Genomic DNA, 71,262 nt, shown 5'->3' on the forward strand with positions numbered 1-71,262 from the left:
AATGCCATGGGTTATGAGCAGAAAGCTCTGCCAAGTTTTACAAGCCACAGGTGAAAAGCTGCATGCATGTGCACACAGAGAGACACGCACAACCTTTATCCTTCATTTTGCCCATCTTGTGCCCCCCAGGCCACCAACCACCTCACACACAGTTGTGCCCACTCGTGACAGTGCAAATACCCTCTAACAACCTCCATCTGGCACAGACCAAGGTTGTTGTGGAGGGGTGGAGAATGAAAAGGGAGGGGGGCATTTCCTGAGGAAGCAGCTGGCTGCCTGCCGGACCACAGCACTCCAGCTATCGTTTAAATAGCCTCTGAGCTCGTGGCATAGCTGTGGTGCGGTAGTTGAGTACCAGAGCAAGAGCCGAGATACAGATTACCCCCCAGAGCGGAAATACGGCTCTGTGTCCTTGATGGTTAACCTGACCTTATTTTTAGCCTACATCTCTACACGCTCAGCTGTATGGGATGTTATGTAGAAGGACAAGGGGGGAAAGCAGCTCCTGCTCTGACACCCAAGCTAATCATTAAAATAATGGATGCTGCCCTAAATTATGCTCATATTAAAACGTGGTATTAAATGCAAATGTATTTACTAACTGTTTATGTAATTCTCGATGTATCCTTCTTGTTGGATTTAAGGAACTAAAGTATTATTCCTTGTCCTTCAGCAATGGACAGGCAGGATGAGATCATTCCTGACCACCCAAACAACAGCAATATCCGGTGCAGTCCACAGGACAAGCGTTGCATACAGAAGACCCTGGCGAGACATCCTCCAAAATCCACAAATCAGAGAAGCAACACCGCCAGGGAGGAGACCAAGGCAGCGCTGGTGAGAGAAACCGACCTTCTGACATCTTATCAGTTTCACGGAAAACAAAAACCCCCAAGCAATCCCCTCTGCAGCACATGCCTCGGCCCCAGCAGGTGTTTTACATTAAGGCTTTTTGGTTCCAAAGCCACAAGCTTAACTGTCAGGTTGTAAATATACAAATTAGTTATTTACAGACCATAACATTTAATTGCAGTCTTGCGAAATAAAGTAGAGGTGCACATTGACATCAACATGGCAAGGGCAGGATCCTAAAATCCCCATTAAACTGTAACAGGCTGGGTGTACCACATTTTAGTACATTAATTTACCACAGAAATGTGTAGCATGAATGCACAGGAATACCACCGTCTCCCACATATAGAATGTTTTATGTTTTTAAAGACTTGGAATGCTGTTGGCGATTGATTAAAAGAATCTGCCAGAATGATCCATTTACATGGAGTCAATACTTGGCTAGTAAATTCAACGAGGCTCACTCTTAGCACTATTTGCAAATACATCTACATGCCCGAACAATGTAAGAAAATTTCTTTGTGTCAAATCAAAACCTCTGTTTCGCTATCGCCTCACTAAAGCACTTAGACTTTGATTTCAATAAATAAATCATGATTGCAAAATTAAAGTTGGCCTGCTCTGAATTTTTTAAAGATCTGGCCAGAATTTTGGTTAAATCAATAAAAATGTAACTAAAATTGTCATAAGAATGTGAAAAAGTAAGTTTATATATTAGTTTGGTATATACAAAGTGTATATAGTTTGGTATATACACTTTCTGCAAGGACGGTTGCACAGACATCAACTGACGCGGATTCGTAAAGAGGAAACATTTAGATCTTTTATACTCGTTGCTCCTTGAGACAAACCAACATTCTCCTCAAAGTTTTCAATTTTCTTTGCCCATCTGCGTAAAGACAATGTTTGATGTGCACGGACAGGTGAAAACATGCCGCACTGAACCCCCGCAAAGGGCCATGTCTGATGGAGTGACGTCACTTTGGCCGCGAGGACACTCACTCACTTAACTTATAGTGGTCGGTTTTTTCATTTGACCTCGTAACTTTCTTCTGAAAATCTGAGATAATAATTTTGCATTCTTTTATAAACAGCCATTTTTTTTTTGCACCACTGTAAATGTCTACACACAAATCTACATCTGGAACGCTGCTGATGTCAAATGAAAAATGATTTCTCCGACAGGCTCCATGTCGTGCTGAGCTACAGAGAGCGCTGGACAGACTGGCGTCAAACAGCCGCACACATGATGATCTCTTCACGATCCCCATACCCAACTGTGACAAGAACGGAGATTTCCACCCTAAACAGGTGTGGGAATTCAAGCACACACTCGTTATGAGCTTTATTGAATTACTGAGTAGACCACTATTTGGCCATGTGCAGTGGTGATCTGTTAGTCTCTATTATTAAGCCAATTCACATAAACATGGCTATCTTTATACTTCAAACAGTTCCTTTCAAACCAGCAATCTGTGGGCAAAAACACAAAACAGGCCTTGTAGCCGATGAAACATTGTCATTTACTACTTCAAGATCAACACAAAAGTGTCTCCAAGCAGACAGCCGTGGTAATGCCATGTCCTTATTTTTCTAAGCTCACAAAAGTAATTTTTTTTGTCCAGGAACAAGAGTTAAACAGCGTGTGTAAAGTGGTTTCCCCTAAACCGTTAACGATAATCACTTTATTGCTGTGATGGATGAAATTAGCTTTTGGATGCAGTTACTTTTTTGTTAATCTGTCTTCGCAAGATTGGGCAACTATGCAGATAAGGGTGAGAGAATCAGAGAACACAGAAACACAGATAAGACTGCTGTGACTTGTGTATGCAATCAAAGCAGCAGACACAGAGTGAGAGATAGAAAAGAAAGCTCTGCTAAGGCACCAGTCACCAAGAGTCTGAGTTATGTTGATTGTGTAACATGATTAAAGTATCAGAATCACAGGCATCTGTTTACTGTTTAACTAAAACCGCACTGTGATAAAACCCTATTGGGAAGTAAAGCACAGGTCATGAGGGACAACTGGCAATCATTTCATGGCAGGGTTGCTCTGACATTGTTAACTGGTATTAGGTGCTTCTTGACACAGTACATCAACTCCAGAAAAAGTACAAAATAACCCTATAAACTTTTTATTACATTTTTAAAGTTTACAAAAGGAATCTCATGCTCTCAGCTGTAAATCTGATAATTGAATTACTTGTCATCTGGGCGTAGTCTGTTTTTATACATATATTCATGTGTGTGCGTGCGTGTGTGTATATATATATATATATATATATATAAATAAACGGGATCAGATATACAGTCGTTTGAAAACATCTCATTGAAAACATCTTTAAAAGCTGAAGGTCTGATGTTATCTCAGCGGAATATAGCCCTGCCAACAGAGCATCAACTGCTCTTCAGATAATAGTCCGTAACCTCTTACCTAGTGCTCAGTTTTATATAAACCTGCATTCATTGATTATTGAGGGCAGCACAACAAGCTGTAAACACAACACAAACACAAATTATCACCTTAACCAAACATTTTCACAAGTAATTGCCTATTAAGACATCCAGCAGACGGAGCAACATTAGAGACCAAGTCACTCCTCAAGTCTTTGAGCTACAGTAGAGACCAAGTCCAGCCTCAAGTCTTTGAGCTACAGTAGAGACCAAGTCCAGCCTCAAGTCTTTACATTAGAGACCAAGTCAAGCGTCAAGTATTTGAGCTAGTAGAGACCAAGTCAAGTCTCAAGTCTTTGAGCTACAGTAGAGACCAAGTCCAGCCTCAAGTCTTTACATTAGAGACCAAGTCAAGTCTCAAGTCTTTAAACTAAAGTCCAAGTCAAGTCTCAAAACTTTGAGCTACAGTAGAGACCAAGTCAAGTTTCTAGTCTTTGAGCAAGAGCAGAGTGCGACTGAAATCAACTTGAGTCCAAGTCCCCATCTGTGCTGTGTTCACCAGCTAGTAGCCAACTTTGTTAGCATACCATTTGGTGCTGGACAGGTAGTGTACAGTGGGCTATTAAAACCATTGTATATGCTGATGAGAATCATGAGAGTGAACAGTAAAACCAAAATACTGATTTATAAAATGCCATAAAGCCCAGTGAAGCTTATGAGAACTGCAGAGTCATATGATGAGTGTCTGTGGGTTTGTTATTAAGAGCAACAACGTTCATTACTCATAGTACTTTATTCCATTGTTAATACAAAAACATTTATTACAGCAACTTTAATATTTGAACCTGTAGTTGAAGAAGCTGCTATATGTGACTAGAGTATTATATATCTTTTCTGGCCACAGTGTCATCCCGCACGTGACGGACTGCGGGGAAAGTGCTGGTGTGTGGATCAGAAGACGGGCATGAGGCTGCCAGGCCCACTGGAGCTTCGAGGGGATCTGGACTGCCACCAGTTAATGACTGCTACGCTGAGAGATTGAAGAGTGGAGAGGCAGTGAGGGTGCAGTACCAGCTGAATTCTACTGCCGTTTATTAGTAGAACTACACGAGGAAAGGACTTTGCTCTAAAGCCTCACTTCACCTGAGGCCAACGGTACTTGAGCCTGTACAACAAAAAGGAAACCAATGATTTGAGTTCTTTTGCTATTTTGTTTGTGTGTGAGAGTATGTGAGTCTTTTGAGCACTTGTTGTGTATTGTTTCTACTATGTGAACTTAAGACCGTTAAGTCTTAAGATACATGTGCTTTAAAGTTACAGGTGGCAGAAAATAACCTTCCACAGATAACAGTTGTAATTGAGCAAAAAGTATGAAAATGCATCAACATACCAGATAATCAGACCTAAACTACAACAGGGTCTGTTAACATTTGTTTTAATCTCTCTGGAGCACTAGACCAGTTAGAATTACTGCATTAGGACTATCCAGAAAGATAAATTAAAGGATTGCATACTAGTTTTTCACACAATTTGCGGAATTGGTTGTAACATATAGCTCTTATTCTACTGCCCTATATGTCTTAAACCCCACCCATCTGGTCAGAAGGTTAAAACAAAGCACAAAAAGTGTTTGCAAACACAAAGTCTAGTTCAGCGACGACACAAGAGTAGCAATAAAAGATGGGATGACAACAGATAAAATGAAAAAAGAAACAGGGGAAACAAAGGAATGCAACAAACCCCTGCTATGAGTTACCAAATGATAAGCCATAGCTTTTCACAACATCAAGACCAAAGTGAAAAGGGATTTAGTTTGAACAACTGTATCTCTGAAAGGCCAGAATGGATGTGCTTCATCTTCCGGCGGTTAACTCTGCTTGCTCTCTTTGCCGAAGAGCTCTCTCTAGCATCGAGCTCCAGAGGGACTTGCAGCATAGCGGGGCTAGAAACTCTGTACACTGCTGATAGGATAATCTCATTTCTCCAGCTGGTGCTAAAATGCCAGTGTGTCTTTCATGTTTGGATGAATATGCTTCAACATACAGGATTTTTCTCCAAACAGACTGCTTGGCAGAACTTTGGTGGTGCTATATACTGATTGTGCCAAAATACAAAAAAAAAAAATTGTTGGGCATTTTTTAGGATTGTAACAGAAAACTGGGACTTTGAGGAAGTGGAGCAATTAGCATCAGCAAGTGCGAGGATCACCTAAATGTGTGACCATCTGCACTAGCTATTGGAAAAGGCTGCTTTCAATGTGTGTTTTGAATGTTATTGTTAAAATATGAAAGAAACATCCAACCTTGGTGCTGCACTATCACTGCAGCTACAACTGGCTAATTTGTTCATTGGCCAGTGCTGTAAATTGCAGATGTGATGTGTCTCAAATATACAAGCAGAGTGTCATACGTTTGAATGATTAAGCTCCTAGCAGCATAGCAACTCCTACTTAACATGAAGCTTTGAATGGAGGAGGTGCAGCAGTAAAGATAGCATAATGATTATGTGGAAACCAGAATTTCCTCTTTTAATTTGACAACACTAGTGTTCAGCGTTCATATCATCTGTAGGGCATCCCACTAATAAGTAAAGGAGTGTTTTACCAGTGCAAATGACGTAGCTACTCATCAAATATTTTAGATACTGTAGGCAAGACTGGCAATATTCTTATAGCAGTTTGATTGTAAAGCATTGTGAGCAGAGCAGCAGGTTTAAGCTAGTGGTGGTGTTTGGACAGCCTGCTCTATCTGTTCCATGGGACACTTTGGTTATAAATGACTCAAGCACAAATTCATCTTGTGTGGGTATAGACGGCCAGTATTAGTGTTGCTGTACCATGCAGAACAGCATCAATGTCAACCTAACAAATCATTGGTGTGTAGATTACAGTGTAGTAATGTCAGATATGTTGAAAAGAAGAAAAAAAAGATTATAACGAGACAGCTACTCTCACACAGTTTTGGTTCTTTCTGTCTCCACACACTGATATTGCATCCGGTGAGCTTTAAATAGAACTATTAGAGCACAACACTCTGCAGGGAGGTCCATTCAGCTCCACACAGTTATTAAAAAGTGCCATGAAAACTATTACTGTTATCATTATTATCATGCATTTTTCCATATTAAATTCGGTCCAACTTTTTTCCCCCCTAAAATGCAGAAGTATATGCATATATAAATAGTAGTGAGTGAGAAAAGTAAACTCCTGTAATTGTGGTGCTATTCTCATTCGGTTATCGTGCGAGGGAGAAAAACATAAAACCTTCAGCTGCGAAATGTAGTTGCCCTCACCCAGTAATCTCAACATCAGACTGAGGATTTCTTTAACGTATCTTCAGTACATCTTGAAGCTTCATGAAGGTGCCATTTTGTAAAACAATCTTTCTACTATTTTTAAACTTAAGAACTTGAATGGTGTGTTTTTAGTGCACTTTGTCATTTTGCTTCAAAACTCACTTAAGAAATTGGAAAAAAATAACTTAAAGAGAATTACAATTAATTTGCAATAGATTCATATCCTATATGTTTATTCATTACAAACTAAACTAATAGAAATGATCTAAGGAAACAAAACTACATACTACATACAAGAAACGTAATCATATCACTGAAGCCAGTGGTCAGTTTGCTGGAAACAATGTATTGCCACCTGATGACCAATTTTGCTTGTCACTACAAAAAGAAATGTATGCTAAGGTAGTTCCCCAAAACACAGAGAGATAGATAGGAGATTATATGGATGGAGAATCATTGCTACAGCTTAAAATTGTCAAAAACCAAATATCATAAAACTTGTTCCAAAGATTACAAGCATCTGGAGACATCAATATTCATTCAGTGAACTGCATGCACAAACTCCTTCTAATCATTACCATTAACTAATAAATTGTTACTAAACACATTTCTCTATTAATGGTAATATTTGAGAGAGTAAATGGCAAATGGTTTCGGCTTTGACATTGTAAAGGCCTTCTATAAACTGTGTATTTACGTAAACTATAATACGCTGCTTGATCTCTAACCTTGCTGTACTGAACTGTAATTGCATTTCTCGGGAATAGACTGTCCCTGTTTGCCTTTGATATTATCTATTAACGTTCAGAAGATATGAATTAATGTTTGCATGCATACAAATGGACCAGGGTTGGAAATATAGGTCTTGTGTATATTGTCCAGAACAGGACCACTGTAATAAAACACCATGTGTGATGAAAGAACTGAAATATAAAGTTTCAACCAATGAGACGATCAGTTACATTGTAAATGTTTACCTGATGAAATTGTACACATTGTAATAAATCAATTAAAACACTTTAGAAACTACAATTTGGTTGCTGTTGCTGTTATTATTAGTAGCAGTAGTAATATCAGTAGTATTGGACGATTTTAGCTTATCACAGATATATTGGTACCAGTAAGCCAGTAAGTCACAGGAAGTACAAAACGCCATACTGCAGCTATGTTTTCTAGCTTGTATCACATAGACAAAATACAAAAAGTAAACAAACATTAAGAATTTACTAGTATATAAAGATGAACTAGTCTTTGGTGGCTATTCTATCAAAGATGTATTTACTAGCCGTAATATAAGGTTATTTATTTAATGCAACATATTTGTGATGTGTTTGTATTGTTGTTTTTAAGTTATTACTGATACCACTTTAATACTCGGCAAAGCTCAGTGTTAAGTATTTGATAGGCTTTACTTTTTGACAATAAAATGTTCTCATCAATTATCAATGGTATGTGACTATTTCTAAATGCTTACATGTGATTTGTTAGGAAAAAGTAACCAAAGCATCAATAGATACTGTGCCAAAATCGAACAGTAAACACATTTTTGGATAAAAGGTTGCAGGTGCTTGATTACATAATGAGCTGTGTTCCAGGAGATACTTCACATCAGAATTTACAACCAGAGCAGAGCTTATGTGTTTCTTTCAACAAAAAGTTAAAATGTGAAATGGTTGCATCCGGCCAGAGGCATACTATTTAACATTTACGGTTGACTTAGGAATTTATGAAACCAACCAAGTCAGAAAGAAAATGTCCCATATGTTTCCTTGAACATATGGTGAATGCTGGTTTGACAGGCAGGTTAATGATAAAACGTAAGACATTTGTCAAAAGAATACCTCTGGAATGATACATCATAACAATCTGACTGCAGCAGCTTCTAAAAATACCCCCACCATCCACCACCAGAATAAACTTTCAAGTCTGCTTAGTTCCACAGCCTGAGTCTATTTTGGGGAGCTCTAAAGGCTTATGAACTGGGTCTGAAGCTGCATTACAAGAACAGCTTTACGGGTTTTCCTTTGATTGATTAGAAATGTCACAGGCCCTGCTGCCTCTGGGCATCCACAATCCCACAGCTGTGCCTGGGAGGCCCTGTGTGAGTGTGTGTGTTAAACCTGCACAGTAGCTTACAGGAGGCATGTGACGTCCACCCTACCTCCAGATGGACTCCAAAACAGGTGTCTGGCGCTATAGAAGGTCCTCCTGCCCACTCCTTGTGTGGAATCTGCTCCCGTCCCATCCGTGCAGGTTTCTGGCCATTGCCTGGTAGAGAAAAAGAACATGAAGCACCACACCTGCAGATTGGACCACAACATTGTCTGCATGCATATTATACAGGATGCAGGTCAAGCAGAAATACAATAATCTCTCAAGTGTGCAGTGCAAACAGACAGAAACGGGGACCCAATGAACACAATCAATTAACAAATCCAAAACAAGCACTATTCAGGTTGAATGGACAGAGATGTAGGCTAAATCCTACAGGCTTTGGATTGTTATCTTTAGGGAACACACGATTACAACTATTGACCTGGGCGGCTCTCAAATAATGTGAACAAGAATGCAAAGTATTTCAGTTCTAACAACAATGGAGCAGTGAATAGGGCAACCTTGATTTTCTAGTGGCCTGTGAAGCCTCCGTAATACAATTTACGGTATGGTGACATAATGAATCTTTTTTTTTAAACATTATATAGCCTGAGATTATTACCTTTTTGCAAAACATGGTTGTAAACTGTAGAGCAGCTGCACTTGCATGGCATATTTTTGACATGAGGTGATGTAATTTTGCAGTCACGATAACACTGTAAATCAGCTTTTTGCTCCATTATGTTTGTGATAATTATTATGATGGTGCACATCTACATGTCAAAGATAATGTAGGTAAAACGTGAAATCCCATTTGGCTGCGCTGTTAAGTTACCTTCTCTTTTATAAGAATGGAGTGACTGTTCTTGAGGAGAAAGATGTTTCTGCTGTCATATTGATAAGTGAGAGCTGCAGCACTGACAGTTGATGGCGATGAGCATCAGCATCGAGGCAAAGCACAGCTGTTATGAGGAGAGGGTGGGGGTGCAATTCTGGAAGATTCTGCAGGAATCTTACGAGTGGACCCCATTTCATTCGTTTATTGTGGGGACTGTTTCTAGGAGCTAGGTGGGTTAGCCTTCCCTGTCAAAGCCACAACTGTGGTGGGGGACTAAAGGTATAAGGACTAAAGGTATAAGGGTGAGTTTTCTCACTTTAGTATACAAGCTTGCTTGTCACCATCAAAAATCTATTGGAATTTGTATACCTCTAGATATGTTGGTTTGACTTGACGTTGCATGCTAATTGTATCTCAGATGTCATTTTTCTTTTCATGTAGGTTGCTAAGCTATGTAACCAGACCAGCTAACGTTAATTCATCTGACGAGACAAGCTAACGATATGGTATCGAATATCTAGCTAACGTTAAAACAATATAATTACAGCTAACGCACGTTAACAAACGCTGTATTTGCTGCTGGCTTCTGCTGCATACTAGCTAACCAGGCTAAGTAGAAACAACAAACTACAGTAGCTAGCTAACGTTACATCACTAGCTACCCCGCTAGCATGAATACACGCTAACATTAGCTTGGTAGCTAAACTGCAGCATTCTCATTGATGTTCGCATAGATGTAGCGCTAGCGTCGGGAGAACGTAGGGTGCAGTCCCGACTACCAGTGCTAGTCCACCTCTCCACGTTGCCATATCCAAATAGTCATAACGTCTTTGACATTTCGTGCGACCCACATTAACGAAACGCTGTTGTTGACAACATCTCTTTGCCTAACATGAAATGTTCCTGCAAGTTATATCCAAAATATCTGCAGATAATAAAGTATTGTCGTTTTCTAGCCAGCGTCACCGACGGCATCTCTTTTGTTTTGTACCATGTAGGAACCACCCTGTCCACATAATTCAACTCATCAATACGAGATCAAACGCTATCCTGCTCTTAAAATGTGTTTATTACAGAGCCAATGACTGGAACACACTGATACCTTCTCCTCACTGCAGAGATGTCAAGTAAGGACCTGGGAGTGTTTTAGCTAACGTTATGATATAAAGTATCACACACATCAGACTGTGTCCATGAATCCATGTCACGTGACACAATCATAACACGTTAATATCTTAAGTTTATTTATGATGAACAGAATTGATTTAACTGTGATTTGTTACTGATGGTTTTATTTCATATAGACAGCAAGTATTGTTTCGAAGAAATAACTGTGAAAGGGTTAGCTAAGAATGAATGTTAGAGAATTGGAAATAATAAAATGCTGTTTCACTTGACTGATGCTGATGTTTCATTTGGACCTTTTCTCTCACAACAGAGAGACCATCACATGCCCCGCCCCCTCCCCCCGCCCCTACAACAGTAAGCTGATGTTGCTGTTTGGACACTTAATTTAAGTGCATGATTTTAATATATGCTTTACCTTACATTTTTCGAAGAGATTCGTTTTTTTGTTGAATCCACAAACCCTGTTAAGGATCCAGACTGACTACCGCTGCTTCTGAAATGATTGTTTCTTTATTGCCTCAGCATGAATGCAAGTTTCTTTATTTTGCATTTTCCCAGCTTTTTTCATTGGTTACTTTATTTTTGTTTTGTGTTGGGGTCCCCCCCCATCCTCTTTTATGTAATTTCTCATTCATATTTCTGTCTCATTTATTTCCTTCAGCAAATGCCCAACACTGCCGGGTTTGTGGGCTACAACCCATACAGCCATCTGGCCTACAACAACTACAGACTGGGAGGGAGCCAAAGCAGCAACAGTCGGGTAACGGTATGAATATGAACAGAAAACGTAAGGTGACCAAAAATGTCACGCAGACCCAAGTGGAGAAACTAAAATCAAAATAAAACAGTTCACTTCTACTTAAGTTTGACACAACACTAAACAGTCAGCCTGCTTAGTCAAAAGAAGACACTGCAGAAACCTCTGCAAGCATCATTAGCGTTGGAGCTTTTCACAAGATCGACCTTTGCTTGTTCAGTGCAAATAAGTTTAGATACATATTTTGCTGTTAAAAGAGCAGATGCTGCAGAAAAAAAGGTCCGTATGAAAAGCCTAACTCCCTCTATTACTGAGAATGAACCTGTAATGCGTGTCACTCTAGACTCCCTCTGCTGTCTCCATCACAGTGCAGGCTGGTTAAGAGTCCATCTGTGTGCATTCAAATTCCACCTGCCTTTCAAAGACGGCATTTCTGACAGCCATGTAAATAAGTAACCCATGCCACCAGTGCTGCCATGGTATTACAGACTCGCTGCATGGCTCTGGCTGCTGAGCTGTAATTCAGGCGCTGCATGCAAGCTGCGGTTGGCTGACTCTAATAATGGCATTATCGGCAAATCTCAGCTTAAGTTGGGTTTTTGTATTTTCCTTTCACAGTCAGCGCTATTCCTTTGTACTCTGTAGGGCTCCTCATTAATAAATGTCATTTATAAATGTAATTTAAACTGTCATTAATAAATCAAGTTAATTGAACTGATAAAAAGTTACTTTGATGCATCTTGTATTTGCTTATAAGTCTTTTTTTTGGATAGTTTTATTTCATATTACATAACATGCACCTGCACATAGTTTCATGAGCTGTCCTTAGCCGAGGTAAGCAGGAGTGTTTACAGGGTTGCCTGATAACTCCACAGCAACAGTGCCTTAAGGTGACTCTTTTTCTTTATTTACCAGAATTCCTCTGGAACAAATATCCCAAAGCCGCCCAAGCCACCCGATAAGCCATTGATGCCATATATGAGATATAGTCGTAAGGTAAGTGCAAAGTGTGTGATTGCTGCATTTTGCAACATGATGTGCTCTGTTGGAAGACAGGGATGCTTTGCTTTTAAGATATTCTATTAGCTAAAAAAAAGGTAAGACGTACATTTTGTTTCAGACACTAATAGCTGTTTATCGAGGTAGGTATCAAGCTAAATTAAGCCAAGACTGTCCACATCACATAGTGGGATTTATCGACTTGGAGATGAAGCTTAAAGCACACGGCCTCCTCTGGTTTGTGACCTCTCTGCAAAGAGATAACCACCAAAAGCCCCTCCAACCCAACCCAACTCCACACCCATGTCTGGTTCTCATCACCAGGTTTGGGATCAAGTAAAAGCCTCCAATCCTGATCTGAAGCTATGGGAAATTGGGAAGATAATCGGTGGCATGTGGAGGGACCTCACTGATGAGGAGAAACAGGATTATTTGAATGACTACGAAGCAGAGAAGGTTGGTTGTTTAACAAGGGGTGTTTATGGGAGTTTTCTGACGGGTGACCAGTAGATGTGTCTCTAACAGTTGTGGGTCCCTCCTGTCATCATTCCTTGCTTCCTAACAGTCCTGACTAAACCTCTTTCCCTATCATGTCGTAGTTGATAGAAACGAGGGCCCACGCTGTGTCTGCTTGCCATCTCGGTTTCCTTGTCAGTCCTTTCATCTTTTCCGCCGTAGATTGAGTATAACGAGAGCATGAAGGCCTATCACAACTCGCCAGCCTACCTGGCCTACGTCGCTGCAAAAAGCCGGGCCGAGGCCGCCCTGGAAGAGGAGAGCCGCCAGAGGCAGTCCAGACTGGACAAGGGCGATCCTTACATAAGCATTCAGCCAGCGGAGGATCCAGATGGTAAGGCCACTCAGCTAAATGCTTCGTCTCCCAAGGTTTAGAGCACTGTGACAGAGCTTTATTTACTGTAGCATGACCACACGGAGTTGACACTGTGTTATACCCCCCCCCCCCTTTCTACACCGCTACATCCACATTTTTGGTAACGCTACCTTTGAAATCCCATTTCTGCTTTCAAGCTGCAAAATGGAAAAAAAACGTTTATGTTTTGCACAATTGTTTCCATTTTGTAGGTATTCCTGGCATTGGTTTAGACGTAATTGCAGAATTTACATTCTTTTGTCTGTTGTTTTTAAGACTCACACAAACACATGCACACACACGCACACACACACACACATACACGATAAACACCCAAGCCAGAAGAAGACGTTTGAGTTACACCCACCTCAAGGAAATGATGCTTGTCTGGGGTCGGGCAGGGTTACAGTAGACGATAATGATGAACAGGAAAACTACAGATAAAACCAATTGCTATTCAGAAACACCCCAGACCATAAAAATGTGACTTTGTATCCCAGTGGGTTATGTTCTTATAAGACTGCACGTACGTCAATGATTAAATGAGAGTAGGCTCTCCGGGTGGCTACATACTCAGAGATTGGGCTTTATTAATAAATACAGTATTTGTTGAACGTTTGTAATGGGTGTAATGTAATCGGGACAATATTTGCCATTCAGCAGGTGCCGTGTATACTTAAAATCGAATGCAACATAACCTGAAACAACATTAATCATGCAGAGTATTGTCAAAACATGTAAAAAATACCAAGTTCAACACATTGATGGGACTGAAACACACTAACATCAGAATGTCTTACTTGACTGTTTCCTGTTGTGGTGTTAGACCAACTACTTGAGCACCGTTGAAACGTTCAACATGGCAGATGAGATTCATTTCTGCTCTCTTTGAAACCCACACATGGGTGCACACACAGCAGCAACTTCACGTGATGAGAGCTTTTGTTGCATCGCACAGAGGTTTTAGCAAAGTTTTGCCACAACAAAGCCAAAAAGGAGTGCCTCGCATATAATAGTGTTGAACAACAAGTTGTAATCACTGGCAAAGATGATTCTAACAGTTACTGTAGTTCTGTATTTTAGTCTGAACACATTTGTAAAATATACAATTAAATAAAATATCCTATTTGAATTAATCTGGATTTGATTCCTTATCACTGCAGTGTGGAAGAAGTAAACAGGGGTAATTCTTCTTGCACCATCATCCTGTATCTAAATGTCAGCGGAGTATACATTTAAGACAAAGAAGAACATTTGCAGACGAATGGAAATTGCAGACTACATCTTGAAAGTGTCCACTTACACTGGGTTATAATTAAGCGCTTGTTCCATTTGCCTTACAATAACGGTTCTGCTTTGCTTCAGGATGTCTTTTCACATAATGGCCTATACTTAAGCCTCTTTCTGTATAAATATTGAGCAATATCCTCCTCCTGTTTATAGTTTCTTGATACAGCAGTATTTGCATCATTCTGTCACGAGTGTCGTAGTTTGCCGAAGCCTCTCATACTTGTGACTGTGTAACACATCTCTACTCTTTGCCTTTTGACAGGCAGGTGTGTGAATATTTATTTATAACTCAGATGTTTTTTTATTTCTTCAGATTACGACGACGGGTTTTCAATAAAGCACTCGGCTGCAGCTCGTTTCCAACGCAACCACCGTCTGATCAGCGAGATCCTCAGTGAGAGCGTAGTCCCAGATGTGCGCTCAGTTGTTACCACTGCTCGCATGCAGGTCCTCAAACGCCAGGTCCAGTCTCTGATGGTGCACCAGGTACGATCCCGTTGGGGTCTTCTAATCGTCACATAACGGTGGCATTTAGCACACAGCTTTTGTTTTTTATGGGTTAATAATGTAATAATCACGTGGAACCGTGTGTGTCATGTGTCACAGAGAAAATTGGAAGCAGAGTTGCTTCAGATTGAAGACCGCCACCAGGACAAGAAAAGAAAATTCATCGATGCCACAGAGTCGTTCACGAATGAGCTCAAAAGGGTACGCCATCTTTGACATCATCGTTCTGCCCACACGCAAGCTTCATTTGGCATGTTTACCTGTACAATGTGCAGCTCTGGTTATGTGCCAGTGTACATCTGCCTTACAGCAATCATATAGCCGTTAGTGGTTACAGTGTGTAGCCCTAATCAATAACCTTTGTTCTGAAATGAGATGCAGCACTGTGCAGTTGAATGCACTGTCTACTGTTCACAACAGGCGGCGCCATTTATCCTTCACAGAATCTATTCACTGACTCAGAAGTAGTATTTTCAAACATGTACTGAAACCGTGTTGTAGTTATGAACGTAACTCATTCAGTTACATTATTCAGTTACATTAAGTTGTTACTTTGTGTTCAACCTGCACATGCATGTTCAACCAATACTAAACTTTGAAAAGTGAAAAGAGTGCAGCAATCGTTTCCACCTTTCCACATTAAATTCCACATTACTGTGCTTTAAAGCTGTGCTGTCTGAAGGTGGAAGTGGACATGGAGAAGATTTCTACGGAGATCTCTGCAGCAGAAGAGACAGCTCGCAAACGAATGGTAGAACGCGATAAGGATGGAGGAGACAGAGGCACAAGAGATGCCCCAACCTGTGTGTTGGCAGAAGAAGAAAAACACATCTGTGCCACACATGGCAATAAGTCCCAGCAAAACTCTCAAAGTGAAAGTAGCAACAAAGAAGGCGAGGAAGCAGAATCCAACGCCACAGATACACCAGGTGAGCCACGCTGGCTTTGCTGTTATCTAGCTCTCGTCATGTTTAACATCATGCAATCTTCTTGTTTCTTTGACTCAGGGAAGCCAAAAGCTTCAGAGGAGCTCGAGACTCATCCAGGCAGTGAGGAGGGGGCATCCGAGGACAAGGAGAGCGTCCCAGAGGGAGCCATGGAGGAGGGAACCAGCGACAGTAACACAGGCTCAGAGACCACCTCTGCTCAGACAGAAGATGCCCCGACTAGTGAGCCATCAGAGGGGTCCAGCAGGGCAAAAGCAGCCCACTGAGTCCAACAAGGTTCACCAGCTGTGAACTGTAAGGCTATCATTGCGTCTGCCGGTCTCCGGTATCACCCTCTGATAACATATATTGCACAGTAACATCTTAGTTTGTCAAAGAATATGAAGAACATTTAGATGGGCTCAATGTTTTAACACGCCTGAGGGAGAGAGGATGTTTGAGTTGAGTTTGAAAACACCAAGGCTTGCAGACATGCGCTGAATACAAAAAAAATGATAAAAAATGTAAAGCTGACAAAGCAAAGGTCCTGTCTAAAATCAATGGTTGCTAAGTGCACCCATGTGAAAGCACTATATTTCCTCCACAGGCCTCATTGCCATTTGGAAGAACCCATACGAGCCCTCTTCAGCACACACCGATACATATCTCTAGCACTCTGTCTCGCAGACGCCAGACTGTCGCAAATTAAGGCTGGCTATTTGAAAAAACGCTGTCACATGAAACAAACATAGTTCAGTGTTATATTTAACTTTGTCCTTTGTATTGTAATGCCCTTGTTGCTTTGATTGTTATTTTTGCATGATGCAATGTTTGAAAATAAGTTGGCACACTTGTGAAGAGTGATGCTGGGTGACCATCTCCTTGGCAGGAGAATATTAGTTTACTCTCCGTATCAGTATTACAGTGACAGTATTGTCTCAGCAGTCTGTAATCAGTAGTGGCTATTTTTGTTATTTATTATCAGCATTTTTATTAAACTTTGTGTATTGGTTGTCCCAGTTCATCCAATAAGTATATCACATGATCATCAATGCTGTACAATGCTCGACTACCATTGTTCTCAAGTTTGCTAGCTGTCAATCAAATCAAAAGCAGTATGCTTAGAACATGTCTGTCATGATGAATATTGCAATTTTCCGTACCGTAATTGTGTACACAGTGTGACGAGGTTTGCTTAAACATGGATTTTCATGTCGTGAAACAGCTTGAAGAACACTCATAAACATGCAGTCTTACAATGAATTTCCTTTTTGCATATTTATACCAATAAACTTTTCTACCCTGAACAAGTTCTCACTTCAATTGTTGTTCACAAAAACATTTGAAGCAAAAAGATCACAAACAAGTATGCGATAAACAGGTATGCAGAGGCTTGTATCAAACATTCATTGTTGCACACAACGTGCAGTGCATTCACATAGCTATTAGTCCTTTGCACAGTGTAGGTAAGGGAAGTGGGTAAGATGAGAGGGAATGGTTCTGATTTCCTGTTATCAGTGCAGAACTAGCAACCTTCCTGAAAGTTATTTTGTGTTGTCACAAAATTCAGCATTAGAGCCTAAAGGAGAGAATTAGACCTGATAGGAGATATAAGCCTTATTTGTCATGTTTTCTATGATTTAAGCCTCCCATAGCATGGAGTAATGATCAGACGTCATAGTGCTGTAGTTTCAATGTGACACATGTCGCCTGCAATGCAACTTGCCACATTTTGTTCCGTGCGGTTACCACTGCCTCAAGTGAAAGCAAGAAACCACAACCGCAGAGACACAGGTGTGCAGACGTGTAGAGCTCATTGTAGGCCTCATCTGCTGTCCAGCACGACAACTGTCTCCATAAAACTGTGCACTGTACAATGTTGCAAAAAGAAAGGCTGTTGGAAATACAAGCAAATAACTCCTGGTTTTAACAGAATTGTCTTTTTAAGAAAAGCAAGCTGTCTCTCTTCATGTTTTATTAAATACTGTATAAAACTATATGATGACTTAATATTTACTCTTGTGAGGTACAAATAACAGTTTGAATGTTAAGTGCGAAAGTTGAATACACTGAAACCCCCAAAATGAGTCTGGCAAACTGGGCATTGTTGCATTTTTTTTTTTCGAGTGTGTGGATAACGTGTGCATGATTTGCGCATGATTAGCTTTGTCTTTAAGTGTTTATTTTACCACAAAATAGAAGAAGTTTTTGGTTGACATTTTAGTTGGAGTCTGTGGTTTCCTCACATGATACTTCAGGGCTGAAGAGAAAAAAGGTTTCACGGAGACAGTTGTTTTTTTCATTTCAACAAAAGGGAAACCACCATCAAACACCGACTCATCAACTCATCTGTGTTTAGTGGCTTTAGGTGCAGCGTACTACTCTCAGTCAACATGACTGGCCTCAGCGGTGAGTACCTTATTCGAGTTTAACTAAGCTAGTAAAAAGGATGTTGTATTTACTTTTGTGAATGAATGCATGTAAAAAAAAAAAAGGCATCAAAATGATCATACAGTATTTGAAATAATAAACAAGTTAAAGGTAATCATAGTTATGATAGTAATAGTCAAAAGCAAATCTGAAAAAAGTGACCTAAAATACCAAAATCTAAATGGTCATATTTGATTACTATTATTTTTTAGATAGACAATAACATAAACAGATATCTGTCTTATCTAGTTGGCCAAATAGCAATTACTGACATATACCCTGTAAAAAACACATATGGTTTTACCAATGTCAAATTATATGCAGTCTGTATTGAAGTGTAATAAAACACATTTTACAACACAGTGTCAATGACTGGAAATGTTGGCTAATGACAATTACTAAGAGCTTTAATACAAATGCAGAACTAAACTACTGACTAAAACCACATCCACTGGAAAGATTTACATCGAACAATAATATGCACGGCAGTGTCACTAGTAATCTGAAAACACATTCAAGCAGAGAATATGAGCAACAGGCTAGCAGGGGAATTCCACCAATTTTCCACATAAAGGTCAGTTTACTAGTGATAAGAATAACTTTTTTGTCAAGTCTAATAAAATAAATAATGATCTCAGTCTGGGCTTGGACACTACACATGTACAACAGAAAGTCTGGGTTATTAACTGGGTTTATGTAGTTTAAAATACGTATGTATGTACCAGGCAGGTAGGGGCTAATGGAGAGACGCTATTGGTAGCATTATGGCTAGTGTAGCAATTTTGGAGTTTAACTCATACTAGGGAGTCAAATTCAAGATATTTTCTTTATTTTTTATTCAGTTTTGACCCTTCTTTTGTAAATCTGTCTCTCACGAGTACCTTGACATTATGGGATTGCAGCACCCCTTTAACTGATCATTCTATTACTCTCTAACATTACAAATAATAGTCGTCTATACAGCTTATTAAGGATATTGTCAATCATGCTATTACAGTGCTTGGTCTTCAAAAAATGTATTCATTTGTTTTTCAGATCTCCCAAACCTTCTGCCAGCTGTGCTGATACTGTTAATGAGTTTCAAGGTAAGATTAAAACACAAGTGCAGCACAATCTTATTAGAGTTATAAACATGAAAGATAACAAGATGTTAACGCATTCGTAGCAATTTGTGTCCACATCGTATTTGTTTGTATTAGAGGGGAAAATAGCAGGCAGCAGGTAACTAACCACGACCTCCCCCTCACAAGCAATATTTCCTCTAAGGAAGTGGTTGAACAGGTGTACCAAAAACAAAAAACGTGTTGGTTACTTGCTCTACTTTACTTGCTTTTATCTGATCATTTAATCTGACTTTGATTCCAGTGTTCCATGTCTCAACATGAATTCAATAAAAGCAACATTACTGTCACGGACTATGAGTTCTCCATCATGAACTACCTGGACAACTCCAGTGTGGATTATGGTGAATATCCTGAGCTCTGTGTGAAAGAATCCAACCGCCTGTTCCGCAGCTGGTTCATGCCTACCTTCTACTCCATCATCTGCTTTCTGGGGCTGGCAGGGAACCTACTTGTCATCCTCACCTTCTTTTACTTCAAGCGTCTCAAGACCATGACGGACGTGTTCCTGCTCAACTTGTCCTTTGCGGACCTGCTCTTTGCTCTGTCGCTCCCCTTTTGGGCAGCCAACTCCATGGCAGAATGGGTGCTGGGTCTGGTGGTGTGTAAAGCCATGCACACTATTTACAAGGTCAGCTTCTACAGCAGCATGTTCATTCTCACTTTCATCAGCGTGGAACGCTACTTCGTCATCGCCAAGGCCATCTCTGCTCACCGCTACCGCTCCCAGGCAGTGTTTCTCAGCAAGGTGTCATCAGTTGCCATCTGGGTGATGGCACTGATCTTCTCCATACCAGAAATGACCTACAGCACAATCAATAACAACACCTGCACCCCTTACTCCAGCACTTCTGACATGCTCCGCGTCAAAATACAGGCCAGCCAGATTGTTTTGGGTTTTGCCCTCCCGCTCCTGGTCATGAGCATCTGTTACAGCAGCATTGTCCATACCCTTTGCCAGGCTCGTGGCTTTGAACGCAATAAGGCCATCAAGGTGATTCTCGCTGTGGTAGCTGTCTTCCTGTTCTGCCAATTGCCTTATAACCTGGTCTTGATTTTGAACACAGTTGTCACAGCAAAAGGAGGAACCATAGACTGCAACTACGAGAACAATGTCCTTTATGCCACCGATGTCACCCAGTGCATAGCTTTCCTGAGGTGCTGCCTGAATCCCTTCGTCTACGCATTTATTGGCGTCAAGTTTCGTCATGACCTCCTGAAGCTACTGAAGGACTTGGGCTGCATGAGCCATGCCTGGTTCATCAGGTATACCAGGGGCAGGAGGAGGAGCTCAGGGGCCACCGACACGGAGACCACCACCACATTCTCTCCTTAAAGCTATTTCAGTATGAAAAACCGGCAATTCATTCCTGCAGACCACACAGTGGACTATTGAACATTAGGATAAAAGTCTCAACTAAAACACAGAACATCGTACATATACATGTACATATAGAGGTTAAATGACAATTGGGTTTTTGTTGTTTTTTGTTGTTTGTCTCTTGATAGTGTTTATTCTCATCAGTTATGATGAAACAAGGCTTTGGTTATTTGTTTGCGTTGGCTACAGTGTACAGTATTTCAAGAAATTCACAGTGTTAATGAAAAGCTCAACCGAATCATGTTCAATAAACAGAACAAATCACAGTCTCTTTTCTGTGTTCTAAACAATTTGCAATATTGAAAAACAAACCAATAAGATTAGAATCACTGAAGACTTTAAAGTGGTGCATTGACAGAATTAGTGTGGATTTAATAAATACAAAAACACATTAACTTATGCTCAGGGACAAATGGATCCTAATATGTGTTATGAAAACACAACAAAGTTTTTTGGCATAGGGAAACTGTGCATTTGTGCAGATTGCATAACAACCAGAAGACATTTCTCAAAGGACGCTAATGATTTATACTTCTACAGCAGTGCCCGTTCTGTCCGGGCCAGGAACATGTAGTGCTGAGGCAGATGCATGTCATTTCTTTTTATTTGGACGTGCTGTTTTTAAATTCTTTAGGCAGTGATCCCACCTCCTTGTGCTCAAGTTCAATCAAACCTCTGTGGCACCTGGCGCGTAGGCACATTTTTCATGAGGGGCGCGGAAGTTCTGTGAAAGCTTTTTGGCCAAAGTATAAATTAGGCATAAGGCTTAAAGTTACAATGTGTAACACTTGGACACACGCTCCAAACAATAACAAATAACAATTCCAACAACTAACTAACAGCAGGGCAAGAATATGCAAAATTCAACCAAACTGCTGAAACCCAGAGACGGTCAAAATAACACTGCTAACTTATAAGCTTCCCGTGGGGTTTCTGCCTGTATTGTGTTTATTGTGTCAGTGTACATTTTGATAGTTTCTTTATGGAATTAAATCCAAAGTGTCGACGAGAAAACGCCTTCACGCCACCAGGAGACTACTTCACCGGGAGGAGAGCAATCGGCAGCTATGGGAGACGGATCTTCAGTTCGCTGCTCAACTAAATTATAATTACAGCCGGCTAGTGGCCAGCCACAGCGCTGGGTCTAACCTATATAATGGCAGCCACAGAGAGTTTGCTGACCCGTTGGGGAGTCATGGGAAGTCTGGGATCAGACCCCCGGTGCTGGTATTTTTTGAATTTGAGTTGCTAGAGCAAAAAGAAACACAGATTTAAGTTTGCTTCTAAGAAAAGGAATGGCAAATGCAGCATCCTAAAGTCTTTTACACACCAGATATCATTAATCCAGAAATCACTTGACTTTAAGGTTAAGGGAGGCATAAACTTCCAGAGCAGACTGACATGCTTTATTAAAACAATTTACCAAGTTATCCCATGCTGTTAAACACACCAGAATGCACAGTGTGTAGGTTGACTGTAAAGAAAATTATATTTTTTTTACATTTAACATAAAAAAAAGCTTCCTTCACAGGTGCAGCTTGAGTTGTGTCATGATACCATGTTTACCTTCACACGGTGAATAAAATCTAAATATTCAGTAGCACTAATAAACTCACCACCACAGCTTTGTAAAATCTTCTACTTAAAAATCCTCTACATCATCAGTGAAATCAGAAAAAAATCAGATATAAAGCTAATTTCAGATTGTGATGATGGATGATAATGCAACACACAGGATCAGTGGAGTGAAGCTCCTGCTTGTTTCAATGATTCCTACAACACAGCATTCTCTGCAAACACTCTCCACAGCTACTGTATGCCCTCGCCAGTGTTATATTTCATCATGCTAACGTTGAAGCAGCTGTGAGTAAGTGTTTACACAAGCACAACATTACTATGTTGTGGAATAATGTCACATGTCTCTTTTGAAGCACTTTCTTTAGTACAGTTAAAGGTGTAAAAAAAAACACCCCTCCATTCATAAACTTTACACTGCTATGGTGACATCATCAGCCGGAGCCAGCAGGGATTAGTGATCCTCACTGCTGATAGGCTCACAGGGAAAAGGGTTGGGATTTTATTAATAAAAGCATGCAACGCACGAAAAGTTGAGGTAATACAGTGAACAGTCCAAGAGTAAAACATTACAACTGCAGAATCTTAACTAGAAGAAAATAAGGTAAGATGACCTTTCTTTACCTCAACTTAAGATATACAATCAGTTGCAGTTAAACTGTGTCTATTATTATTATCATTATTACTGCAGCAGTTATTAGCAGGGAGATAAAAAGCTATTTTAAAGCAAATTAGGATGCTCCACATGTCTGCTCTTGTTTCCTAAAATGAAATACTGCTGAATAACTCGAAAGTTCTTGCATTACAGCTCAGATGCCCATTGTATTTCATGGCACACTATGTTATTGACCAAGATGAGGAATTGTAAACCTAAGTGGGTGCTGCTCAACATTTTTAAAAAGATGTGACTATTCCATAAAACAAGCAGATTTTGTCTGTAGACCACTTAAAAGAAATGTTTTGGCTGTTTATGGAAAACACTATCGTAGTTATGGTAACCACGAGTCACCTGGGTGACTCATTGAGCACCACTCCTCGTCTGAAACGGAGAGGGAGACATATTATGATCTGATCATTCCTCATATGACGCACCCTTCCCGAACAGCTATTCATGCTGATATCAGCATTGAATTGAGACATTTACTCAGCTTGTGTCATTATTCATTGTGTTGTATGAAAAGCCTTGCGCTACATGTACTGACTTATGCACTGTAGGACACAAACTGTTTACTACTGTCAAGTTAATTTAGCTTAAAAGGGAAACTTTGCCACCTTTTTATGTGGAAGTCCAATCAGTGTTGATGAATAAATGTAGTCGATATTGACCAAAGCTGAGTTTGCAGCTGCATAATCTGTTGTGCTTCCTGCATCCAGCGCCGTCATTTGCTGTGACAGTGATGTAGTGGAATGCAAGGAAGAACTACAGGCTCCAATTTCAGCTTGGATTTGCTGTCTGTACCTCTGGGATATTCAGCCGTATTTATTTAAGACAGAGTATACAGCGGAAGAAATGCAGCAGTGAGAGTCCGAGGTTCTGCTCCACAGGCAAGAAAACTCAGCTTTCTCGGTCAGTTTAGGACAAAGTGAGTAATTGATTGCGTCAATTGACTACATTTACCATCAGCACTAATTGGACATCCACATAATAGGTGGCGATGAAATGAAATATATGTCAATACTGAAAACAATGTTTATCTATCACATCTATTGAAGAACATATTTTATTTAAATCTGGCAGCTGCAAAGTCCACTGCAAATGTTGGGAAGATGTTGACTTAGTAAAAGAAGGCAACAATGAAAAACTTGAGATAGGTGTTTATGCATAGTGTAACAGTGGCCAAAATGCACTAAATTATCTATGAATAAGAGTATCTGGGGGGGGGGGGCTTTTAATGGGTCTGTTTTGCAAAAAAGGACAAAGGTAAGGCTATCCTTCCAGTAAAGAAGGTGTAACCGAAGGTGTAACCCGAAGGTGTAACTGATCTCCCTTCATTGTATCTCATGTCTGCAGTAGTCACAGAAGACTGTGAGCTCTCCTAACATGATGCCTACAGCTAAATGCATGTCCCAAATGATACCCAATCACGTCCTGAGAGTGGGTCAAACTATCCGTCTGGACTCGGGGCCGCAGGAGACAATCAATCAACATCCCAGTCTCACGGAGCCCAGCAGTAACCATGGTGACCCTGATCTTGATATTTCCCTGGATAATCTCAACCAGCTCATCCTGGAACTGGATCCGACATTTGAACCTTTTGACGTCAACAAAAGTCCTTTGTGCATCAGCCCTCCCACAGGTACAGTGCGACTGTAAAGCCACTTCCCTTTGTTTCTACACTTTTCAAACTTTTATTGCCATATTATGTCTCTTACTTAAAACACATCAATGAGGTCAACAAAGGGCAACAAATAACAGCCTCCAACCTACTTGGGTGTGAAAAAGAGCATGATAAACCACAGTCACCATTATAGAACAAATAGTACTCATATGCTGGGACTTTGGGAATGTACCCTTCCTTTTTGAGGTGGTTTTAATTTTTCTAAATCATGGGGTAATTGCACCACTTCAGCTGTTCTGGGATTACTGCCCAGACTAGTACCACACCCTGCACATGTTGGGCTGCATACACAGAGAAGATCACTGAAGTAGACCGAAGGTGGTACGGGGGTGTCTTCACTCAGACCTGCGCTGATCAGAAAGTGTGCACAAGAGTCAACAAAGCATACAAATGGATTTCCTGTTGCTCATCTTGTCTTGAAAGATGTTTGGTTGCATGTTTATGAGACAGAGTGCAGTAAAGGAAATCAAGCAACAGAGATGAGAAATCAGGTGAAGAAAGGTTCATTTCATCAGTTAAAACAGTTAAAGAGAAAATGAATGCGCTAAGTTTAGTGCTTCTTTACCATTGTTGCAAAATACAGTATTTCCCCTTTGAAACAACACTCACCACGGCACCTGCCAGTAGTCTCAGACACATTTATATATTTCTGTTTCAACATTAGTCATTATTGTGTAACTTCGGTTGCAGACGACCACCAGTAACACATTGCCCACAGGCTTCAATGTTTTCCTGAGGGCATGAACTCACTCAGTGCCCATTAACACAGTGAGGCAGACAGATCCCTCAAGAACAAGTTGGGACTCCTGGTGATTTGGTATCATTGCAACACCAAAAATGCACAATTCAAAGCACATATTTTGGAAGGAATGATCTGAGCTGTGCAAGCAAGTACCTGCATGACAAATATGGAAGTCTTTATTAGGATATTTTGCAACTAAGCGTTTACATACGGAGGCCAAGCCCTTTTGCTGACAAAAAAAGGCATGAAATAAGCAAAATCAAGCAACACGCAGGGGTTTTCCACATTATCCGTTTCCAGTGTGTTAGCTAACACTTCCCTCGCCATTCACAGACGACTCAGATGAAGATGTCTCCCACTGCGTGTTGGTCCCTAGAGGGTGTTCTCCCTGCTCCCTGCCCACTGTGGTCCCATCTGTGTCAGCCAGTATACCCATCCCTACATACAGCAGTGTCCGCTGCAGTCCCCATGGCACACTGGTGTTCTCCAACTCCCCTACATCCTCCCTGCCTCCGCTGCCATGTGGCAGTGCAGCCCGACGAAATCCGTCAGCGAAACATGACGCAGCCTTTTCCCAAGGATCCATGCGCCTGTCACCCTCCAACAGAAACAGTGGCGTCTCGCTACTCTCCATGTCAACATGCTCAGACACCAGCTACATCCTTGGCAGGTAAAAATCATAATTAAAGCCAGTCCAAAATATGAATCTCTAACATGCAGTGACTTGTAAATTTGCAGCAAAACTTTAACTCTACTGCAGAGGTCTTCAACAGGGGGTCCGCGGAATTTTTGGTTGATTAGACAATTTATTTTATTTTTTTTCCAAACATGAATCTGTCCATTATTTTAATAGTTCAGTATTGTATGCAAGATAACAGGTATTTTTATAAATAGCAGTGGCAGGCCACCCTACTCACTGTGCCTTGCACATGTTTAAAATAAAAACATGAATATATGAACCTGTGTATTATTTGAATAGCTTAGTATTGTATTGTATTAAGAAGCTGACCAAACAGGAAAATGTAACCATTTATTCCGAGAAAAAATGTGGTGCCATCAGTAACAGACAGGAAGAACGTTTCTCCTTTTCTGTGATGTTAAAGTTTACTAGTACACCGTGTTGATCTGTATATTTGTATTATATCCTCTTTCTCCCTGCGTAGCAACCTGTCCTTGGCCAGTGAAGACGCTGACTTTCAAGACTTCTTCCTCACTCACACGTCCGGCTCCTTTAGCGATGGGTCCAGAACTACAGCATTTGAGAACAGGCACAGCCCAGACAAGCCCCCGCTGTTCAAGCGAGGACACCTGCAGGAGCTTCAAGGCAAAGGAGCACAGAAAAGTCCTGCTTTACTCTCTCGGTCTTTGAGCGATATTCCTGTACTGCTAGTCAACGGTGAACCACAGCCGGATCTGCACATCCAGTCGCCTGGACAAGAAGTTGATTTAATGCAGACCGTCCACGTGTCTAACTCAAAGCCATTTTCTCCTCACAGTGAGTCACACATCTCACAGTAGTCTATTTTAGTGGCAGCTACTGTATGTAAAACAGTATTTGACCTCACTATCATATTTTTGTGGTTGTAAAAGGTTTCCAAGCCCGTTTTAATGGCAGCCAGCCCTCAATGAAGTTCGTCATGGACACTTCAAAGTTTTGGTTCCGTCCACATTTCAACAGAGCAGAAGGTGAGAACCTCAAAACATTACTCCAGAAATAACTCTTTGAAGACGTAATAGCTTTACTTCAGCTCTGAAGTTATCTTGCAGTATCTACTATCATTTCCTTCAGGGGTGTAGGACTACTCTGCAGTACCGATACACACACTTGCAACTGTCTCAAGGCCTTTTCTGTGATGTTTCATTCATTCCAGCTGAAGCTCTGGTAAAGGACAAGGAAGTAGGAGCATTTGTTGTGAGAGACAGCACCTCCCACAGAGGCAGTTTTGGTCTGGCTATGAAGGTGGACCAAACGGCCACCAACATCACTGCTACCACCAACCCAGGTAAACGTTTACTGACAGTCGGGTGGCTTGCCCTTATGACACATTTTGAATCACATGCTGTTATAAAGTCATAGGAGTGTTTGGTCAGATACAGCAAAGAGAAGGTCATGAATGCCACAACTACCACAATCACAGATGTGAACATAGTGTGCCATAGTGCAGCTGTCGTCATTTGTCTATAAACAGGGGTCTAGAAGGAACAAGGAATCACTTACCCAACTGTGCTGATGTGAATGGGCATGTCTGATGACCTCCAGCTATCTGTGGTGAGGCAGGAGACAGTGCTGTTATGTTTTCCACCCACAGTATACGCTGTGTAAACATGAAAGAAAACCCGATGTTTATGGCACTCCAAGCAATCAAAGAGGAAACTAGAATTACCGCCTCGTGGTTGTATGCCTCCGCCAACCAGTCATGTTGCAGTTTATGTCCATGTCTGTCCAACACGTCATCACATCATCATTTTATCCAATTAGACATTTGTGTGGAATTGTTGGCATATCAAATCTTGAGTTATGGCCAAAAACGTTTTTTTTGTGTGGTCACAGTGACCTTTGACCACCAAATTCTAATCAGTTCATCCCTGAGTCCAAGTGGACATTTAGAATTTTTTAAGAATTTCCCTCCAGGCATTCCTGAGATATTGCGTTAATGGGAACAAAGTCCCAGAAAGCTGCAGGTCTGCTGAGACCCTCAGCTCCTTTAAATCAAGATTGAAGACCTTTCTGTTTGCTGCTGCCTTTAATTGAACCAGATTCAATTAATATATTAATCAATTTCCTGCATTTTACTACTGTATTTTATTTCTTACACTGTTTTTTAATGTTTTAATGAATGTTCTTAATTGTTTTTAAATCTCCTTTTCTTTTGCCTTATGTTTTGATGCTTTTAATGGTTTTATGTTAAGCACTTTGAATTACCTTGTTGTTGAAATGTGCTATACAAATAAACTTGCCTTGCCTTGCCTAATGAACCAGACGGATAACCCCAAAACATAATGCATTCATGTGGGCGTCAACTGTGGTGGGGGCAGCTCAATGATATAATGAATCAGCAAGACCTGGCACATTGACGGGCCGATGAACACTGAGATCAGAAACAAGTGCAAACTTGGAAAAAACATTCAAGTGAAAGACTACTACATAGACCCATATTTTGAATTTAATTTATAAGAGTCAACAGACACTGGCAGATGGAGTCGATGGAGTAGTATAGAGGCATTCCTGAAGAGCAGCGTTTATGTGTTTTTAGTGATCTTGGTATTGTTCAAGATGAATTAGATGTTGCGATTAAATGCCTCATGTACAGCAACCGACAGAATCATCTTTTTGAAAAAATAGCTGACTCCTATTTTGGTTGTCTGAAGCTAATTTGTTAAGTTGGCTTTTTAATGAGTTGGCGGTGGGATCATCTTGGTGTTTGTTGTTGTCTAGAGTCTTCTCAGCCCATATGTTGCTCAGGACATTATAAATCAATAAGTTAAAATAATCAAAATATATATATTTTAAATTGATCAGCCATAAGCCATGAAATAACTGGCAGTGCCATCACTTTTATGTATCAATATCATATAATGTACATTAACTCCACTGTAAATTGTTCTTTCATCTATAGGAGAGAGCAGCTCAGATCTCATCAGACACTTCCTTATTGAATCATCAGCTAAGGGCGTACGTATCAAAGGCTCTTCTCAGGAACCATACTTTGGTAAGTAAAGGTCAACAAGAAGACCTCTTTGTCATACATAATCTGGAAATGATCCTTCTCAACTCACTCAAAATGCACTCGCCTACTCAAGTTGAGTACACACCTTGGTCTGGCTGATGATGTCTGCCCCACCAGCACTGAGTCAGCCATGTCGGGCCTTTTAACAAATGGGTGGGCGGCAGTGGGTAGATCTTTTTCTTTATTCAGTATGAGTTCACTGGGTGTGTTCTCACACCCACAGAGCCATTATCACAGTTTATTGTGGCTCTCTTTCTTCTCTGCTTCCACAGAATGATATCTCTATAGTGAAATATATCTGGCTCTGTAACCACACAGCAGTCTGAATCAGATTTTGTTTTCAATTCCACCTTTAAAAGTAATCGTGTAAAAAACAAAATCTAGAATTTTTAAACTAGATTGATCCTAGAATGAACCAATGGATTGAAATACATTTAAAAAGCAAAATTTCTATGCATACCAAGAAAATAACCTACAAAAAAAAAGTATACAGCACTAATAATCATAAAATCTCCCCCTCCTCAATTACACTTTAAAATAATGCCATTGAAATATTACATTTCTTGTTAGACCTTTTTTGTTTCAAAATAAGACAATGGTTTCTTTTTAGAACTTGTACTTAACCAAAGCAATGCTTTTGTGTTATCTTTGCAGGTAGCCTCTCTGCCCTGGTCTACCAGCACAGTATTTCTGCCTATGCTTTACCCTGCAAATTACTGCTCCACTCCAGAGGTAGGCCATTATTGCAAGACACAGGATGTTTCTTCGTCTCTGTGTGTGTGTGTGTGTGTGTGTGTGTGTGTGTGTGTGTGTGTGTGTGTGTGTGTGTAGATAAATGAAAACCCTTATCTCTTTGTCTACACAGATCTGGGCGCAGCAGAGGAGAGCGCAAATCACAAACCAGCATCAGAGGACAAGAGTAGAACAGGTGGGACAAATCAATAAATAATAAAGAATGCAAACCCAAATTGTTTACATTAGCATGTACATTTTACTAGCACTTAAGAAGAGAATAGACCTGTCCATTGGAACTGCATGAGAAAAGGCAGCTTTGATCAAAGGTTACTGTGTCTCCTGTAAGCAACAAATATATGCTATGTACGCAAATTTGGGCCAAATCATATTTCAAATGACCCGTTTATGTCTGTTTTTCTTATGAGAATTAAAATAAAATCCCGGGAGGGAGTTTCACTTACTTAAATGTATTACCCTACATATTTAATGACATGTGCATGTGCATTCAACCTCTATTCCTAATCTAACCTCCAAAATATTTGCCTTTTCCATAGCTCGCAATTTTGTCTATCTGAATGCTGTCCACACTGAGATGCTGACGGGCCCATGTGCAGTGCAGAAAGCGGTGTGCTCTACACTTGAGAAGGCCCCGGGTTCCTTCATACCAACCATAGTCAACCTGAAGGTGTCTTTGAAGGGTGTCACACTGACAGATATCAACAGGAAGTAAGAAAACACACATCCTGTCATCCTGCTGCTGAGATTTTACTTGCAGTGCACAACCAATCATGGTGGTTTGTGTGCAACATTTTGTTAAAACTGATCATTTCTAACAGCCATAATAATTTCTTCACAGACTCTTCTTCAGACGCCATTACCCTGCTCACCTGCTGAGCTACAGTGGTGAAGATCCAGACAATCGACTGTGAGTATACAGCAACAAGTTATGAAATCAAAGGCCTTTATTTTTTAGAAAATACACTCTTATGTGACATTCATTATGGTTGCATTGTCTTTTATGTCAGTAACTGTATACAAAGAGCAGATCACCATTAGTACTCCTTGGTTATTTGTCTATTTGTTGTTATTATACATACAGCGAGCAAGCAGGGCTGAAACTGCCACATCTAAATAGAGGGCAGCAGTCATTAATGTTATTAATTACACCTGTGCTTCTCCTTATTATGACGTCAAAATATCAGTAGTGAAAACAATGCATTTGTCAAACAAAACATTTTTGTCAACATATTGTAATCTTAAACTTTCTTTTTGAACTCTTCCAGGTGGTTGAAAGGTTCCAGTTTTGGTGCAAGGTAATTTTGAACTATAATTGCTTACAAAGTCAGAAAAATGTTTTGTATTTAACTTTAAATTCCTCCTATTGCTCATACGACGAGCCATAGTTAAGCCTCCCAGGTTTCAGGCTGACATGCAATACTTAACTTTGTGTTTAAAGTGGCAATAGTAAAGTTTTTTGCTTTAACAGTATGAAGTAGATGTTGATTGCACAATGTAATGGTTATAGAATGGTGAATCCATTGGTGTTTAGATTGGTTCCCTATAAGTCTTGCTGTCACTTTGCAATTCTGTCGGCTACTGGGAACAATCTCCCAAGAAAATGAAGGCTCCGTTTACAGCATAAAGGAAGTGCGTCAACCATTGTGCAACCAAAACAGGAAGGGGACAGAGTTATTGTTTTCCACGGTATCGATCGGTATCTGTCTCCAGTTACCGAAGAGTATCAACGTAAGTTCTTTGCAATTTGTTCCGATCCATTGTAGCAAAAATGACGGAACCGAAGTAATTGTGGAAAACAAAATGCAGTGTGTCCTGTGCAGTGTTGACAACTGCAATGAAAGTAGTTAGCACTAGCTCTAAAAGGCGGCAGATGACGTCATGTACTCATTTGCATATTGTTGACGTCAGCTCACATACAGCTTATTGGTTGGCAGTGAGGGAGAGACTGCCTGTGCGTGACGCAAGAGGAGAGGGAGAGACAGCTTGCTGTTTGCAGAGAAGCTGTGGACTGTGATTATTCTGAGCAGCATTGGGAATGAATAACAATATCATGTATCTGAATATACTGTATATCTTGCCGTTTCCCTGATGGTCTGAATAAATTGCTAAGATTGTCGCTAGTATTAGCCACTGAGGAAAACCAAAAAGTAACCTTTGCAACAGCAATAATACCACTTAGAAACTAAGGGGGAGTAGAAAGGTTTTCTATTGCCACTTTAAAAAAACACTTCTTCTTGAACTTTGACTAATTTAATCTAATCGAGCGTTTTTTTTGTCCCAATAGGATGTTTGGCTTCGTGGCGAAAGGTGTGGAGGCTGGCATGGAGAATGTATGCCACGTCTTTGCAGAATATGACCCTCTGCAGTCTTGCAACAAAGTTATTGAGGTTATTCAGGCTGCCATAGCCAAGCCTTAGACACACAAGGACGGAGACAACATGATCTTAAGACCTCACCAACACTGTCTGTCTTACACTGTACTTTTCTCAAGTAACCTGTCCAATATGGTGGTCATCGTAAGTCTCTGCTGCTGTTATTAAACTGGATAAATTACTGTTTTTGCCAAACACAATACCATCAAAATTGATTTAGAAGCGCTTTGGACGATCCCGACTCGTACCACGGTCACCTGATTAAAGTCATATTGAAAAGACAGATGGAACTGTATATACATATATGAAGATGTACAAGACTGAACAGCTGTCAAGCAAGAACATAACAGACAAGGAACCAGCAACATATGATTGTAATTAAATGGCACACTGCTACTGTTAAAATAATGTCCAACCAGTTTGTAAATATGTTAAAACAAATTAAACAATATTTATGTAATTCTTGATATATGAAGCTCCCAAAAAATATTTCAGTGTAAAATGTTGTAGAAAATATTGTAGAAAATGCTAGAAACCAACACCTACATAGAGGTTAGGGTATGGTTAACTCATTTGTGTAATCGGATGTTGAATCTGCACTAGGCGATTAATTATAGTGATGTGATGATAGTGATTTGATATGAGGGATTTTGAAGGTTCTGTTAATAGATAGAAGAAAAACTGAACAATTGTCACGTCCTTTCATTTCAAAGCAGAAATGTTACATATACCCAAGTTGTATTGTTCAGAATATTTATTATGCGGCACTGTAAACAATTTCTTCTCTGTATATTCATGTTTTTTTTTTTATTGTTATGATGAGAAATAAACATGTTGAACTTGGGTGTGTGCATGCTTACAAATATTTACGTCTGAGACAGAGAAACAGAATACATGAAAGAAAAAAAACACAACAGTCACTTTTTTATTTTGATTTTAAATAATAAAGTGTTAGATAAAAGCATAATTCTTCATTCTGAAGTTACAGAGCTCCCAAAATGAAGTGTGCTTCATGAAGCAAAGCAAAATCAAGCACAGAACTGCATAGATAATATCTTTAAATATAATATATTGTGAGGCACTCAAATGCAATTCACTATGGTCCTTTTCTTATTTTTAATATCTTTGGTGCCAACTCAAAATTTAGTATAAAAACTCGTAATCTAAGGTGTAACAGATCGCATGTGCTATACAACCCGAGTTGAGCATTGACTACAGAGTTATCTATTTACAAATACTGCCCTCCTCTGGTTGAGGCAGGGAATCTAAATTCTCTGAGACACATGGTGAGCGTTAACAGCCTCACTGCTGTTAAGATCACAGTGAGCTGTTTTGTTGTTGCAGTTTTTTTGCGATAATGCATCGTAAAATAAAGCTACATTATCAGCATGAGTTGCAAGATTTCTTTTTTTTCTCCACAAAAGGAATGAACTTCAATGACAAAATACCTTTAATATACACACAATCAAGGAATCTCTCAGTGCTGATGTTCTTATAAATGCTGTGTGTGAACTGTAGGGAAATGATTAGGGTGGGAACAATACATTTTACTTTTTAAAAAGCATGACCCTCTTCAGCATCATGACTTGACTTAGAAACAAATTGCAAAACCCTCCCTCACAACAAAATGTTAAAGTAATATAGGTTTATTGAATTGTTACAATTCAATTTGCCATTAATAACTAAAATCACACAAAAAAATACAAGAGTGTGTTCTTTAAACATATGGCCAATAATAGAACTACAGTAAAGTAAAAGGTGTAAAAAAACTTTTACTTTATGTTTACTGCAGTTCTGCTTTCTGTTGAGATGCAGAATATGGTGAAGCTCGGAGCTGCTATTGGATTGTGATAGCAGAAATGAAGTGATAACTGAAGAGATAACATTCAATTACTAAAACAAAAGCCACAATCATCTCTTTTTCTGCACCCTTCTCCCCATGATAATTTTTGTACAGTCTCTTAAAGAAAAAATGCAAAAAAAATCCACCTTTAGATAGTTCACAGCAGCTCATGGTTATCTGTGGCTCCACACCTCCAATTATCTGCATCCACCTGTGAACTCATCCTCCTGGGCCAAGTGCTGATTAGAATGAGTTCATACGGTCGATATAATCTCTTTTGTCCAGTGACCTCATACTGAAACAATCACAGTATTGAGCGACACTTTTCTTCATCTAGAGTGATGATGAAGAAATATGTTTAAATATGTTTAAATATTGAAATTGTTTTCCTCTGTAAGGTAATGGATGTCGGTCTGATATATTTGATGATGGTTTTCTGACACTATAAAAATAGCCCAAAGCCTAATGGGAAATGCTTATCGTGCCAGAGTCCAGATTTGATGAGATAAAATTCAGATTCAGTCATCAGCAATGTTGATTTAAAAATACATAATAGGTATGGTGGCAATGGATGGTAATATCCTAGATGCAGTGGCGGCCGTGCATTTTATACCTAGGCCTTCACTGCTGTCCTGCAGCTGAAATACCACCTTATAACCACATGATGGCGCCATAGCTATTATTAGTTTTTAAGGCTGTAACCATGTACGTCTGCGTATTAAACCGTTCGGTACGAGGCTTACAATACATTTGATTAACACTAGAGCATTTGGAAAATGCAGAAGCTTTATTCAGGATAATATAATGTTTTCTGCGCTCATGTAGGATAGTGGTTCTCAGCTGGTCTGGCTGTGGGATCCACCATCATTCCTTAATGACAAGCCGCGACCCACAGAGTTCATTTTAGGATTTTACTTTCACAACTTGAACATTGAGCAGTACTACTGCTCTGCAATGTCTTTCCTCGTCTCAACCCCCTGTGTCTTTGGTGTGTGGTACATCTCACTCGAGTCAGGAAACTTGTCAGAATGCCCATATTTGATTGGCTGAGCTGCATCACGTGATGTGATTCACTACCCGACTAAGCCTCTGCTGTTAAGTTTCGTTTCACGATAGTCACGTGCTCGTCCACTGACCAATCACAGCACACTCTGCACCTCGCGGCATAGCTGCACATGGACACTGAGCTGCATGTAATGCTGACGTCATTATAGGCCGGCTAGCAGGCGCTGGCACGTCAAAGAATACGCCCAATATGTCAAACTAAAGATCTGATTGGTTGAACACTATGACAATCAACAATATCGTCCCCATTCACTTAAACTGCACATGGATGCACTCTCTTCTTACCTAGAGACACAGAGGTGAAATCTGATTGGATAAAAGCTCTACTTAAAACAAGCTGCACTGGAAGCAGAGCAACTGAGGAAGACAGTAGCTGTGCAATGAGAAAATAAGATAATGGGGAAAATATTTTATAAATGATAATACATGTAGTGTATTTAAGAAAAATTATAAAATTATAAAATAGATATAACTTTGTGATTCTGTTTAGGCCAGCAGAGAAGGCCTTGCAGGCCCTGACGGTCCACCACTGCCTAGATGTCAATGACCCAGCTACTATTTCTGTAACTCACCATGGTTTCCACAAACAACTGCAATGCAGTGTTGAGTCTGGCGAACCAGTTAGAGTCACTGTGTGATGGCTGGGATGCTGCGAGATCTCTTCATGATCAGACACACCTCTACGTCGGGGAGGCTGTCCTGTTTATTCTGGGCACACCCCTCGTCTGCTGCAGCCATGTGCAGATCAAAGCGCAGTGACACCGACTTCTTCCGCAGCTTGGGATTCCCTCTGAAGAAAGAGCTCTCCCACTGCTTTATCACCTGGTCAATCTTCTCGGTCCTGGAAGGTTAGAAGGTTAGAAGCCATGGCAATAAAAGGTGATGTTAATGTTTTCGGTCTCTATTCGGTTTATGTGTCAAATATGTTTTCTTTTGTTCTGGAAGATTTATAGTATTTGATATGCAGAAATAATTTATCTTTCATTTGAATGTGAATGTCAACTGCCGGCAGTCAATTTGTTTCTCGAAAGTATTTTTGTGTGTCATGTAATCCCATGTGGGATGGACCACTTCAATGGTACTGTGTTACAAAACTATTTAAAAATCCTTTCATTCATTTATGCTTAATACACCTGGTTGAACAGTAACACCAGGGGGCAGTAAGAGAGAACATTTTAATTTCCTTAGATGCGACCTGGTATAAAAGCTATATAACAGAAAGTACACCCCCTTTAAAACAACATGCAACCAGTCTGGCACTGACTAACTGAGGATCAGGACCTGGGATCATTGTCAACCAAACTACATCGCAAATGTCTGTCTATATGCAAGTGTGTCAGTCCAATATTCACTCTCCTTTTAGCCTGATGAAAATATCTATCTGCTGTTTGCCACTTAGCAGGTAGCCTACAGTGGGGTTATTAGAGCATGTTTGCGGAGAATAGAGGCATGCTGCGACTGGAAACAAGGTTGATGAGTGCAGCGAGAGTCAGCCAAAACAATACATTTGTAAAATCTAAACAATGCTGTGTACAGCGCAGGTGAACAGCAGAGTCGAGTAATTATTTTCTGTGGGTTCGACACCACGAGCAACCTCTTTCATAACACAGTTACTAACATTTAATCAATTTCTAATGGAAAAAATTAACAGTTTTAGCAATTAATAGTCCATACTACCACAGCAAACACCACAATACTGTTCTGGGGTGAACATATTAATTGGGACACACACGATGTGTAGCACTCTTGCCTGTATACACACACACACACACACAGAGAACTCTCATCGGTGCTCTGACCATCGGGTACAATTAACCACATCTGCTGTCATTTATAACCTGCTGACGGCTTTTACAGTTGGTTAAGACACATCAGTGAGTAGAAAATATTGTCTAGTACCATGAATCTCAGCTCCAATATCACCACAGCTTTTGACTATGACTGTGACGCAAACAGCATCGATGACATGCACATTAGGAATGTTTTCAACTGTACTGGCCTGTGAGGTAGTTTTAATCGGGAACATTCAGCTGGCTAACACTGTTTCCATCAATACTTATAGGTGCCTTGATGCTGGAGCATTACCTAACAAAGTAGTCGACCAACTTAATGCTTTTGAAAGCATCAAGAATTAATGGGAGTATTTTACAAGGTAATGCTTCCTGTCTGACGGAAATGATGAGGATAAGGAGTCAAGGAACATTCAGTTAAAATAAATTAAATGTCCCTTGCTATCAGTACAGAATCAATCAAGTGACAGAGGGACTTACACTGCGATCTGCTGCTCACAGACAAAGTAAATACTCTGGTTGGAGTGACTATACATGTGTAGCTCTCTTATGATATAATGCATGAGTGTGTGTGTGTGTGTGTGTGTGTGTTGCTTTTTGGATCGTTGCATGTGGCTGGTAACACCCGAAGCATGACCAAAGAATTCCGCCCATGTCTCGTCCAACAATAACAGGTGTCACGCCCTGTAGATTCCATACCAAGGCTGTATCTCTCCACATCAAACACAACCCATGAAAGGTGGAACATTCCCATGCAGCGCTATGATGAATTACTCATGGGAACCTGTGCTGTCAACTAAATGTTTTATGCCTCATAACTTGTTGAGCGTGTAATGGTAATTCCTCTGAGAGCTTGTACGTCTAGTCATCTGGACCAGACGTCGTCGGGGTGGAGATGAGATGGATGATTGTCTGATCGTAAACTAACGAGTCATTAAAAGCTCATCGAGTCAAAGCCTAAGAGGTGTGAAGGTTTCAGGAGATTAACCAAGCAAGAAACTATGTTGTTCGTAGTCAAAAAAGGCATTTATCTAGGCAATGTAGCGCAGCGCTCTCTGAAGTAATGCTGTTGGTGCTCGCTACTACAAAAGGCCTATATGTCGGACTGAACCAAAGGCGCTGACTACAGGTCGATGGGGGGAAAAAAGATCAATACTTACTCAATGGTGCCGTGACCCTCAGCACTCTCCCGCACCACATTGCCCTGAAGAATCTCCTGAGTCTTCACAGTGGAGATTGGCAAGTCTTCATCTTTTTCTGGCTCTGTGAGAAGACATTGATGAGAAATCATAACAAGATATGACTGTAGTAAGAGTACGTGTGTGCGTGTGTGCGTGTGTGTGTGTATGTGTTACCTGTGAGTATCACAAGGCTTTGCTGTCTTTGCAGTATGCCTTTCTTTAGCCCGCTGTCTGCTGGGAGGAGTGACGGTATTTCAGGCAGGGGCTCAGACTTGGGTTCGTCTGGAGTAACTGCAGGGTCACTGAAGCCGTTCTCTAGCCCTGTATCCTTCGGCTCCTCCATGGAAAACCTCCATGGCCGTAGACCCATTGGCTGCCCATTACGGCCCATATATCTGCAGGCAGAAGGGCACAACATTCTGTACAGGAAATTATGACATCTATGTCCAGCGGTGAGCAGGAGCCTAGGAAAGGGCTAAAAAAAACCAGGGGAAGAGTTGTAAAACTCCTAGAAAGACCTGCTGGAAGGTCTGACACGTCTACCCAAGCTCACTGGATTGATGCCACCAACATTTGTGTCTCGCAGTGTGCTGGTATTACTTTGAAGTCATCGTCATTGCTAACCTCCATGACGATAACTGAAAGTGAAAAACTTGATTCATGATCTTCTTGAAATACCATCTGCCCCTCCTCGCGTCCGCCTTCTTTCCTTCTCTCATAAGAGCTCTCTTTACACTGCCTGAGCAGAACTCTGGATGGTTAAAAGATGATATAAAAGTATTGTGCACTGATCTTTCAGTATCATCTTTTGTCCCTTTCACTTGGTTAATTTGCAGACATACCCAACTCACAAACCTTTGAGCTTTTATGTGTGCAGATGCTTCAGTGAGAAAGAGTCATTTTCACTGTATGAGGATGGTCTCGTCTCTTTTTTTTTGTCACACAGCCTTTTGTGCTCAGTCACCACCCTTCTCAAATATGAACAAACAATCCAAATTTCAGATGCCACGTCCTGTCTCTCCTTGGATCAATGAAATCAGTCGGCTATATCCTGAATGAAAAGCATTCAAAGACATCTAGAAGCACCCCAATCTGTATGTAACCTCTATGTGTCATAAAACTAAATTACTTTAAAAACTATAAAATGATAATCACATGGTTGAGGCAGCCAATGTGTTAAATTGGAAAGGAGCTGGATGAGAGATGTCTACGATAATTAAAGGCCATGCCAAAAGAATGGAATATTCCCTAATTTGACGATGGCAGGAAATAAGTTATGAGACCAGACATTTTGTCTGATTCAAGACAGAGCTGCATTTCTAGGCTATGAATTACTGGTAGAAGGTTTGTCTTTTTCACTTATCATTTATGCTTTTTTGTTTGTGCAGATAACTGGAATTTGTAATACATTTCCAATCACAGTTTTTACATGTCACTGTGTTGCTTGGCCGTGCTCTACAGCTTCTGTCTCAACCTGCAATTAATAGTGTGGGTTTTCAGTTTCAATATCATATCTAAAGAAACAAAATAGTAATTATTTTGTTTACTTATTTCTGAAGTGGAGAAATTTCTGTCTTACTCATGTCAGTGTGTGTGTAGTCTGCAATTTAGATTCAGACTTTGCTATATAATATTGTGTATTAATATACTAGCCTGTCTTTTCTTTATTTGCTGCCCTGTTCCTTTTTTTTCAGATTTTGAAGATAAAGTGGCTCCATTGTTCTGGGGAACTCTTTTCCACTACAAAATATTATTTAATTTCCTGGTTGACACTAAAACCACAAAAATGCCAACTGAATAATTTCTTCCTGCTTTCTCTAACGTTTCCATTCCTTTCTCGGCATCTTGCCCTAACCTGCCCTCTTCACGCTCCAGCAGACGTCGGTAAGTGCCGATCTCTCGCTCCAGCCTCATCTTGGTGTTGAGGAGCTGGCTGTGGCGCTGGCGTTGTGTCGCCAGCCCGCTCCTCACCTGCTCCAGCTCGCTCTCCAGCCCAGCGATAACCTGGGAAAGGTCCTGCAGCTGGCTGGAGTACACCCGCTGAGTGTTCTGCAGGGAGCTCTCCAGGCCTTTCTCCTGAAAAACAAAACGCAGGGAGCTTTAGGATAATGACTACACAGTTATCCTTAAATTTGATTAAGCGTGTGGAAGCTAACTATGTTAGAACTTAGTCTAATAGTTATAAAAAACAAGAGCGTCATCCCTCACTGGCTTCCCACCACAAACAGTGTCAGTTGTGTTTGTTAGCTTGGTCTGGCCAAGCTCCAGGCCCTGCTGATTAATGCTACATTCTGAGCTACTAATGTATATTCTGTTTTTCTAAACCGGGGTGGGTTAGCCGGGGTGATACGTGATGATGTGTGATTTCTTACCAAAGCATGTAGGGTCTCAATCTCCACCTGCAGTGAGTGCCACTGGCTCCTGGCCTCAGCTAGCTCGGTCCGGGCCTCCCTCAGGGCAACGCCACCGAGGCTCACCTGCGTCCACGCTGCCTCTTCCTGGGTGAGGTGACAGGGATGAGACAGAGAGCCCCAAAACCGCTGCCACCATCTACACACACACACACTCATTTGAACTTCTAATCCCCAGTTAACTTTATACACCTACACCTTGTGGGTAACAGTTTTTTTTCCCATTGGCATTCAGTCAGAAAATCAGAGGAGAAGCAGCTGCAGGTGATGCTATTGGTAGTGTGTGTTTCAGCTTAGGTAAACAGACAGGAGAGCAGAAACCCAGACCCATGTGTACACACAGCTGTACAAGCTGTGTGTACACTGTACAGCTGTAGAGCGCTTCACACCCTCCGTCCTCGCCCCGTTCAATGCAGTGAAGCAGCGAAGTTATGACAATATTTTGACAGTAAAAACAAAGGAAGATAACTAAAGTTATGAAAATTAAATGACAAGCAAATTTAGGCTAAAATCAGCTCTTCATTACTGACAACACTGGCAAACAAGATTCCTTATCTTACATACAGTTGAATGTCAAAGGGCATTATTAATCCATCTGTCATCTCAGGCAGTGATGGATGAGACACTCGTAATTTTCTATAATAAGTTTCTCATTATGCAGAATGGCTCCTGTCACAATGTTATACTATTATATATTATATTACATACTTAACATGTACTACAAGTAGCATTTTATTAAATAATGCAGTCGAGGTGAAGTCAATTTAAACTTATATTGTTTGATGGTTTGATCTATAACAATGCATCTTATCTTATTTGACTATCATTTGTTTGGCGTGACGGCGTGACGCCAAATTCCTTGTATGTTCAACATACATGGCAATAAACGGTTCTGATTCTGATTCTGATCATTTGTTTTGTATATAAAAGCTTGACTAATAAACAAATAACTATTACAATCAGATTCATTTTGTAAAAAGAGAAAAATTTCGCTCTGGAACGTAATGATGTAGAAGTGTGCGGTAGCATCAAATGGAAATACGAAGCAAAGTAACTTTAAATTGTTACTTTACAGAACTGATGTTTTTTCATACACCACTAGTGTATAGTGTATAGTCTATGCTATTTTAGCTCCTTTTCTATTCTCTTGGCTTTTTAATGTTTTTAATTGTATCTAAATGTCCTTTTGTGGAGTGTTTATTTAGCACTTTGTTTCAATGCTTTTGATGTTTTATGTAAAGACCTTTGAATTACCTTGTTGCCGAACTTTGCCAACTCATGGAGGAAATAATGCAACTCTTCCCGGGAAGCACAGATTTTGTTTGTTTAATATCGTAATATAACATTGAGCTGATTGCATGTTAATATTCATAGTTTAGCACTTTTCTTTTAAAAAAAACAGAGCTTTATTTTAGATGTAAATATCATCCATGATAATTATGGACATCAAGCAGGCTTTTGACTACAGCATTAACTCTTGTGTAACCACTGTGTTACTTTGGGGGGAAAAGACGGAGAAGGTCTCATGCAAACAACAGCATTTCATAAAACCTGCTCCACTTAAGCACTGTGGTTGCTTTGCAGCGCTTGGCGAAGACACTTTATTATCGCTGTCAGACCAAAGTCATTGTTCTGTGGCAGAGGAACACTGGGATCATAAAAGGCACCCATACTGCGCCTTTTCCCGTAATAACAAAAAAGAGGACAGTTAGGCTAAAACAACAGTAGAAACGCTGCTATTACTGGATAAACAATGAAACATCTTCAAGATATATGAGAATACTCAGGTTGTAATTTGGCTCATTCATTTTTAATGAAGATCAGGGATCATTCACTCAGAGAAGTAACTGATCAAATGTTGTAACACAATACTGTCAATGTGTGTAACAGTAAAAAGTGAGTGAGGAGGCAATCAGGCAATAATATACACAAGCATGCAAGGCACAAGCCCTAAACCTACAGCCTTTCAGCACAGTCAACAACTCTGCTAAGCATTTAACTCCAGCCGAGCACAAGCATCACTCAGCCTTGCCTATGGGATAACCTGGAGTGGGTCTTGAGGGTGTGTCTGGCTGGCAGTGGGCCAGGACAACATAAGAGAGACATAAAAAAAAAAAAACATAAGTGAAGATGCAGTAGTATATGCGTACCTCACTGAGAACTCCTCCATGTGTTCTGGATGCTGCTGCTGCCGCTCCAGAGCGACTGGGCCTGACCAAGCCGGGGGGTGGATTTGACACGGTACCCAGGCCAAGGTGTCTCTTGCCCAGGACGGGAAGTCTGCCATGGTCACACTGCGCTCTGATTCGGTCGAGGAGCTGGGTGAGCTCCATCCCTGTGCCATCCTCCTCCTTCCCTCCTGCTACTGCTGCTGCTGTGGCCGTCGCTAACAGAGCATCGCAGGAGCTGGCCCGCTGCAGCTGCAGCAGCCAACCAGATGGAGCAAGAAGATGGGGAGAGAAGGAGAGAGAGGGAGAGTGTAAGACAGAGAAAGGGTGAGAAAGAGAGTGAGTGATGTAAAGAGTGAGAAGAGAAAAACAAGACAAAGAGGGAGAAGAAACTTGTTTGTGGATGAATAGGTGCAGAGGAGAAAAAGATGGCAAGAGTGAGTGTGTGTATGCGTGTGTGTGGGGCAGAGAGTCCACGCAATGCAGAGGTAAGAGACAAAAGAAAAATCAGTTATTGAGCCCTACGTGTACATATGTGTGTGTAAGTGAGCATGTGTGTGCATCTGTATGCAGGAAAAGACACTTGAACTGAGGGAGGGAAGTATTAGTCAGCAGGAATAAGGAAATGAGGAAGAGAGGAGGGGTGGATGAGGTCATAGTAAAGGGACAAGACATCATTAGATGCTGTGAAATGAATCCCTTACAAATCAAATGCACACACACACACACACACACACACACACATGACGCAACACTAATGTCAGGGTTGGAAGTATAAAGTACAACAGGCTACTTATAATTCAACTGTTGTAATAACAATGATAAGTGATTTTATACTGTAATGTTCAAATACAATAAATTACACACTGATCATTTTATCTGCTCTTAGAACTAGTTGTCCTGGTCAGCATTAGCATCATGTTAGTACCAATAACAAGATAGCAAAACAGCAATGTCAGCTGGCGTAACACTGCATTTTCAAAAAGGACTGTGCAAAGCAAAATTAAGAGTCAACAGCCACGCTCGCAGATCTGGAAAGCTGAAATGACAACTTCAATTTTTAACCAGATTTTCCTATGATTTTGCATCTAAATGACTAATGGGGACACATTTTTCTAAATTGGTCTGGTATTTAGCAACACAACCATGGCAGGCAGCTGCTAAAAGAGCTGTTATGTAATCCTTCACTGTAATTGACCCTTTGCTAACCCACACACACGTACACACACTGCTACTGGCATGGAGCCCACACTGTCACTAACTGCACTCCCTGAAAAAAATTCATCTAATTTTTGGAAAAACAAAAAAGCGATTTTAGAGAAAATCACACAGAAAGATCCTCAATAAGCGTTTGAAGGACATTATCCAGGATGTTAAACTGATTCAGGAGTGAAAACAGGTTGAAAGAGAAAGATAGAAGCTAAAGCCTACATATCACCAGGCAATGGAGACAGAAGACAATTAAATTAAGGAACAACACTGTTCCTGTAGAGCTGGGTAGGTCTTTATTCACTGTTGTAATGATTATATATCAAAAGTAGCATGTGTAAACATGCTGTTAACCTTCGGTAGCTAGCGTAGCATAGAATTCCTAACGCTAGAAGAGAAATGTAACGGACAACTTTTTAATGAGATGTACTCCCATTCTTGGATTGAAACTACCGACAGACTGGTTAAGTCAATGCAAGGATTCCCCAAACTGGCAAAGCTGGCACAACAGTATGTCTGCATTCTCGCAAAATAACTTCCAAGGGGGTGTTTTCTAGGGCTGTACCGAATAGTTTGAAGCTTTATTCGTAATGTTGAGACATTCAAAATATTATTAAACATAAAACATTGAGGGCACTAGTCCACCTTCAGCCTTTTCTCCCCTCCTCTCTCAAAAACAAAAAAACAACATGTTTTTATCTAACAAAATATTCTGCTTCAATCCATATTTGTTGGTGTTAAGCCTGGATTGATTGTTAATGTTACCAATAATCGATTAAAGAAAGTGCTTACAATTTGCCACCATTGTGAAGAAAGACGTTTTATTTCTCTGTAGGTTACTTTTCATAATGTTGTCAGACACTTGTAATAACAATCTGAGCCTGTCAGTAGCAAAAACAAGCCCTTTTAGTAGATGTATATTGACGGTGCGGAATTGACTCTCTGTTAAGTCCTGTTATTTAGGCAGACTGTCCAACCTGTGGAGCTAACATTAGCAGACATCATTACAGACGTCTTTAACTAGCATTAGCACGTCTATGCTATGCAAGCTACTGAAAACGTGTCTATTGTCACTTTAAAATAGAAAGGGTTGTAGTGTGAGACCGTGCATGCATACAGATGGAAAAGAAACACCATCAGAAAGAAAGATAGACAGGCACAGTGTAAAAGGCAGAGACATGACTTTGATAGAAAAAGGGAAAAGAAAGAAAGAAAAATATGTCATAACACGCATTTGCAGGCAGCACATTTAGTGACCTCAAACTCCTGGTGCATCTCCTGCAGATCTGACATGGAGTGCCGAAGGTCTGCCTGCAGCGTCGTGCTGCTCTGATCTGCCTTCCACTTTGACTCCCTGAGCAGAGCCACCTGTTGCTCCAGACGCCCGGTGTTCCTCTCCTCAGTCTCACACCTATGAGGTGACGTCAACAGACAGGGCTTTACTGAGCCCCATTCTGTGTTTATTGTCAATCATTTAATCACGACATACATAAATAAACACAGGGAAGAAAGGGTAAAAAGGCCAAAGAAATTACATTCATTCAAATTGAGCCATTTATCAGTTTAAAGTCCAATGGAAAGTATTGACATATTCCGCCGACTTGGCATATATGCAGATTAACTAAATTTAAAAGGGGATTGCTGATAATAGTAAAATTGTTACGGGGAGTACGCTTGGTCTATGTCACTTTATCATATACTTTATTAGCTCATTTACACAGAAACAACAACAACACGAGTCACTCCCTACCCGAAGAATAAATTATAATCTGATGCTATCATGAGTTCAAATGTAATCCTGTAGAATGTTGTTTTTGGTGAGAATCCTGAATAAATACTGTTGTTTCAAGGAGATGTTTAGCACGGCAATATAAAATAGATATTATGACCTGTTTAATTTCCAAACACTAGCTCCCAGCAGCTTATAACACATGATTAAAACTACTAATGCCAAGATTTTTTTATAACAATCATTTATATCCTAATCAATTCAATTGTGTTTTTACGCAATAGATATAGTATTTTTGTTGTTATTGTTGGTGTTTTTAACTCACTGATGCAGGATCGGTACTTGGTATCAGTAAGGAAAATAGATAATAGATAATAGCTAGTGAGTATCCACTAAGGGATTGAAGGTTGTTTTAGCTGAAAGATCCCATTTTGGTGCGTGCCAGTGAAGGAAGGTGTTGCAGAAATCATAACTACAAGTCCAAAGGATGAAAAAGACCTTGACATCATTTAAATGTGTCATAAAAAGAGTCCAGAGTCTCACAGTCACACTCAGCGGGTCAGGAGACATCAGGTAGAGCTGTAAATAGAACAGGTTGCCACTGTCCTTCAGGGGTTAATGGCTGACAGCGGAGGTATGGTGTGTGTGTGTGTGTGTGTGTGTGTGTGGGGGGGAGGGGGGTCTTGGTGTCACTCTGCATCAATACATAAGTGAAAGTGCCGACGCAGCACAAAGCCCGGCCTGGATTTGTATGCAGGTTGGCTAACAGGAGCGGGAACTGGCCCGAGTTAGATAACAGACGACTGGAAAAGCATTGCAGCAGGATGAAAACAGGAAGTGTTTGGTAGTTATTCTACATCTATGCTTCATATATTGTGATGCCTTAATGGGCCAGTAATGATAATCACACATTTTCTTCTCGCATGTTACCTGTTATACTATCTAAAATCTGTATTTTCCTCTTCTGTGTCTGATCACTTTAGACATAAACTGTGTGAATGGGTGTACATTTTTTTTGGGATGCGACCTCATGCCTGATATATTTAGCGTTAGAGTGTTAGGAAAACTACAGCCAAATACAGCTGACCTGGCCTGGATGACAGCAGCTCTGGACTTCATGCTGTCAGACTGTAATGCCAGCTGGGCATTCTCCATCAGTAGGTTACCAACCTGACAAAACAAAACAAAAATACAATAACATGAGATTAGATCAAGGAAAGTACAAAACCATAATGCAATTCTACAGCATTTTCTATGAGAATGTAAGTGAAATTGGTTTAGGCTGAGCCATTCGGGTGAAATCTACTGAAAACATAAAAGTAAATGACTATTTGAATACTGAATGTTTTATCAGCAACAAGTGATATTTTGAATTGTATGTCCTACATCAAAATATGCAGATACTGTATTATTAATATTGTTTTATTTTTCACTTCATTATCTCTGAATAATAAACTAATAGTCCTTTTTCACAGCAGACATTTTGCCTTGTCATTGTATGAAAAAGTACAACTGGTGGAATAGCCTTTCTATCAACGATGACTGTGTCTCCTTTTTCTACAATCGTAGTAATACTAGTAAAAGCTTTGATGCTCGTACATTGCTTGGCCTTCGGTGTTGCTGCTTGCGACTTCCTCAAGAAACGCTCATCCAAACAACTCCACCACACTCAACATAACGCTTCTTTGGGTCCAATACACCTGCCGTGACATAGTTGCAGCCCCACACAATGCTAGAGTATACACATCATTTGGTTGCAAAAGCTTAAACAAAAATCGACTAAGAGCAAGCTTTGCATAGCAAGCTTTGCATAGCAGGCTGTGCGGGCGGGAGTGTAAAAGTTAATATAGACTGCTGCAAGAATGGGTCCTAAAATCATAAATGAGTATGAGTATGAGTTAGAATTTTTGCACTTCCGATATCCTCGTCTCATAGTTAATGGTTTTTTAAAAATGGGTTTTTGTCTGTCAGTGGTTATCACAAGTTGGTGTATTTAGTTTGGGAAAAAAACCAATTCGCTTTTTGTCGAGGGAACCAGTGCGATGATAACTTCCTCCCTGCAGCACTGTATTGTAGCGAGTGACAAAAGGCGAGCTGTACTGAGCGGTCCCCTCTCAATACACTACACAATGTGTACATAACAAACTCCGAATAAATATATCCCGTAGATCTCTAGAGCTCGCAGTCAACACTGCACTTCATTTGGTCCTCAGCAATACACCCGCCAAGTGTGAGGAGGATCGGATGAACGGTTGAGAGATGGACAAACAGACAGATACTCCTTCCATTTTAGTTAGATGTCATTAAACAGCTAATTTATCAAATGAACTTCTTTGTTGACAAGGGTAGGGAAGAACAAGGGAAAACTTATGTATTACTAAATGAATCCACTCCCTTAAAAACTGTGATGACTAAAAGGTGTTGCACAATCCACAAAAAAACATTAGCTGACATCATTATTACAGTATCTCTTTTTTAAAAGATGATCACAATCAAGACTACATAATATATCAATTCTCTAAACTTGTAAATATTTGATAGAATACTGAAATAATCAGGTTGACGTAATAGTTTGGAGTAATGGATATTGAGGTTTATAGCACAATACAATTCAAATGTTTTTTGAATTGTTTAAAAAACTGAAGTTGAAAGCGTAACAAGTAACATTCAAAACAAATTAGTGATTACCTCTCAGTATGTACATCATACTGTATACATACTGTACATGGAATAAAGCTAATATCTTCAACACAGCCAACAAACAACTGTATTTATGTGTTTAACATTAGCAGTGGCTGAAATTCGCACAATTCTTTCAAGATTTATTTAATTCTTTAAAAAAAAGTGTCTCCTTGACTTTTATCTCACACACAAAGATGCTAGCACACCCTTATTCCCTTTTGTTTTCTCGTGAGTGCCACACTTTCAGAACTAGACACACCCATGTTGAAGGCAAGCCAGAGATAACACAGAATATTCCATAACATTTATACCTCACAGAGACACTCAACAGGATGGAGATGTCTCAATACACTCTCATTTTTGAGCTCTAGTGTGATGAGTGAATCTGCACTCTGACACAATCTCATATTATTGTTTTACTAGTCTGTGTTGTAAATAACATAATAGTTCTTAAGAAGATAAATAGAAAAGTAATCCCATAAGTTATTCATCACTGAACAATGCAACTACTAAGAGGTTGCTCATAGTCATGGGAATACCAGCCAAAGCTCTGGAGACGAGCTATGTGACACGGTATGCAACAAGTCATTAACGTGTCTGTCAGTCACACTTACTCATGCAGAAAGTGACTATTGCACAAGGGAGCAGTTAAAAACCATCATGTCGAATCATGTGAGATCACCAAACCGGTTAGTATTAATGCGGTCTACTAAGTGGAATGGCCTTTAAAGTAATGAAGCTATAGTGTAAGTTCGGTCAGGAAGCCCATTCTTTTGCACGCTTAGGCCTGTAGTTTATTTCTCATCCTGCTCCGAATTTCCCGCTGTCATCGTCTGGGGCTGTCAATCGTGATGTCAGCTCTTCTTATCAGCTGGTCACATCTATACAATCACTACATTATTCGTCTTATCATCTTTCAGCTGTCTCTTTTTAAACACAATTGTCTTTTGTTACTTGTAATACAATTCTCTGCTTTAAGAAGGTCTGTGTTTCTTGCTGCATTTTTCCACGACAATTGAAATAAAGAGTTCGGCATTCTTTCAGTGTGTGACAGCCGGTGTCTGTCTGCGTCTAACCCAGACACAATGACACACATTATCTGCTACTAATCCTCTGCAACAAGTTTGTTTGATGTGGAGTTACCTCTCACCTCATTGACTTAGTACTGTCATTTTGTTCACTTACGGATTTTAAAAAAATACAGATCATTCAAAGTAGCGTACTTGACCCATAGTTACACATCACAAATAAGCATTTCATTGCTCTCTTAGTTCAAAATCTTTGGTAAAAAAAAAAAATCTTTGGTGAAAAAACAACAACCTTTGGTTTCAAAACGAAAAGCTTTGGTTTCAAAACGAAAAGCTGAGCTGAGTTTGGATGTAGTGGGCGGGGCATACGCTGCTGAATGTGCCAGGAGTTTCTATTGGTCGGTTTGACTTGGCTCTCGGTATCTGCATCCATTAAACACAGACGGGAGGTTACGGTGACATGGAGGTAAATTGACATTATACTGCTCTGTTTTGTCAAAATTATTTTAAATGTAACAGCACTTCACTTTGTTTTCATGTTGTTAGTGTCTCTTTTTTTAAAGAACGACATGGAGGGCTGCTGTGTTGACATGAAGCTCCGCTTTCTCGGTCGGAGAAAACTAAGCTCATAGGATTTATTTTAAATTGTGTCACACATGCACAGCTAACCTTAGCTAACATAGCCATGCCTCAGGCAAAGTGCATGTAACGTTAGCCCACAGTGGGCTAACGTTACTCCCTTACCGGGAGCTATAACATCACATGTTTGTTAAAATCATTGGTTAAGTTACGTGACATTTGTAGCTGACAAGCTAGCTAACGTTAGCTGACAAGCTAACTAACGTTAGCGGTAGCTCGACTGCCTGCATCCGACCGTAGTTAAGCCTTGTAAAGTAACTTTTTTTGCCTTCACTTTCAAACTTCAGAGGTTGAATCCAGTGGCGGGCCGTGCATTTTTTATACCTAGGCCTTCACTGTTGTCCTGCAGCTGAAATACCACCTTATAACCACATGATGGCGCCACAGATATTATCAGTTTCTAATGCTGCGTTCACACCAAATGCATCGCGAATTATTCGCGCAAGTAGATTACATACAAAGTCTATGCACAGACGCGATGAGACTGTCGCGGCGCGAATCTGCGATGGTGCGTCGCGACGGATGCGAATCCACGTCAAACGCCAAATTGCCCCGATGCGCGAGTTGAAATTTTTCAACTTCTTTCGAAATATTCGCGTTACGCCCCGGCGCGATAGCCTATCAGCGTTGAGTTGCTCCCCCTGTCATCAGCGACGTCCTGCCGTTGTTGAATCAGGAAATAAATACTGTAGCCGTCTGTGTTCACCCAGAGCTCTACGATACCTCATATCAATAGAGACCGGACCAAACTATGTGTATAAATGTGTGTGTGTAAACCATATGGTACAAACAATGAATAGACGCTGCCGTATTTACGTCTACATGACGTTATTCTGACTGTTGGTGGAGCTGCTACAATGTTAGCATAGCCTAGCACCGATCCATCCCTGCTCCATTGAGAAGACAGGTAGCCTACAAATCGGTATCATTACGTAGTTATTTCGGAGTCTCTTTTTGTCGGTTTATTGCTGTTAAATCACAGCCAAATCAGTTTATTTTGTGTTCATACAGCTGTAGTAAACAGCGATAGCGACGTGTGGCTTGCACAATGTGGCTTGTGGCAGTGTGGCTTGCACAGTGAATACAGCTCGATAAAATCCATGGAGCTCCTCTGGACAATATTATGAACCCACACATGACGGCGTTTAGTTTCCCGGGATATCTGTGACTTCCACAACACGTATTAAGCAGAAATAGAGGTTATTTTTTTCATGGTTAATGGCGGACAGTTGAACAGCTTTCAGGGCGATAAGCCCCGCCCCCTCTCCGGCGCGTCCAGCGCGATTCACGCGAATGAACATTTGGTCCCGTGTTTTGACCGGCGGCACGATGGACGCGAATATGCGCGTGATGAATTTGCGACGCGTTTGGTGTGAACGCAGCATAAGGCTGTAACTATGTACGTATTAAATGTATGTACGTACGTACCTATGTACGTATTAAATGTACGTAACGTTCGGTACGAGACTTGCAATACGTTTGAATAGTACTAGAGCATCTGGAAAATGCAGAAGCTTATATTCAGGAAAACATAATGTTTGCTCATGGAGGATTGTGGTTCTCAGCTGGTCTGGCTGTGGGACCCACCATCACTCCTTAATGACAAGTTGCTGCCCAAAGAGATCGTCTTATGATTTTACTTTCACAACTTGAGCATTGTACGTACTGCTCTGCAGTGTCTTTCCTCGTCTCAGCCCTCTGTGTCATGGTGCATCTCACTTAAGTTCTCACTTAAGTTTCGTTTCAGGATAGTCACGTGCTCGCCCACTGACCAATCACAGCGCACTCTGCACCTCGCGGCAGACACTGAGCTGCACTAATGCTGACGTCATTATAGGCCGGCGAGCAGGCTCTGATACGTCAAAGAATACGCCCAACATGTCAAACTAAAGATCTGATTGGTTGAAGAATATGACAATCAACAATATCGTCCCCGTTCACTTAAACTGCAAATGGATGCAGGCCTCCGTCTGCAGGCCTGGGTCTCTGTTCTTACCTAGAGACAGAGGTGAAATCTGATTGGATAAAAGCTCTACTTAAAACAAGCTGCACTGAAAGCAGAGCAACTGAGGAAGACAGTAGCTGTGCAATGGGGAAAAAATATTTTTTTCAATATAATACATGTAGTGTATTTAAGAAAAATTATTAAATTATAAAATAGATATAGCTTTGTGATTCTGTTTAGGCCAGCAGAGAAGGCCTTGCAGGCCCTGACGGCCCGCCACTGGTTGAATCATATCTTACTGAGATTGTGACGATTTTACAGATAATTTATACTTCATATTATGTCCTTAAACGGACCAACAGGAGCTCAGGTTGTGAACCTGAAATATCACTTTAAGTCCGGTAACGTTACAAACGAGATTAATTACAAGGATAAACTGAATTTGAGTATTTTGCACATTTTGTTTTGTGGTGTGAAAATAAACTAACTCTACATTTTGTCTTGTTTTAGGGAGCCAGGAGCAAACGGCTCAGTTCATCAAGCTGAGGGGGAAGAACAATGGCCTCTTCACCAGGGACAAACATTCAGCAACTGTAGTTTGGAATTAAGACATTAGTCCATTTGTAATATCTCCATTTGACCATCCTATACTTAAGGTTACAGTTACATTAGCTCTACTCCTATATAAAGCATTTACATAGGACAACCAGAAGAGAGGACAATACACTTCTGATGTGTTATTGTGACTGTCACCTTTTTCTTTCTTTTATTTAAATTGAAATAAGACATCCATGTAAATGATTTCTATATGAATTTGTGTATATTCTGCTGTGTAAAATTTGTCAATCTTCTAAGTTTGCATCCATGTGTTAACATTATTGATAAATGTTTCTCTTTTCATAATTTTCTCAATGTGATTTAGACAATTTTGCAAGCAAAAAAAGCAACTTATAGAAAAAATATGAAATAAGTGTTACTGCAAGTTAATAAACACGTTTGCTGACATTTGTTTTGCTTGTTGTTTTTGTTAACTGTCCTCTGCCTTATGCTGTGTTCACACCAAATCATGGCGGCGCGTATTCATGGCGGCGCGTATTCATGGTGGCGCGTATTCATGGCGCTGCGTATTCATCGCGCCAATATGCGCCGCGTATTCATGGCGGCGCGTATTCATGGCGCCGCGTATTCATGGCGCCGCGTATTCATCGCGCCAATATGCGCCGCGTATTCATGGCGGCGCGTATTCATGGCGCCGCGTATTCATGGCGCCGCGTATTCATCGCGCCAATATGCGCCGCGTATTCATGGCGCCGCTTATTCGCGTCATTCTCGCTGCCGGTCAAAACGCCTGGGACCATTTGTGTCCATGTGTGAATCGTGCTGGACGCGCCAGAGAGGGGGCGTGGCTTATCGCCCTGAAAGCCGTTTAACTGTCCGCCATTAACCATGAAAAAAATAACCTCTATTTCTGCTTAGTACGTGTTGTGGAAGTCACAGATATCCAAGGAAACTAAACGCCGTCATGTCTGGGTTCATAATATTGTTCAGAGGAGCTCCATGGATTTTATCGAGCTGTATTCACTGTGTCTAGCAAGCCACACGTCGCTGTTTACTACAGCTGTATGAACACAAAATAAACTGATTTGGCTGTGATTTAACGGCAATAAACCGACAAAAAGGGACTCCGAAATAACTATGTAATGATGCCGATTTGATCGTAGAGCTCTGGGTGAACACAGACGGCTACAGTATTTATTTCCTGATTCAACAACGGCAGGACGTCAGTGATGACAGGAGGAGCATCTCAACGCTGATAGGCTATCGCGCGGGGGCGTAACGCGAATATTTCGCAGAAATTTCAACTCGCGCGTTTGGGGCGATTTGGCGTTTGATGCGGATTCGCGTCAATCGCGCTGCAAATTCGCGTCAATCGCGCCCCGCCATCGCAAACTGGTGACGCAAACAGGAAGTCCTCTGTAGCATAGGCCGTCTCATTTCGGAGACCGCTCGGTCCAGCCTTCATGGTCCTCAAAGGACACGGCCGACGTGGACCGCAAAGGCTGGGTCCCCCGAAGGATGCAGTTGCTGGATTGGGACAAAGGCAGTGTTTACAGCGGAAGCAGATACCAGGATCCAAGTCGAACCCACCAATAGAAACTACTGGCTCATTCAGCAGCGTATGCCCCGCCCACTACATCCAAACTCAACTCAGCTTTTCATTTTGAAACCAAAGCTTTTCATTTTTTAACCAAAGGTTGTTGTTTTTTTAACCAAAGAATTTATATTTTTTTTTAACCAAAAATTCTAGTTTCATAAGCAAAACTAGCAAATAAATTATTCTCAGTTTATATATTTTCACTTACAAACTTGATTTTTGATTGCAGTGCGAGAAATTTGCTTTTAAAACATTTTTTTTTGTTTGCATAATAAAGACACAAATATACCTTCATACGTTTATAGCCTCAAACCCAGGTTTAACCACCATTCACTTTCAGCCCTTGGATCACTTTCAAAAGAGTGTTAAAGAGTTGTTGTTACATGTGGCTTTAATCAATTAAATGAATGTTGCAAGCAGTTGTCAGCAACACTAGTCTGCTGCCTTTCACAACTGCTTCTGTTACCTGCAGGCTACTATGGCCATGAGCTGAAGTCAGGGAACATAATCTGAGCATAATCATTACACGTGAATATAAATAGTCTTGGAGCAAATCTGCAACACCTCATATCTTTTTCTGGCAACACTTTTTAATAGTCCGAGTGACTTTGAATAATCACCTGATAGCTACAAAATCTCTAGAAACAAACAGTGTCTTACCTGGACGCGGAGCTCCTTCACAGTGTTTTCCTGCTGGGACCAGTCCCGGGAGCGTGAGGTGCTCCTGACGGACCAGTCGGCTATCTGAGCCTCCAGCCGCTGGTTGGCCTCCTGCAGCCTGTTCACCTGCTCCAGGAAGCCCTTCAAGCGGATGTTCAGTCCCCACATAGTGTGACTGGAGTCCTGCAGCAAGTCCATGGAGACCTTAGAGAGCGCACATCCAAATGTTTACAGACACACACTACCAGGCGCTGACGATTCCATCACATGACACAGCCAATAGTGCCTATGATGGCCTAAACATTTAGACTGACAGACTTCGTTTCTTGCAGAATACATGCACAGTCCTACAAAGTTATAACAGCAAACAGTTCGCCACCCATTTCAGATCACACGCTGCAGAGGCGTTAACCAGGTAAATGTTTACCCAGTGATACTCACTTGTGGCAACGTGGCCTTATATGAATAAGGCACAGTAAGTGTAACGAGGCAGCAAAAGTCCCTCAGTCTGTTCTCCTGGTCACACTGCACCGATCCACCACTCCCTACAGATTAGCCACATTCCTCTAGAGTGATCTGGTCAACACTTTCTCCTTCCCACTGTGTCCCAGGTCATCAGCGGTAGGCCACCGAGACAGAGCAGACTGGCTGCTGTTAGCCTGCCAGTATCACCGATAGTCTGTGGTCTTCAGGATCACCCACAACAGGGATGTTCCTCCGTGCCCCCCCCCCCCCAGGCAGCATGTGGGAGAAGGGAGAGCAGTGGGGTAAGCGCTGGACACAGTGCTTACATCACCAGCACTCTGGGGCCCTTTGTACTCTCAGATCCAGGATTACTGAGCCGCTTTCAAACAGGCAGCAACACAAGCTGTGGAGGGAATGTTCAGGGAGACACAGTGACAGGACCTGTGTGAGTATGTATTTGAGTGGTGCTTTAACAAGGGGTTACCAATACATGTACTATAATGAATGTGTCCCTGTACACTGCTCTGAAGTCAAGTAATACACACTTTGTGCAGAGTTACCTCTTGCTCAATAACAGTCTTGGCTGGTTTTAAAATAGCTGAGTTTGTGTCTGTCTGGGTCAAAGGTTTAATCTTCTAAATACTATAATGTGCCCTTCAATATTTCCTTGGATACAATGTTCAAATACATGCCACAACTACAGCCCTGTGTTTCAGCCATAGACTTTATGGTTTCAGCAGAGTCACATTATGGCTTCAGCGACTTTTTTATATACACTATCTTATACAGCCAGCAGATGATGTCACCACAGACATGATGCATGAGATGTATGTTTGGTTAAGCTGGGGCGTGACATGAAGATTGTATTGAATGTTTGAAGGCACAAGCTGTGATCCAAATGTAAACAAATGGGTCGGCCCACAAAAATTAAAACCTGTAATCGAATGGCTCAGAGAATAAAACTACGCTAAATTTACGTTATTGACGTTTACTCTCTGATTTCACGAATATGAGACTTTGTAACCACCGCTGCCCTAAAAGTGGAAGTCCCAGGCTAAATGCTAAAATATAGCATACGGGTCAGGTCACACTAACAAGTGGCACAGCGAGGTGACGTCTATATGTGCGCCTTTGTGACACATAGTGATGCAAGAAGCAATTACCTTGACGAGCAAGTATTGACTCAGCTGACGGGCTAACTGCTAACATGCTAACCAGTGTTGTCAGCTTCACAGCAATATTCAGCTTAAGTTTGATAACATTAGCCAGCATAAAATATATTTATATATTATATATATTTACCATATAAGACTGAAGTCGAACAACACAAAATAAAAGCATATACATTTTCTTAATTTTTATTCTTTCAACTTTTGGAACTTTTTGAAAAAAAAAAAATTCTTTCAAAAGTTATATAGCCTCACTTTAAAGGTGCCAAATTTGAAATTCATAACATGTCTATTGTCTCCACACGGCTCTCAACATAGACCTAACAGTGCACTTGAGGGAGAACCGGAGGGTGGGTGCTACGCTAACGCGAGGCCGCCGTGAGTTGTGGCCGACGTTATCAGCTGTAAGCGGTGTATGAGAACAGTGAAGAGCAGCTGCCTTGAGCTAACCAGTGGGGCACGCTCACATGCACTAACATGCACTAACATGTACTAAAAGGCATGCGTGGCCGATCCAGCCATGTAAACAAAGCAAGGAGAAGCTTGGATAACAACATACACAGAGCGAGAGCGACTTCATTCTTCATTACTCAACTGTGTCTTTACAGAGCAAATAGTTGTTTGATGCTATATTAATACTCTGAATATCGTATAGAGAACCTGGTTTGATAACATTACAAATGTGTGTGAATTGTGAATGGTACAGTTAAATCTGAGTCTATATTAATACAGGGTTTCCCTGTTAGGAACATTTTCTTTTTCTTATCTGTTTCTGTGAAACCTAATTTGCCCTCAGGGACCCACTTTTGTACATTTTTTCTGTATCTGAGGATTTGCTAATCATATGACTTAAAGGTGGTAAACAAGCCTGCCTTGCTGAGAGGCAGGATGTGGGGATTATTAATACTGAGCTGAGCCTGCACTTCCACCTTTGTTCTTTTTGCAGAGGAGGGACGGAGGACGAGCTGGATGACTTTCTCATGTGGTGTCAGGGTTATGGTTTTCACCCCTGATTGATAGAGAGAGGGGGAGAAAATGTCCATTATAGACAGAACAAAATGGTAATGTAAATTTTAATAAGTAAGCAAACACACAAAAGCATGCTGACTAACCAAACATGCCAGCTGGGAGACTAACCGTCATCTCACTCCCACACCCTCTCAGCAAGGTGGCCTTCCGTTGGCAAGAGAGCAGCGATGATGATGATGATGATTATTTAACCTTCTTCATTAAATTCCTGGAAAAACAGTCAGGGTGTTGCAGGTGTTGTTCTCAGTGTCTAGGACAGATGATTTCTGCTGTGACAGCAAACAGGGAATGCCACCGAGCCTGTTTTTACACGACATGTTGCTCCCACAAAGATCCAAGAAATCTCATTCGCTCTCTGTCGCACGACATTTACGGGAGTGTTTGGCCAGGGGAATCCCGTAATTGAGGGCTACAAGGAAATGCAGTTAGTGACTTGTTAGTCAAATTTCAGGAGCAGAGGTGGAGGCATCAGAGGTGGACACTGCCTACGAGAGGATGAAAACAAAACAAGTCAGCCTCAGATTACAGGTTTAAACCATTTTAGGAGCTCTCGCATGTACCCGACCTCTGTGACTTCACATTCCTCTGCCTCTGTTGCCCACAAGGGTGGGCGCTTAGGAGCTCTTTGATCATTTGTGAGCCCTCATTTTCTGTACAAGGACCCTTTTAGGTGAAAAAAGAGAAACATCCGTTATAAAGACATACCACACTTTGACGCACTCTCTAACAATTCTAAAACAAACTCCCTGCCAGAAGGTTTTTGTCTGTACTTGATATCATTACATAAAACTCATTAGTTCTGGAGTGGAAGGTATTGTGGTGTAAATCCAAAACCGCAGGAGGGATTATCTTCACATCAACTCCTTACCAGACTATGCTGTAAGGGCTATGTTCAACTAAAGCACATTTCATGTGTGTTTACTTGTTGTTTAAAGGTATTGTAAGAGACAGAAAGTGCAATAACAGTAGGTCTTACAAATGCCACATCACTCAACCTCTAATTTACATAAATCCCTTCGAGCCTGTTGTGAGTTATGCCTGTCAAGTTCTGATTCAAGCACTCGTGATCTATGCCTCTACTGAAAATAATCATTATGATCATTGTACCAACCATTCAAATATCTGACGTGAAAGAAGTCGCTTGTAGTGACAAACCCAAGAGAAAACAGCCAAATCCACTGTTACCGTCAGTTCAGTTCTAGCACCTTACCGCTTATTGTTTTAGTTTTCCAGCCCTCAACTTTACTTTGGTTCAGACTTGTTGCTCTCAACAGCCTACTTTCACAAAAAAGCCATATTATCTGACCAGAGAATTCACCAGTGTTGTTGTTGCTGCTGTTTACATTCCTCCTCATGCAAAGGAAAAAATGGTCTTCAGGAATGCAGAAAGGAACACCTGTATGGACCCTTTTACAACCGAGGTCATCAAAAAATATGCTTGCACATGTTGTCAACGAAAGTTGTGTTTTGCCTCAGTCATCCAGACAGGTAAGTAAGCTTGAAACATTGAATTAAAATCTGTTAACCTGAGCCCAAGAAGAAGACACATTTCAAGTATCAATGAGCCCATTTTTTAAAAATCTTAGATCAAGCTTATCAGAACCAGAAGGGGCACATTTTCAGCCAAGAACATTTCCCTCCTCTTTTAATTCTAACGTTCCCTTCCCCTCCACACCTCAGACTTTCATGCTGATCATACCAGTGGTGAATTAGTGGTTGCCGTCCATACAGACTACCAGCCACACATCATTCCATACATTTAATAGTTTATAGTCTCGAAGACAAATAACTTTGCAGATGTTTTTAAACTATACAATAATGGGAATGGCTAGATTCTTCTGACGCACATGCCTGGAAAAGGCAGGGTGGCTCCTCCTGACTGACAAGGAAAGTTGGTAGAAAAGGATGCCATGGAACAGAATTCATTAGAAAACAGTGTATCATTAACTGCCGTCATTAATGCTGCTTTGTGCCATTCCACACTGGTTCTCAAAAGCAACAGAAAAAAAAAGTTTGAGCATTCCCCTAAGGCTGGAAAAGATCATTGAAGATCAAACACTCTTTAACACTTCCATTAACGTCAGTGTCATTAATTACTTGCATAAGAATTGAAAAGAAGTACTGTGACAGGGCCTGAAAAACTATTATCCTTGCCATAATACGTTTTTGTGACGCGCCTCAGGCTTACACCATACAATTACAATAGGAGTGCCACACTTTGCTGTCATTTAGAGATGTGTAAAACAAGGTTGGGCAAATATTTTCACAGCCCAACAAGTCAAGACCGTGTTCTTGGCTTTTCCCCGATGATAAGCGGCGTCAGCAGAGAGGCTGGTGATGGGTGTTTGTATGTTTAGTAAGATGATTAGGTAAAGTGAGAAGAGACCTTTCTCCGTTTGATCTAACCTGACATGACAGGCGTGACAACCTGATGAAGCCAGATTACCTTGTCAGACGATCTGTCACTAACAAGGCATTCTAGGACTGCAGAGGTGGTGTAGGGTGCTACAGAGACCTGATATGCTTTAGCACTGGCTTTCCTTATGACATGATATCTTACCTTACAGCTATAGTTCAATTAGTAAAGGAGTGATTTATTCCATTACAGATTATTTTTTGAGTGATTTTTTCCGGGGGTCCATTAAACTTGTTGAATTCAAATCTTCCCACTTTGTCTGTTTTACTTTCATGTTTCACCTCTAAATCTAACTATAAAACAGTATGAATTAGTATGAATGTGTGTCCAGCGCATATTTCGTTCATCCAACCTACTTCATACTTGGCGGGTGTATTATGGCTACCAAAGGACGTGCAGTGTCGAAATTGGTGCAATTTGAACACATGACATATCCATTATTATTAAACTTTGGCTAAACAAGCTATAAATTGTTTGGGGCTTCAGGGCCGAGCATGATGTCCATAGTGGGTCTTTACAGGCCGCGGTGCATTGACTGCAGCTCACTTTAAAAACTAAGGTGAAAGACCTCCATCTCACAGATAAACATGGACAAACAAAAAGCTTGGCCTGACACTCTATGTTGAAAAAACTATATATTGGTCTAACCCAGGGGTTGGCAACCTTTTTGATATGAAGTGTCATTTTTAAATGTTTTTGCCATATCAACATTAAGGTTAACATTAAGTTCATTTATGACACCACATCAAAAATTTTATCTCCAACGGATCAGAATCAGAATCAGCTTTATTGGCCATGTATGCGTATGCATACAAGGAATTTGACTCCGGTTTTCACTTTGCTCACAACGTATACGTTTACAAATAAACAAGAAAAATATAAAAACAGCAACGCCGGCAGGCTCTTAATCCAATACTTTAATCTCTGACTTGGAACATTAACACCAGTTTACTGAAGGTGTCCTTAGCAAATTGAAAGGTAGCAATAGACAAAAGAAACCACAGCTTAAAAACACCAAAAATCAGTTCCTGCTCGTCCACCCATTAACTAATATAATACAACAGGTGCAAGTCTCTTTTTTTTTTTATCCCTGTCACATGGTCCACACTGGTAATAACAAATCATTTCAATGATATATAGACGCCTTTCATGGGAATTGGAGCCTTTCCAGTTTTCAGTTTCAGAGTTTCTCTTTCCCATAACAGCTGCTTGGCAGTTACCAAACCCTATTCTACTATTGCTGCCAATATCAATTTTTACTTTCATGGCAAAACATTTTTTTGCACAGTAGATAGGCAAAGAAAGCTTTTTAGCAGATAGAAAGGAACAGATTGCTCCACGTTTTGATTGTAATGTGAACTCCAGTCATCCTGGATCCCAATTGGGGCTGGTAATCGGTACTCCATACCTTTAAGTTATCAACCGAAATCATCCAGTACCAAGTGGTTTCAAAACTTCTCCAGTCAAACAATACCTGCTTTAGATCCTTTTTATACCAAGATAGAGAACATTTAAAAAAAAAAAAGTGATTGGCCCATTACCAGCTACAACCACACACCCGGTGGTGTGTGGTTAAGTCAGTGGTGAAGTCGAGCGCAGTGTATTTGATGGAGTTTCTACTTCAGCGTGCAGACATGCCACCAAAACGGTCGAAAGTATGGCTTTAGTACACACCTGTGGCGGCTGAGGAGGTGGTTTTAACACAACTGAGTGCTTCACTTCAGCCGGGTATTGAAAAGTAGCAAAAAAAGGGACAAATGAAGTACTCTATTGGTATCAGCATCACTTTAAGAGTACTGGTTATAAACAATACCCAGCCCTTATCCCAATACAACATCCCAGTCTTGTGCATCTACCAGTGAGGGATCAGATGACACTGTTGTGTTTGTGTGACTATCTTCTGCGATACACCGGTTGCAAATTGAGGTCACTTGAGTTAAAACATGCTGACAGATTGGCCAGCACAGACCTGCCTGGATATCAATAAACCACAACATGGCATGAAACGATTATTATCTGAGGGAGAAATTTAATTAAAGCACAAATAAGAAATACTGTAATTAGAAGAAAACTTTGATATGACAAGAGACATTCTCACATATCAGAAGCACTTAGGTGACATTTCATCTTGAAAAATCACGGTTTGTTTTCAGAGCTTCACAACGTTGGAAAACAAGGATGTTTTATTATGACGACTGATTAGTTGACTAAGAGGGAGCAGCCCTAGTACACAAGGCCAGAGTGTATGAGAAAGGGTAGCTGCTCTTCAAGACATTCAACATAATTAGTTTGAGCACACAAAAATGCAACAGCAACAGCAGCCTGAAGCAGCAATAAAGGAACACGTAGTTATTCTGAGCAATTAACTGTGTGATCCCTGATAATTGTGCAAACACCAACAAAGTGATCCAAAGTCATCTTAAAAAGCCCCTTGACAGCACAGAATCATGTTGTGTAAACAGTGTGGGAGAATATTGTATGATGTATAGCTCACAGGGCTCAATACTTTGTTGAGTAGTCTACTGCTTCAACTATTGATTATATTGCCAATGCATGGCCATGGTCCCCAAACAGGCTGCAAATAAAGCTGATGAGCCTTAAACCTAAGTGCCTTAAAAATGCATTCTTTCCAATGGACAGCAGGGGAAACTTCTCTGGTTGCAAAAAGAAGTACAGTTGTATCGAAGTCTATGAGAAACTACTTCAAACTACTACTTCAAACATTGTAAACATCTTCATCAATACAGCATGATGGTTATTTAGTAACGTATGTTGCCATTTGGAGTAAAATAGAGGATAAAGCACGGGATGCTTTAGGGTGTGGCTACCTTGTGATGGACAGGGTGTTTTCCGTTTATTAGCATCACTCTCATATATCACTTCTGGTTCCACAAAAACAAACTGGCGATTATGGCCAACTTAGTTCTGAATATTTGAAGAAACTGTTCAAAGTTTAAAAATGAATGTTGACAATTGTATTAATAATTGGTTGTTGCTAACAGGCTGATACCTGCATGCTTGAAATTCATCACAAACATAATGACTTTTTTAGCCTATGGTTGGTTTGTGGTAGGCTATAAATGCTAAAAGTACAATTAGTAAGTTAAGTTTGGGGTCAGTTTTTGTTTTTTGGCTGAGGTAAATTAGCCATAGACTGCCCATAAAAGCCTGATTTATCTAGTTTAATTACAGGTGACAGTTTAATTCCTCACACACCTATGTGCCCTGACAGCCATTATACATTCTGAATGACAAACCACCACGCCCTGTGTGGTCACACCTGTGATGGCAGTAAGCAGCATCTTTCCTCCTACCTGTTCGGCCGCTCCCACCTCCGGAGAGAAGGCTATAAAATGCCTCCTCCGGGCCGCCTAAGCTCCATCTCCTCCGCACCACTCTTTGGGTTTGACAGGGTTAACTCAACGCGTCAGTCAGAAGTCACCATATCCACCATGTACAGCTCTGGGTATTCCGGCTTTCCCCTGTCCTCTTCGCGCAGGATGACAGGCTCCCTGCGGGGAACGAGCGTCCACGGTGGTGCAGGTGGCCGCAACGTCCGGGTGTCGTACGCCTCCAACGGCCTTGGTTCTGGCTTTGACTTGGCAGGGGGGCTCGGAGGCGGCGGGGGCGGCGGGAACAATTTCTCCGTTTCGGGCAGCAAAAAAATTACCATGCAGAATCTCAACGACCGCCTGGCCACCTACCTGGAAAAGGTGCGCTCCCTGGAGTCGGCCAATTCGAAGCTGGAGATTCAAATCCGCGAGTGGACCAATAAGCAGAGCCCCGCCGCCAGGGACTATAGCAAGTATTTGGCAGTCATCGAAGACCTGCGCAGAAAGGTAAACTTTCCCCTGTAAGCGTTTCCCTACTGCTGTAAAACAGTTAAACAATAACCTAAACATAATTATAATAAGTGATTTTCCCCGTTTCTAAACTTACCTCCAGCCATTGTTGTAAAAGAGATCATTATAAGATGCCATAGATTCAAAGCAATTACAGTGTAATGCAAGTCAGGTGTACAGAAAACCATTTTGCTGATCAAAAAAGAAACCCGCCAGCCGAAATTCTAGATAATAACACGCCCTTTTGGTTGTTTTACATGTGGTTAAGAGACTACTGCTATTTGTTTTTCAGATCAGTGTTGCCACACAGGACAATGCCAGGCTGATGCTGCAGATCGACAATGCCAGACTGGCAGCTGAGGATTTCCGAATCAAGTGAGTGAAAAGAAGTAATCGGCACCTAATTAGCCTTATTATGGTTTATAATGGCAGACATCTGGGACTTTACAGTTACAATAGCCTGCAGCATTTTAACTCGACATTGCATTTGTTCAGTAGTTCCAGGCTTTGTCGATGTTTTGTCACAGGGGTTTAACGGTGAGCAGAGTGATTAAACCGGTGTAACTGGTTTTGGTGGAGATCCACCTTGTCTTTTTTGTTGTTAGTAACACTAATTGAGCGGGTGCACCAACACGAATCTCTGTGCCTTTTTCTTGACAGGCTTGAGAATGAGATGGCACTGCGCATGTCGGTGGAGGCGGACATCGCCGGGCTGCGCAAGGTTCTGGATGAACTGACCATGGCCCGGTCTGACCTGGAGATGCAGGTGGAGGGCCTGAAGGAGGAGCTGGTCTACCTGAAGAAGAATCATGAAGAGGTGAGACTAGTACTGTTAGGAATAGCATCACACCATGTCAGTGAGCCCAAGTGACTTATCGTCTGCAATAGATAACAAAACATGAATCTTTTTCAGAGTACTTTATATATCAGAAGGAAATATGAGTGATCTCTCAAGGTTTTTGGAAAGTCTTACAGTTCCAGGGGGCAAATGCAATATTAAAATAGTTTTTCACATTTAGTCAACTATTTGCCAAACGCCTCCCAATGTTATCTTTCACTTGTATAAACAACCGGTAGTGTAAAACTTGTTTGGATTGGCTGCTGTGCCTTCAGGTTGTGTACTGTACTGCAAAGTAAAAAAACAATGACTGATAACAAGACATGTCAGATGTTAGTCTGATTTATAGATGCCAAAAAAAGCTCTTCTAAATGATCATCAACATGAGAGATGCATAAAAACATCAAACAAGGCTTCATATAGAGACATTTTGTATCAGTACGTTAATTAAAGTGAACAAGTTCAGAACGGTGAATTCTAAAATGAAGTGAAAGAGCAGTGCAAGTAAAAATGAGAAACGAAGTCAGTGAACTGACTTAGGAATGTAAATGACAAAATATTTATCCATTTTAAGTTTGCTAACGCTTCATGTGGGTTTTATCTTTGACCTTTGACTCTGTTGTGCCGCCTGTAGGAGATGGCAGCAATGCGTGGCCAAGTTAATTCCAGCTCTGTCAACGTGGAGGTGGACGCCAAGCCTCAGGCAGACTTGGCCACCACCATAGAACAGATCAGAGCTCAGTATGAGGGCATCACTGAAAAGAACCGCAGCGAAATGGAGGCGTGGTACCAGGTCAAGGTGAGGGGAACGAGACAAATCATGTTCACATCATCTCATCTCGTGCACGAATATACTGTATAGTAGCCTGAATAGCGTTTTTGACAATTTTCATGTCCAATTTCACGTCTTCCAGTTTGACGAAGTGAACAAGCAGGTGGCATCCAGCACAGAGACCCTCCAGACCTCCCAAAGTGAGATCAACGAGCTCAAGAGGACCCTGCAGTCCCTGCAGATTGAGCTGCAGTCCCAGCTCAGCCTGGTAATTCAGATCTCACATGCACACATCATTTTTCACCCCAACACAACATACATCTTTCTAACCTGTTGCGTTGCTCAAGTCTTTCATTTCTGATCTGTGCAACATATCATAGTAACATATCTTACAACATGTTTGACACAACACACTATACATAATCAGTAAGTCTGTAAACTTGTCACTCACCGTTTAAAATGGCTTTCTCACTCTGCTTTTTTTGTTTTGTTTTACATCTGAGTGGAAAGAGTTAAAAAAAACAAGTAATTAGGGCTCAATAAACTGATATCTCCTGTGTTTTTTCTCCCATGCAGAAATCTGCCTTGGAGGGCCAGCTGGCAGATACAGAGTCCCGCTATGGTCTGGAGTTGGGCCAGCTGCAGACCAGGGTCAACACCCTAGAGGAAGAGCTGAAAAATATGAGGATGGACATCGAGAGGCAGGCCAATGACTACAAGGTGCTGTTTGATATCAAGACCAGGCTGGAGCTGGAGATCGCCGAGTACAGAAGACTGCTGGATGGAGAGGAGTAAGGGAATTCTTTATTGAGATGTTTGTCACAAAAAGTCAATCAACTTGAAGTATGATTTCTCTGTAGCTGGACTTGAATAAGACAGGCAGGTACAATGTGTGGGGAAAGTAACTTACATGGATCTGTAGTTCCCATATAGAATGAAATGTTAAATACTTTTATTCGCTTTTGCATTGACTGTAAGATTGATACCACTCTTTTATGTTTGTATGGTAAATGTAAAGCTACAACCAGGAGCCAACTAGCCTAGCTTAGCATTGAGACTGGCTAGCCTGGCTCTGTACAAAGGTGACAATATTCGTCTAACAACTCATTTAAAGCTCACTAATGACCTTACTATAAACAAACAAGATTTAATGTTTTAAGTGTATAACATTTCTGTATTCGTATGTTTTAAAAAGGACGAGACCTATGTTGTATTTTCGAAAAACATATACCAAGCTAACTGGCTGCCGGCTGTAGCTTCATATTTAGCATACGGATGTGAGGAGGTGTCTGTCTTCTCATCTAACTTACGATTAGAAAGGGAATATGATTAATTGCCAGAATTTTTTTAACAATCATATTATCACATTGTATTAATTGTAAATTATTTTATGTCTTCTAGGAGAGCTGTAGTAGTAGAAGTCAAACGTAAGTTTACATCAACACTTTATTTTTTCGGTCTTTGTTTGTAAAAAGTAAAATATGCTACAGATTTAACTTTGTTTTGATTTGCTCTGCAGCTCAATCAGTCTTTACCCAGAGGACGAGGATTGTGACTGAGGAGATTGTTGATGGAAAAGTGGTGTCCCGCACGGAAGATGTAAACACAGAGGTCATCAACAAGTAGACAGACTGGATGCCAAAAGATCCGGGTCAAATAATAAGTTAGAATAAAAGCTGTTTTCCTGTCTCTGACACCCAGCAAATGTTCCACCCATGTCTACTGAAAAAATAAATATATAATATTTTTCTCTTTCCAAATATCTGTGCAGAGTTAAGATTTAGATTTATTATCAGAAATATTTATTCTGATGTATTACCATGAAAAAAGATGGCAAAACCAATAAAATGTTTTAAAATATATAAGAAGATTGTATATGTGTTGATTACTAACCTGATTATTAACTGTGCTTTCTTAGTATTATTTTCATAACATTTATTAAAATCCCACTGACAACAACTTTACTGACTGTCATCTAACCTGCCTTCTGAAATACCAAATGTAGCTACACATTAGGTGACACTGTGAGCCCCTGAAAGGAAATGCACTTCTGCAAAATGGAAACCATTGCTTCTCTGGCCATTGGATTGAATGGCTACATGGAGAGATAAAAGAAACATAAAGGCCCCACCAACTCTTCTAAATAGGACAAGACACAGCATTTATAGTTGTTAAGCCTCTTTTTGTTGTTGTTTTGTGTATCTTTAGTCATATTGAGTCTCCGTAGTTGCTTTGTGTCTTTTTGTGGTTATGTGTGGCGTTGAGGTTGTGTTGCCCCACTTCAAAGTTGTTGTGAGTCTCTTTCTGATTGTTTTTTGTTTCTTTGCAGCTGGTTTGCGCGTCTTTGTAGTTGTTTTGGTCTCTTTGTAGTCTTTTTTTGTCTCTTTGTCAGGGACGTTGGAAGTTGGTTAGAGTTGTGGGTGCTGAGAGAAAGTCTATATAATGACGTCATATTAAATGCTGCGCAACATTCATGTTTCTTGTATTAATTTGAATGGCCAACAACATCTTACCCCAGTTTTAGAATGATTGAGACGAGAGCTATTCAAAGCTATCTATTTCTACTTGAATTCACAAACAAATACATTTTGAAATTTACCGCAAACATATAAATAGTATCAGTCGATGATTTGTCAAGTCTTAACAGGAGGGATGGCTCAATAGAAGCATATTCATAGGAATATTATAGAAAAACTACAGTAAGAAGTGCATCTCTATGATCCTCTCACTCTCCATGACTCTCTGAGTGTCATTTTGTAGGTTAATAAGGCCCCTGGGCCTGAGCCCGATTGGCCCGTTCAGTAACACATCCATGGTAACAGACATCACTGAACCAGTGTGCAGACTTTATGACCTCTCCTGTTTTGCTGATATTGCACTATTTTTAAGCATTTAGCATAATTTTCACTTGAGACCACAATGGCTACTGTTGAATAAACGTAAACGTTACACAGTCTGGCTTTCACTGACCATATAGTAGCAAGGGGGAGGTTTGTGTGAGCTCCCTGTACATGCAGTGTTTTAAACTGTCCACTAGGTGTCAGTAAATTATCTTCGATAAAGTCTTGGATACGGAGACGTGCACCTTTTTCTGTGGGAATGTCTTCTTTATACAGTAGCAGTACTTCCCGATCAGAATGCAACGTAACCAATGAAAATATTTCTATCATTACTGAATATTATAGTAGGGATTCGTTCCAATAGTCACTGACAGCAGAGAACCATTTCACATTAGCTTAACTAGGTGACAAATCCAAGACAACCATGCCTTAAAGTGGCAAATGTTGTATTGAATGTTATCACCAACAGCACATTTGAGAAAGTCTCTGGTTGAACCACTGGGTAAATCATTTTAACATTACTTTGACTTGCATTTTTCCAAATTGAAGAATTATGATATAAATGCTCAGAATTCATTTTTTTGTACTTCTTCAAAACATAAAAATTTATTAAATCCACATAACCTCTCTCGGCAGAGAATGTTGTTAACCTGCAATTTGATCCATTTCCCCCAAAAATTAACTTTGCTCAATACTCCTCGATCAAAAGTTTAAGTAAAAAATGCTTTCCAGATTGGGGTGATCATAATAAATGTAGAGTCTGATAGAAGGCTTCGTGATATCCAGCAGGAAGCTCTTTTGCCAAAAACTAGTCTGCACCAACATCAACAATCCTTACTTCTATTTTATTTTCTACATTCTTGTTTTGCACGGCGTAAAATAAATTTGTATTTTCTCAGAATCCCCTGAGAGAATGAGACAGCACACAGAAAAAAGGCTGAATGTGGGGAATTTGTGCTGATAGATAAATCTGTCTTTTTTTTTTACTCACGGAGTAATATGGTCACTATTTATTTGCAGCCTTTCAATGTGTTTCGGTGAATTATTTGCCTTTTAAAATGGCTATCATGAGCTTGTCTGACTCAAGTCCATACATCTGTCCTTCCCTGTCTGTCCCGGAGGAGACACATGGATGTGGGGAATGTTTTTAAACATTTGGTGTAGTTGCAAGTAGTTCTACCTCTTCAGGTGCATTAAAATGAGAAACCTCTCATGCATTTACCTATGCCATTAATATTTCCTTGCATTCATGTTATCTGTTTATTAATAGTAGGTATCATTCAAGCTGAACACATCCTAAGTCCAAAGAAAAGAGCCATTAAAGCAGGGACTTTCAGTGCTCCTACAGGCTCCACTCTGGGTTTATTTATAGTCTGATGTCTGCAGCAACGATCTGCTCTGCTGTGGCACGACTGTGTCACTCGGGGCTGGTGGTCCCTAGTCACGACACGAAATGATGCCAAAATTCTGCACCACGGGAAGTTGACGTCACCGCGGTACAGTCACCTCCTCGGTGACGTCACGTGACGGAGGCAGTGTGGCAGCAGCCGGGGACGATGCCATCTGCTGGATGGACTCTGCCACTCACCCAGCATTACGTCATCAGGGAGAAACCGGTGCCAGCTCTGCCATTGGTATAGCCTGAGAGTCTGGATGTGAATACACAACGAGCCGAGAGGTTGTCTGGCCTATAGTAACTCTGACTGAAGCTGTTGGACAGGAGCCGTTTGATCGAGCAGGGAGCTTCAACCTTTTGGAGATTAGCTGACAACAGTATAAACACTTCTCCCCCATACATTTTGTTTGGCTTATCCAATGTGGCAAATAGGAATATAGGCCACAATTGTGGAATTGTAATAAAAAGTAATGAGTTCACTTTGAATAACAGCATAAATAAGACAAATACTAGAATACATACCAATAAATAAAAGGACAACAGAAGATAATTACCATTTTGGCTAACAATGCCAACATTGATATTGATCAATGTGTATTGTTTCTGTAGGAATTGATAAATACATACATTTTAAATAATATAAAATGGCACAACATAACATACGATTATTTTAAGGTAAACGTTTTAGCTTTAGCAAAGAGGAAGTCTGTGTTGCAGCCAGGTGAGACACACACGCACACAAGGATAGACACGCATAAGATACATATAAAACCTATAATACAAGTGACAATACGAAGGTATAGCAAAACAAAAACAAAAAAGCATAAAACTAAAAAATAAGAGGCTCATGACTCGAGCCAGAATACTGTATGTGCTGTAGTTGGAACAGAATCTGCCAAATAGTTTTGGTTGGACGTTTTGAAAAGATTGAGCGGCCAAGATGTTCGAATAGCTCAGAAAACCATAAGAAATAGAACATGTGTGTCTGTACAGTGTAATGTTCAGACAAGCTGCTGTCCATGGTGCTGAAACGTAAGAGGACAGGTTAGCACGTCTATATTCGAGGGTGGGCTTCAGGTGGTTTAAAAACAGGCTGTTTATTTGAATCAACAACATTATATCGCGAGAATTGGCAATTAAGGTCGGTTATGGCTGTTAAACGCTTCCTCTTGTGTGCACTTCTGAACTTCGTGTGCAACGTGTGTGTATGTTTGTGTGTGTGGTGAATACAACATTAGTGTGTGTGTGTGTGTGTGTGTGTGTGTGTGCAGCCACAGTAAAGCCTGTGCTCTTAAGGGATGATGGTGAGGACCCCATTCTCACATGAGTAAGCGCGCCTCCCGGCAAACGGGAGAGGAAGAAGGGCTGCATTCCCATTGACTGAGAGAAAGAGCGAGAGAGAGCGAGAGAGAGAGAGCGAGAGAGCGAGAGAGAGAGAGAGAGAGAGAGAGAGAGAGAGAGAGAGGGAGAAGCAGTACATGGACTCCGCCTATACCGCCCTAACATCCAGCTCGAGTCCGACGACGGCACCACAGACCAGCCGGTGATCCAGGGCCCCCCCATCAGCTCGACTCAACTCCCGGTGTGAAAAAACGGAGA

General features: G+C 40.8%; 6 protein-coding genes across 6 annotated transcripts in view; 5 read left to right on the plus strand and 1 right to left on the minus strand.

Moving 5' to 3' along the window:
• Positions 1-4,416, plus strand: part of LOC142943942 (insulin-like growth factor-binding protein 4) — an 11,563-nt gene extending 7,147 nt beyond the window's left edge. The window contains exons 2-4 of the mRNA XM_076085514.1: positions 674-837; positions 2,038-2,163; positions 4,151-4,416. Of these exons, the coding sequence (XP_075941629.1) occupies positions 674-837; positions 2,038-2,163; positions 4,151-4,288 (428 nt within the window). The 3' untranslated portion in view covers positions 4,289-4,416. The remainder of the gene's footprint in view (positions 1-673; positions 838-2,037; positions 2,164-4,150) is intronic.
• Positions 4,417-10,376: 5,960 nt separating this feature from the next.
• Positions 10,377-17,260, plus strand: LOC142943928 (SWI/SNF-related matrix-associated actin-dependent regulator of chromatin subfamily E member 1-like). The gene is made up of 10 exons (XM_076085499.1): positions 10,377-10,599; positions 10,911-10,954; positions 11,262-11,360; positions 12,273-12,353; positions 12,681-12,812; positions 13,035-13,206; positions 14,831-15,003; positions 15,124-15,225; positions 15,692-15,953; positions 16,032-17,260. The coding sequence occupies exons 1-10, from the start codon at positions 10,593-10,595 to the stop codon at positions 16,235-16,237; spliced, it is 1,278 nt and encodes a 425-aa protein (XP_075941614.1). The 5' UTR covers positions 10,377-10,592; the 3' UTR covers positions 16,238-17,260.
• An 816-nt stretch (positions 17,261-18,076) lies between these two features.
• On the plus strand, positions 18,077-21,148 carry LOC142943941 (C-C chemokine receptor type 7-like). Its single transcript, XM_076085513.1, has 3 exons — positions 18,077-18,359; positions 19,416-19,465; positions 19,746-21,148. Exons 1-3 carry the CDS (start codon positions 18,344-18,346, stop codon positions 20,835-20,837), a joined length of 1,158 nt encoding a protein of 385 aa, XP_075941628.1. The 5' UTR covers positions 18,077-18,343; the 3' UTR covers positions 20,838-21,148.
• Positions 21,149-24,371: 3,223 nt separating this feature from the next.
• LOC142943940 (tensin-4-like) lies at positions 24,372-33,234 on the plus strand. Its single transcript, XM_076085512.1, has 12 exons — positions 24,372-24,754; positions 25,872-26,208; positions 26,702-27,033; positions 27,129-27,224; positions 27,410-27,541; positions 29,156-29,248; positions 29,921-29,998; positions 30,132-30,194; positions 30,556-30,727; positions 30,858-30,926; positions 31,285-31,314; positions 32,304-33,234. Exons 1-12 carry the CDS (start codon positions 24,499-24,501, stop codon positions 32,434-32,436), a joined length of 1,791 nt encoding a protein of 596 aa, XP_075941627.1. The 5' UTR covers positions 24,372-24,498; the 3' UTR covers positions 32,437-33,234.
• Positions 33,235-35,926: 2,692 nt separating this feature from the next.
• Positions 35,927-55,094, minus strand: LOC142943943 (uncharacterized). Its single transcript, XM_076085515.1, has 9 exons — positions 54,897-55,094; positions 46,875-46,957; positions 45,309-45,469; positions 42,832-43,112; positions 40,643-40,768; positions 40,126-40,346; positions 38,445-38,665; positions 38,250-38,352; positions 35,927-36,140 (listed from the first exon to the last, which is right to left on the minus strand). The coding sequence occupies exons 1-9, from the start codon at positions 55,092-55,094 to the stop codon at positions 35,927-35,929; spliced, it is 1,608 nt and encodes a 535-aa protein (XP_075941630.1).
• An 8,369-nt stretch (positions 55,095-63,463) lies between these two features.
• On the plus strand, positions 63,464-66,222 carry LOC142943924 (keratin, type I cytoskeletal 19-like). Its single transcript, XM_076085490.1, has 6 exons — positions 63,464-63,814; positions 64,110-64,192; positions 64,478-64,634; positions 65,290-65,454; positions 65,570-65,695; positions 66,004-66,222. The coding sequence occupies exons 1-6, from the start codon at positions 63,476-63,478 to the stop codon at positions 66,220-66,222; spliced, it is 1,089 nt and encodes a 362-aa protein (XP_075941605.1). The 5' UTR covers positions 63,464-63,475.
• Positions 66,223-71,262: the final 5,040 nt, after the last annotated feature.

Source organism: Anarhichas minor, unplaced genomic scaffold (assembly GCF_050575085.1).
Source record: "Anarhichas minor isolate MPS153535 unplaced genomic scaffold, ASM5057508v1 ptg000160l, whole genome shotgun sequence".
Taxonomy (NCBI): domain Eukaryota; kingdom Metazoa; phylum Chordata; class Actinopteri; order Perciformes; family Anarhichadidae; genus Anarhichas; species Anarhichas minor.

Coding starts and splice junctions, on each gene's coding strand:
- LOC142943928 (XM_076085499.1), top strand. Junction 12,354..12,680: donor ATATGAGATATAGTCGTAAG/GTAAGTGCAAAG, acceptor TCTCATCACCAG/GTTTGGGATCAAGTAAAAGC. Junction 13,207..14,830: donor GCCAGCGGAGGATCCAGATG/GTAAGGCCACTC, acceptor TTATTTCTTCAG/ATTACGACGACGGGTTTTCA.
- LOC142943941 (XM_076085513.1), top strand. Junction 19,466..19,745: donor TACTGTTAATGAGTTTCAAG/GTAAGATTAAAA, acceptor CTTTGATTCCAG/TGTTCCATGTCTCAACATGA.
- LOC142943940 (XM_076085512.1), top strand. CDS start 24,499: ATGATGCCTACAGCTAAATGCATGTCCCAAATGATACCCAATCACGTC. Junction 27,034..27,128: donor AAAGCCATTTTCTCCTCACA/GTGAGTCACACA, acceptor TGGTTGTAAAAG/GTTTCCAAGCCCGTTTTAAT. Junction 29,249..29,920: donor TTCTCAGGAACCATACTTTG/GTAAGTAAAGGT, acceptor TTATCTTTGCAG/GTAGCCTCTCTGCCCTGGTC.
- LOC142943943 (XM_076085515.1), bottom strand. CDS start 55,094: ATGGACTTGCTGCAGGACTCCAGTCACACTATGTGGGGACTGAACATC. Junction 43,113..45,308: donor CCAGGAGTTTGAGGTCACTA/AATGTGCTGCCT, acceptor CTCCATCTGGTT/GGCTGCTGCAGCTGCAGCGG. Junction 38,666..40,125: donor CTGGAGCGTGAAGAGGGCAG/GTTAGGGCAAGA, acceptor TTCTGCCTGCAG/ATATATGGGCCGTAATGGGC.
- LOC142943924 (XM_076085490.1), top strand. CDS start 63,476: ATGACAGGCTCCCTGCGGGGAACGAGCGTCCACGGTGGTGCAGGTGGC. Junction 63,815..64,109: donor TCGAAGACCTGCGCAGAAAG/GTAAACTTTCCC, acceptor TTTGTTTTTCAG/ATCAGTGTTGCCACACAGGA. Junction 64,635..65,289: donor TGAAGAAGAATCATGAAGAG/GTGAGACTAGTA, acceptor TGCCGCCTGTAG/GAGATGGCAGCAATGCGTGG.